At 36.3% G+C, this 68,871-nt stretch overlaps 1 protein-coding gene across 1 annotated transcript; it reads right to left on the bottom strand.

The window, feature by feature from the left end:
* Positions 1-8,533: 8,533 nt before the first annotated feature.
* LOC149803480 (ADP-ribosylation factor-like protein 6-interacting protein 1) lies at positions 8,534-32,119 on the bottom strand. The gene is made up of 6 exons (XM_089953206.1): positions 31,991-32,119; positions 28,487-28,626; positions 22,621-22,740; positions 21,768-21,885; positions 13,933-14,017; positions 8,534-12,334 (listed from the first exon to the last, which is right to left on the bottom strand). The coding sequence occupies exons 1-6, from the start codon at positions 32,027-32,029 to the stop codon at positions 12,219-12,221; spliced, it is 618 nt and encodes a 205-aa protein (XP_089809332.1). The 5' UTR covers positions 32,030-32,119; the 3' UTR covers positions 8,534-12,218.
* Positions 32,120-68,871: the final 36,752 nt, after the last annotated feature.

The raw sequence follows: 68,871 nt of genomic DNA, 5'->3' as shown, positions 1-68,871 counted from the left end.
GAGGTCTGAAGTGCACCATTTTCATTCGGAATCCAATAAATACTGATAGCGTTTTTTGTGTGTGAAAACTTAACAACTATATGACTGTCAAATCAGGAGAGGCTATTTAAAGATTTTCAGAATGGTTGTCAAGGCAACAATTTTGGATCAGCATCATTTTAATATAAGAACAACTATATGTTGCAAGAAGAAGAGTACTTCTTTAATTTTCATTAAACCTTGTCAGTTTGATTATCTGCGCAGAGTGATTACAGTGCAATTTGTAAGATTTTGGGCAGTTACACTGAATTAATTTTCATGAAGACTCTTGTACAGAATAATCTACCCACATTGTATGTGCATCATAAGAAGCATTAGTTATATAAAAAATATTCAAATAATCCTTGGATCAATATTTCGCATGAGCTTTGATTAGATACGACAAAAATTCAAAAAACAATTTCACGTGGATATGCTTCATAATGTAGGGAAAGTATAACCTCGCATGTGATGTCATTAGATTTTCATATTTGTAAACTTTTGGATTCAATTGTGCCATACAATTCTAAGTCTGAAATCCCTCACAGTTGAGTATCATGAGCTAGGCATGCTCAGTATGAACTTCCTGCAACAACACCTGTTGGATGCATTTTAGAAGAGAAGCTGAAACAGGGCTTGGTGTTTTTTCTTTGAAAATCTGCAGTAATGCTCTTGAACAAATAGCCTTCTGACAATTGATATATAGTTACATGTGATCTTTAGTTATTATATGCCCCGTTATGTTTATCTATATTATGTGTATTATTTTCATATTTTTTTAAGGGTCATTTAGTTAATGACATTTATAATACTAAATATCTTATGATAATAGTTTGCACTTTAAAAATTAGTCATGTATAGTGCGTAAATTGTGTCATCTATGTGTTTCAAGGTCGAGTCGTTCTGTTAATACAACATCACGTGATACAACAGGGACATGAGCTCTAATGTGAGAGGCCAAGATGACATAGTTCTTTAATGGTCAGTCTTGGAATATGTTTACTGCTAGAGTATTTCGAAATACATCCATTATTCATTCAAAACCTTGTATTACATTCTCACTATAAGTATCATTCTGTACAATAGAATTATTTCTTAGAATTATGCATTCTTAGTAGTATTACAGTCTTGAAAGCTATACTGAAAGGAATTATTTGATATAGGAATTCGTTAGAATTAGAGTGCTCAAAATACTTCAGACTAATTGGAATAATAGCTATATGGAATTACTGTGAATTCATTCAGTTGGATTTATAGCTGCATTGGAATTACTGTGAAATTCATCAATGGCATTTGGTGATTATATCGTGATTTTCTTATGTACTGTTGACCCATCAGTACATTACAGACTATCAATCAGAATACCTTTGGAACTCATTTGGATTACTTGAAACTATTGGAATTGTTAGCTTAAAATTGTAGGATCTCATTCACATATACCATAAATGGTTTTGAAATCTTACTCTGTATTTTGGTAAAATAAATTATTTTCAATTGTAGAAAATGTATTGGCTTGACACTTACTTTCTATTTTAGTCAAATACAATAATATTTTAAATTATACAAAATGTATTGGCTTGACAATTGGGATAAGTTGTCTTTTCTCACAGTGATCATAAAAAGTTCTGTGAAAGATTTTTTTCCCTAAACTCACCCCATTGAGTTAACCGAGACTAACCCTACCAGATATTTTTTTAATATCAGTTCTTTGCATCATTAACAACATTGTATGTTGGCAGTCTACTGATAACTGGCATATGGACATCATGCTTAAATATACTTATCTGCACCACATTTTATGATGACCTTTGGGATCTTTGTGTTGTAGTTAATGGTCAGTCTTAGAATATGTTTACTGCTAGAGTTTTATGATAAAATCCTTATTGTGATTCTTTTCCCCCACAGTATGTGTGTGTCTCTCTCTCTCTTTCTCTGTATATATATATATATATATATATATATATATATATATATATATATATATATATATATATATACAATCACTTTTAAATGGCAAAGTATGCTCTTTTTTTATTGACAAAAATGTAATAAATTCATATAAAATACAGGAGCCTCTCTTTTTGTTCACGTAAGTGAACTCTTTCTCATGTTAATAAACCCTTCCTTATGTAAGCAAATTTCTTGCCCACATTAGCAATTTTCTGCCGATGTGATTTTCATATTTTATTAAATTCTATTGTACATGTGCGTTCTACATAATCTTCATGTTAAAATGCACAAAGAATTAAAACAAGCCAAATCTCTTGTGAGAATTTTGGCTGCAAAAGGAGAGTCAATTTTGGTGTGGGAGCCTTAACCTACATACAGTGAGAAACCTATGTCAGTATGACCACACCATCAAGAGGAATACTGACAACAAAATTATCAAGATGGCCATTATTTGCCATCGTATTTATAATTTAAGACCAACTAGACATCATAAGTCTGTGAAAACTCAATGTCAGTGAAACCGTCATTCAGAATGAGCAGATTTTTAAGATAACTGTAGTCGTGTCAGATCAGTGCCATTTTCATTTAGGACTAACTAAACATCACAGTAAGTCTTGAAGTGAAAAACCCTAAGTCAACACAACCACTGTTTCAGAAGCAGTGGCAATAACACGATTTTTAAGACCCTCACTGCAGTGGCTACATTGTAGGTATGACAGGCAGTGTTTTCATTGAGGACTAACTGGACCATGAGATGAATGTGTATGTAAAGTCTTACTGCAAACCTGAAGTTCAGGAGGAGTAGCAATAACAAACTTGTTCAAATGGATGAATGATGAAACATCACATGACATGAAGAGTAAAAAATGACTGATGCTATTCTTTGATAATTCATGAGAAATACATTTAATACACAGTCATGCTAAACACACCTTTATATCTAGATGCACTCTCAATGAAAGTTTGACTGCAATAAGTTAGGCAGTATTACAATACGAGTCTAGACACAAGCTTTTAGACATTTTGAATAAATCCTGGCAAGTTTATCACAGCGAGCTCCTTCTGTTGTATGACACACCTGAATCTCAATATATAGTTATATAATTAAAAGTTTGGTGGCAACAAGTAAAATAGCCTGCACATTAAGTCCAGACATAATTTAAAAGCAATGTTTAATAAATCCTTGAAAGAAGGTTACAGTGACCCAGTTTTGGTGTATGGCAAAGGTTCATTTTAAGATGTACTTTCATTGTACATTTTGTTGCAAGTGAAAAGGTGCTGGGATTAGACTCCATACATGATTCACAACCAGCCTTGAAAATTTAATCCTGCGATGCACAGTGAAGCTGTGACCAACTTTCCAACACGTATACAACACTGTTTAAAATCTCCATGTCCAGGTTGTAACTTGTACAGTAATTTACCCATTAAGATCAAACAGTGACAGAGATCTTCACCTTCATCTCAATATGCAATAACATTCTATGATTGGTGGCATGTACATGTAGGGATAAGATACAGTATTTGACCCAGATTTAATTTTGGACCAGTTTTCAATAAATCCTGGATAGTAGATAGCTCATCCAGTTCTGATGGCTAACACATTTCAAGATACACTCAGAATGCCAGTTTTATGTCAACTGGTGAAATAAAATTAGCACTACAGCCTGACAGGGATGATGGAATGACAAACAAAATGAATCCTATGTACAAACCACGTCTCAAAACTGGGCACACAAATAAACTTTTGCTGCTATTAAATGCTTATGTACACAAATTTCAGACATCTGCTTTCGTGTATGTATGTGTGTGTGTGTGTGTGTGTAATGAAGAGATAAAACATATTTGCTCAAGTTCTCAATTTCAACAGCCAGGGAGTAAGACAAAAGTTCATATAAAGACAATTTTTTTGGTCAAATAAGCATATATGTAAATACCTCATTTACTGTTAGATATTTATAGGCATTAGTCTGTCCTTTTTGTTATTAGTGTAGTTATGCATGTGCTATTTCACTAAAACCTGGTTTCTCATTAGAATAATTTATTTCATCAAAGCACGAGTCTAATTAGTCACCTCCACCGAATTAACTCAGCAAAATGTTAAACCCCAATCTTTATTTTACAATCACATGACCTGATGCTATAAGGGCTGATTGTGGTTGGTACTTAATGGCACATCAGTAATTATCTGAAATAGGGTGAAAATAATTAAAATATCAAGCTATAGCATGTAACATAAAATGGCATACAGACTGGTTATACATTTTTATTAGTATACTAATCATAGTGAAATCATAAACAAACATGACCAATATATTTCACTGACACAAAGAAAACTACTAAACTGTCCTAATCCAGGGATGGATTTTTATTTGAAACCTCAAGGGATTACAAAGCAAACATCGCATACAATTCTTTCAACAACTTTGTAAACGAAGAAATTTCTCCTACAACTTTGTAAAGTAGGAATTTTTTCCACAACTTTGTAAAAGTAGGAATTTTTTCGAAAACTTTGTAAAAGTAGGAATTCCTTGTAAAAATAGATAAAAGTGAGAGATAATTAAGTTCTTTAAATGGGAAATCCAACCATCAAATTTGTTATTACTTTATTAATATTAGTTAAATTATCAGTTATTGTAATAATTTTGAATCTTGTGGCTATGAAAATGTAGGCCACAATTTCATTATCACTGGGCTGTGCCATAATAGACTTAACCATGTACTCCAAAATAAAATGAATCAACTCCCTTCTTTTTCCAATGTCTCTCTGGCACATTCGACAGTCTTCAGACCGTTTCTATATTTTTGTACATTTTCAAAATATTTGCAGAATATGTTCAAGATCGATATTAAATAAAACAAAAATGTATGCATAAGAATTCTTCTTGTTTGTAAGTGGTACATGCTGAATCACAATTTACAATCCCCCTCAACGGACTGATCAAGATGACATTTAATTCTCATCATGTAATTTACTGCTTTTCATGATCACAGGCATCATGAATTCAACTGCATTTCCGGATGACAGTTGTTATTTATTTTTTATGTCCTATTTCTTATTTTATTAATCCATGTAAAGTATGACTGAAAATGCAGCAATATTGCTTTTTTCATTTATAAGTATAGACAAGTGCACTCTCTAGCACACATACACAAAGGTCTGGTCTGACAGCACTGACATAATTGTAACCATAAGTGATGGTCTCACATTACAATTGTAGCACCTTCTACAAGGCAATCACATACCTGATCTGTAGCAAAAGCTGTAAAATTAATGTCCCATTTTTTCTCTCCTAAACTGGAGGGCCAAATGTTCTCAAATTTTTACAGATGTAATAAATAAAGTGATTATATATGATACCGTAGCTTATATCTTCCTTTTAAAGTTCTTTTTAATTAAAAAACAAAACAGCACAAGCATACTTCTTATTCTTTTTGGAAACTTAAAGTTACAGAAAGTAACCTAGCTGACATTTTTGTGTGAAAATCAACAAGCCCAAGAGACTGCCAGAATATCTTCTGATGCAGAGAGGATTTAATATGAACTTAGGTACATGGCTACTGTATATTACAAGAAATAATGCGGTTTGCAATCTCAACACACACACACACACAGAGATATATATTTATATATATATATATATATATATATATATATATATATATATATATATATATATATATATATATATATATATTCCATGACATTGTGTGACTTATTACTTAAATAAGCTTATTATTTCTTGCTCCACATTTTTGCACAGTTCAACATGAATCACTTATAAAGTCTAAACCAAATTTACAAATTCTAAATTTTTCTCAGAAAAACAATAATGCATTTTATCATTCAAGAAGTACTGTAAACAGCAAGACTGTTTACCACTCTGTTTTTGGAATGAACATCAAATTATCTGAACAGGAGCAATCATATTGTTCTTGGGAGCATTTTAGTGAGAACCAACTACTGACATGCATGTGTGTGATAAATATTGGACATGAATAAAATTATTTGAATGGTTTTGGTACAAGCAAATAATTCAAATGTCACACTTCTGCTGGTCCTGAGACTGCAGAAAACTTTTAACTGCCATGTTTGAAGAAAGCATGAGAATTCTTAAACTTTGTACCCATAATGCACTGCACCACATCTGAGGCTACAAACCAATCAAAGTGTCTACAATTAAGAAGAGGTTTTCTGGACTTACTGCATCACTCATCAGAATGACATCGCTAATCTTACAAGCAAACAGAAGACATATATTTTAGTAGCTGCTGGCCTATCACATACCTGCCATATTCCCAGACAGCGAGTTCCCCAAGAGGATCAGTGCATGTGACCTATCAAAGTGACATCCAATTAAGAATGTTATCTTTTCATATAAGCCTAAATAAAATTACTGGAATTTCAAATCTGAAAAAATAGAAAATAATGTTTTCTTCGAAGCATTTAATATACCTATGAAACTAAATTAGACTTAGCACTGTCCAAGATCACATGTTCCCTCACTTGCAAAAACACAACTACATAGACATTTAATAAAACATATGCTTAGCATGTGCCATTAAAATCCATTGGACAGTGGAATATTTTCTTGATTACATGTAGTCTCTGCCACGCCCAATAGTTCAGGGCGTTTGTGTGGGGTTTGAAGTTAATACAAAGGATAGTTACATACATCATGTCATTCACTTGAGATTGAATGGTATTTTGTTCAAACTTCTTTGAAGATTTTTTTTTTGCTGCATAGAAAATGATCTTTCTGCATCTGCATTACTGTGAGGGAGTGGCACATATGCTGGGTGGTGTTGCTATATCAACAGATGTTGTACACTCCAGAATAACTAATGCAGTGTTAAAAACTATAATGCTCCCCCTAACTTAAACCCTCCATAAAGTCAAACTCCATCTCAGTGCTCCTTATCACTGCTGCGTTTTGACATTTTGCTTAAAATATGAACCACACTTATCAACTATTCTGACAACCCAAATAATCATGATTTGCATTATACATATGAAGTAAGATCTGACCTCAACGAACATTGTTTATCAAAACATGACTGTCACTGAGTGGGGGAGGGATGTAAAAAATTATGTTTTCCAGGTGACACATCTTATGGCAGGTATGCTATCATAGTGGCTTGTAAATTCAGGCTGGGTACCATCATAGTGGTTTGCTAATTCAGGCTGGGTACCATCCTAATGGCTTGCTAATTCAGGCTGGGTACCATCATAGTGGCTTGTAAATTCAGGCTGGGTACCATCATAGTGGCTTGTAAATTCAGGCTGGGTACCATCATAGTGGTTTGCTAATTCAGGCTGGGTACCATCCTAATGGCTTGCTAATTCAGGCTGGGTACCATCATAGTGGCTTGTAAATTCAGGCTGGGTACCATCATAGTGGCTTGTAAATTCAGGCTGGGTACCATCACAGTGGTTTGCTAATTCAGGCTGGGTACCATCATAGTGGTTTGCTAATTCAGGCTGGGTACCATCATAGTGGCTTGTAAATTCAGGCTGGGTACCATCATAGTGGTTTGCTAATTCAGGCTGGGTACCATCCTAATGGCTTGCTAATTCAGGCTGGGTACCATCCTAATGGCTTGCTAATTCAGGCTGGGTACCATCATAGTGGCTTGTAAATTCAGGCTGGGTACCATCATAGTGGCTTGTAAATTCAGGCTGGGTACCATCATAGTGGTTTGCTAATTCAGGCTGGGTATCATCATAGTGGCTTGCTAATTCAGGCTGGGTACCATCCTAATGGCTTGCAAATTCAGGCTGGGTACCATCATAGTGGCTTGCTAATTCAGGCTGGGTACCATCCTAATGGCTTGCTAATTCAGGCTGGGTACCATCATAATGGCTTGCTAATTCAGGCTGGGTACCATCATAATGGCTTGCTAATTCAGGCTGGGTACCATCATAGTGGCTTGCTAATTCAGGCTGGGTACCAGCAAAAAGAAAAAAGAAAACTGCTTGCTATCTAAGCATGGAGCATGACTACCTAAATTTCTTATGTGGCTCAGCCAATGGTTTGAATGTGACCAATAGCTTTTCACAAGGCTTGAGAGCCATACGATTTCTTGAAAACGATATTGGAACTGAAACCAAAACTCAAATATTACAACCACCAATAAATATGCTATACTCAGAAGAAAAAAACCAAGAAGATTTATCTATCATGGGTAATTCTCTAAATTTAATAATGTAAATCATTTCAAGAAAGTTCAAGTATGGTTTTTAAATTCTGAGTTTAATCTGAATGCTACTTTTCTAAACATGAGGCATTGTTTAAATCGTCCGACATGTAACTGGGGAAAAAAAATTTAAGTTAGCTGCCCAGTGAACTAGTTTGGATTTCAATTATAAGATAATACTATTAGAAATGTTTAAACCAGGACTGAAAATGTAGTAATAACCATCTTGGCTGTTGACTCTGCATACTTTCATCTGGGACTCAATACCTTTTGGAACTCATTACATACCAAACTGTTTGGAGTTGCAACATGAAATGAATATGAGAAATATGGTGAAAAGGAAAGAAAACTATTTTAACAAAACAAAGACACAAAAACATTCTTTTAATATTTCAAAAGTAAAACTGCTTCAAGTAACATTCATGTTTTAATGTCTTTTCAATAAAAATCTTACACATTTTTTTAACTCCAAGGACTGACAGAAGAACTATCTATGCAGCAAATACATATATACACTCATAGTGCAAATCTGACTAAGAACAACATCTCCAATTTCACTTTTCATTAAATGAAAAGCAACCATGAATTACACAACAGACATACAATTTATCCATACAAAATTACCAAATTAAATTGAAATTGGGACAGAAATACAGATTCACGAGTATTAACAAAAGGATCACATTATACATATCCCATATTCCAAACACGGATTCCGGAGTGGTAACAAGGTTAGACGATCATATCGGAGATCACGTTATCAATATACATAGATCTTACTAATTACCAAATTTGTTTGAGATCTTCATTTAAACTAACATTCCAAGTTTGATCAAAACTGGATCAGAAATATGGCCTCCTGATTGGAAACAATGCATTTGTAACCGATGTTGCATGACTGACACTGAGCCATACAATAAGCTCACTTGGCTTTACAGCCACATGAACAAACAAATCTTAACATTCAAAGGCAGTTCTTAGTAGTTATAAACTGTAATAAAACTGAAGAAAAAGTACAAAGAATACAATAATTTCAGACAATCTGAATACAGAACCCTGCCTAAGGTCACATTATGGTAGTCACCAAGGTTGATCCCATAGTAGGATTTAAAACCACGCCCTTTTGTTCATGAATGCAGAATGCTAATCACCAAGCCAATGCAGCTCCTACTGCCATTAATTAGCTCCATACAGGAGGGCATAATGGCCCTATTTTCCATATCCAAGCCTGCTGGGGAAGATGAGACACTACAGTTCAAGCTTTCATGAACCTCAGAAAAGTGACAAGTTCTTCTTACACAAATCAATATTTTTTTTAAGATTTTGAGATAATTTGTTCATTTTTATGATCGAAAAGCATTATAAGAGTATATCTGCATATGCCATAAACTAAGCTTTTACAAAGAGAGTGTCACAAAAATAATTATTCTTATTTCAGTTTACCTCAGGTCAACTCAAATTCACTACATCAACTGACCTACCAGATCATTAGACTTGGATCTAACATAACAATTTCTGACATTATAATTTGAACTCAATGGTATAATCACAACTTAAAGCTCAAAAATTCAAATCCAAACCACCAAAGAGATAAAAACAACTTCAAGTCATACCAAATGTTGAGATATCTACAGTAGTTGCAGAATTCTCAATTTGAATCAGTCTTTAAAACTAAAGGCACAACAATGCAAGATCAACACAGAAAATCAAATTATTGACTTATTATCAATATAATTATAGGATATTTCTCAATAAATAAGTCCCATATTGGAAAATGTAACAGTAATTTAATGAAAAACATATCTGAATGCAATAAGTTCCATATTGGAAAATGCAACTACATTATAATGCAATACATACTTAAAAGCAGTAATAATTCCTATATTGGAAAATGTAATTACATTTCAATGTAATACATCTGAATGCAGTAATAAGTCCTATATTGGAAAATGTAACTACATTTTAATATAATACATACTTGAATGCAGTAACAAGTCCTATATTGGAAAATGTACTACATTTCAAATGTAATACATACCTGAAAGCAGTACTAAGGACTATATTGGTTGTTGTTGTTGTTGTAGGGTTTAACGCCATTTTTCAGCACACGATAGGCTATACATGGCGGCCAGTATTAATGGTGGAGGAAGAACCTGGGAAAACCCCGGAAAGAACCACCGACCCTTGAGATGCTACTGGCAAGCTTTCTCACATACCCACATTGGCCGAATCCAAGACTCGAACCTACACAGATAGAGGTAAGATGGTAGTGATCCGTAACGGAGAGCGCTTTAGACCACTCGGCCACTCGGGGCTGACTATAATGGAAAACTCTAACTACATTTTAATATAATACGTACTTGAATGCAGTAACAAGTCCTATATTGGAAAATGTAACTACATTTTAATGTAATACATCTGAATGCAGTAATAAATCCTGTATTGGAAAATATAACTACATTTCAAATGTAATACATCTGAATGCAGTAATAAATCCTGTATTGGAAAATATAACTACATTTCAAATGTAATACATCTGAATGCAGTAATAAATCCTGTATTGGAAAATATAACTACATTTCAAATGTAATACATCTGAATGCAGTAATAAATCCTGTATTGGAAAATATAACTACATTTCAAATGTAATACATCTGAATGCAGTAATAAATCCTGTATTGGAAAATGTAACTACATTTCAATGTAATACATCTGAATGCAGTAATAATTTATGTATTGGAAAATGTAACTACATTTTAATATAATACATACTTGAATGCAGTTACAAGTCCTATACTGGAAAATGTAACTACATTTTAATGTAATACATACTTGAAAGCAGTACTAAGGACTATATTGGAAAACTCTAACTACATTTTAATATAATACATACTTGAATGCAGTTACAAGTCCTATACTGGAAAATGTAACTAAATTTTAATGTAATACATACTTGAAAGCAGTACTAAGGACTATATTGGAAAACTCTAACTACATTTTAATATAATACATACTTGAATGCAGTAATAATTCCAGTATTGGAAAATACAAATATAATGAAATACATACCTGAATGCAGGAAATTTGAAATTCAATATTCTTGTAATTAACACTTATACTGAAGTTATTAGTACAAATGTTTTTAATGAAAAATCTCATGCTGAAACAAGGAAAAAGGGATAATATTTCCAAATCTCTTGAATCATTCTAAACAAGTAATAATAATATTACTACATTCTGATGTCTGTACATGCATATTTCAAACACAATTAAGATCAACAACTGAACAACAATAAAATATAATTATACCAATGATAACATTCACTGATATTTGCTGTATGATACATTATCATTTATGTTAATAATAAAATTACATGTTGTAAAATTGGTTTAAATTTTTAACTGATAAATGGCATTAACTGGGTGATGAATGAATGATTACAACTGGTCAGAAAAAGTCAGCACTGGATGCATTTTTGAACTAAAGCATAAGTTTAACAAGACTAATTTGTCACCATTGTTTTAAAAACATTCAAGTTTTTGGCTCAAAAACAAAAATACAACAAAGATTTAAGACAAAATGTTGTATACAATGCATTTTTACAACATCTGACACTTTGTTTCTCCAATTCTTATGTGCTTTTTTAAATTTACTGCACTCACAAGTATCTTGCAGATGATAAAAATGAGATTACACAATGATATTCATAATTAAATAAAAAAAGAAAACAAGATTATACTAAATTATAAGAATTTATCACTGACAGAATGATACAAGTCTTAACGACAAACAAGATGAATATATGTTGTTCTATCAATTACAACAGAATGACTACCATATAATTTACAAAAAACAATATTTACAAATACATTTTTAAAAAATTTCTTCAAAAAGATGTAAATCCATATGAAAACAAAATACCACAATGTACCATTTAGGGCATGCAATCGAAGCAAAATTTTCAATCATCATTAAATTGACAGTGCCACCAACTAAACTAGAGATGACAAGACTCGCAAGCACTGGAAGCAAAGCAGATGAAAAATGGCATTTAATTTGGCTTGGATTTTCCTCCAACAAGCTTCCGAACCGTGGTTCCAAGACTGCTAAGGTATTTTTGCACAACGTGGTGACGGCGAAGTCCAGGCATCAGCAAGATGATGTTGACTTAAAACAGAAGTAAACAAGCATCTTGTAAATAAAAATGAAACTGAACATATTATCTAAATCAATTTATAAATAATTAATGAAATTTTAACTGAAAACAGGAAGAAAGAAAAAAACGTTTATTAAATAAAATGATAACATCAGTTGTCTTTAATTGAAACCACTCCTACTAAAATAAAGTTTCTATCTTTCTTAGCACTGAAGAAGTTAGGCAAAATTAAACACACTTATAGTTAAGAAAGGATAAACCTCATGTCGATATGATCATCTGTTCTGGTGTAGTACCCAGAAAGCTTTCAAGATGTCTGCTGTGGTTTTACTTAGCTCATTCTAATAAGTTTTATTGTAAGGGTATTGTTATAATAGCAATGTATAAAGTCATCAAGATGGATGATTCTAGCAAGAACAGAGATGGAGAAAAACACATGACACATACACACACACACACACACACACACACACACACAGGTCAACATGACATTTTTCTTGTATAAGTGTGGTTGTTGTTGTTGGATTTAATGCCATTTTTCAGCACAAGATAGGCTATACATAGCGGCCAGTATAACTGGTGGAGGAAGAACCCTGGAAAACTCTGGGAAGAACCACCAACCCAAAAGAAGCTACTGGCAGGCTTTCTCACATACCCACATTAGCCGAGCCTGAGACTCGAACCCAGGCAGACAGAGATGAGATGGCAGAGATCTGGAACGGTAAGCGCTCTAGACCACTCGGGGCCCCGTATAAGTGTGGTACTAATAGAGATGCATTCAATCATCTAGTTTGATGATTCAATCATGAAGAAAGCTTGAGAAATAAACTTTAAACACAATTTAACTAAAGTTAGTTAATCATGAAGCATGGGTCACAATGACCTACTTTTGTGATGAGGGTATAATACTCATCAAGATAGATCAACCACCAAGTTTAATGACTCTAGATATAACAGTATACATACTGGGAACACAAAACAACTAGCTATTTGGTAATGATCTAAATGCACAAACCTAACCCTAGCCAGAAAAATGTTAAATGTAGTTCAGTGACATTTTTTTATCAGATAGTTGTGGAAGTAATAGAGATGCATACAATCATACAGTTTGAGGGTTCTAGCATTAAATGAGTTTGAGAAATAAACTTGAAGCACATGTAATCAAAATCAATGAAGAGTTTAATATGTGAATATGTAAAATTTAGGTCACTGGAACCTATTGTTTTAACCAGGCTGTAGTACTCATTAAGCGGCATCACCTCACTAAGTTTCACGATTCCAGGTTTAACAATATTTATACTATGTGCACCATGCCTGAGATAAATGCAAAACTTAACCAAGAATATACAACTAATGTACATTAGTTAGTCCCCCCATTGGGGAAAGGTGCTATGAATATTCATATATATGTGCTTTTATCTGTGTGGACAATGATGCTTGGGGGTACTACATAGAGATCAATGTTTGCAGACAAATTAAAAACATATATGGCAAATGGATAAGCCATGACTAATTTACAATCATGAATGTATGTGATAACGAGAACCTACAAGTCTACAATGCAAGTGACTCGTTTAAGTAAGGTGACAAAAATAAAATGTATCCATACCTATGATGTAGGTAAGAACCAGGTTGTCCACCTGACTCCCAATCCAGGCAAACAGAACAAGTAATCCACTCACCAACAGAAAGAACTGAAAATATATACATGATGTTAATATATATTAGTTTCTCTTGGCCACACAAACAGTGATCTGAATGACCAAAGTTTCAAAAATATCTGCAATGTTAACAAGTTTCCCAAGCAACAAGTACTTCCTGCCCCTATGCCACACAAACTTGGATAAACCTTATTTTTTGATCATGTTGAACCCAATTAGAAACATTTTCAGATAGTAATCACAAGTAAAAAAATATATTAAAAAAATCAAGGATTTCTCTGAAGACTCATTTAACAAAACGAATGATAGATTTAATTAATACCAATAAAAATTTCAATTTTTTTTTGTTGCATTTTGCCTATAAGTGTAACCAAAGTGTAACAAATTATTTAGTGGGTTTGACTAGTGTTTTATACAACAGCAACAGAAGTTAGTGCTGAGGCAAATGGAGTAAACTGCCTTGCCCAGGAATGCACCATGACAGCTACCTTGGGATGATCCGATGGTAGGATTCAAACACAGATCCTTCTGGTCACGAGTCTGTCACTCTAACCAACAAGCCTAAACGATTCAATCAAACAGTGGTATTCATGTTGTAACAACATATAAAATTAATATCACGCATTGAAGAATTTGAATTGAAATTTGCCTGTCAAAGAATCTTGTAATTTTCAGAAACATATCTAATACTAAATTTCCAAAGTCCATATCTGTCCTTCTTGTATTTCTCTTCAAAACTTTGAAAAGAGAGTTTTCTTGAGGTCTGAGATTATATCCTATATCAGTCAGAACACAATTTAATCATTCCCATATTGAGAATTGAATTAAATTGTGAGGATACACCAATGTTTCCATGGTTACTACAGCTGAAACGTTTACATGTATAAATAGCTAAGTTCAGTTTACTATCTGTACGTATTTACAAAATCAGCAAACATGTGACCAGAAATGCATGTGGCTGCCAGCGCCAATTTCTACACTTCCATATTTCTGATTAAGATACCCATTTAGTAGGAGTTTTCCATTAATTCTCCCTTAAAGTATATATTGTTTTCCCACTCGATGTGGCATCACAAGGAAAAAGCAGAAATTGATGTGAATTAGTTTTAGCACACATTACATCGAAAGCTGATTAAGTGATAATGCTGAAAACAAATTCTTTAAACTACATTATTTATCATGGGCATTGGGTGGCCGCTTGGTCTAAAGCACTTGCCTTTAAAGATCATTAACATATCACTTCTGTCTGTGTCGGTTTGAATCACAGGCTCATCCAAAGTGGGAATGTGAGAAAGCTTACCAGTAGTTTCCTATGGGTTAGAGTGGTTCTTCCCAGGGTTTTCCCCAGGTTCTTCCTTCACGAAATATACTGGCTGCCATGTATAACCTATCATGTGCCGAAAAAGGGCATTCAAACTCATACCAGAATTATTTACCTTCAAAACATGTTTGTTAACAAGGCCTTTGATTAGTAACATTTTATTTTAAAGAAACACCATTTCCAGCTTGTAAGTCACTGTAAAGTTTCAGTTACTGTAGATCTCACAAAAGCATCATGTGTGAATGACCAATTACATTATCGATTTTTTTTGTATGTTTAACTGAAATTCTGATATATTTAACACAGACATGTCTTACAAACTAAATCCTGTCATAATAAGAGGTAAAAGAAAATTAAACAACTGTAAGTTGAGTGAGGTATGACACATTATAATAGCTGTCAGATGTTCAGTTCAAGACTGACTGATTGACTGAATTTTATGGCACACCAGCACTGTAAGGTCTAGTACTAATATTAGTACCCTTACCCCTACCTCATGGACAGGGTACTAACATGAGCATATACGTGTCAATGGAGCAAGCTGGGTGTGATTCACACCTGACGCTCTTTTAGCCTAAAAATAACACTTTGAACATATTCCTTGCATATAATCCAGTAAATTGAGTAGTCCTAAAATCTAATACCGGAAGTATCGAAAATCATTGAGAAATAGTAGTAAAATCTCGTTTACCTTTCTTAGCCGATATTTTTGTTTAGATTTTCCGCCATATTAATTCAAATAATGATTACTTCCGTTCTCATCCTCGTTTGTTTGTGTGCCATATAAGGACATTGACGCCTTATTTGGAAACGTAAACAAATCGTAGTAAAAATTTGGCGCCATTTGGGTCAGAAATTCTGCGCATTAAAAGTAAATACGGTTTATCGGCAACTTAAATATTCCACCAAGAAGCGATTATTTGCCACTTGATTGATAATAACATAGCATAGAATATCCAAATATGGTCCAACAAGCCTTACGTAGAAAAGGGGTCACAGCGAGAGTCTCGCATTATCTGTCATGGCAGACAGGATGAAGTTAGTGTAACCATGCCAATGTATTTTATCGTGTAAGGGCTTAATAAATTCAAAATAAGACAAACTTCTTTCACAACACGATTATACTTATGTAGTAGATTTCTACAGTTTGTTTTTCTGACTTTAGTGATGATGTTTTTTTTGCTCCATTACATGATACGGGATCAGGACGTAGCCTCAACCACAACACATCAAGTTGAGGCTACAACATCGTAGCTATGCAAGGTCATACAGTGCCACAAAAAGATGTCTGAGGAAAACAAATAGTCTGAAAGGTTTATAATAAAAGAGTCATAAAAGTATAAAACACAATGATAATGTGGTAGAAATATAAAAAGGTTCCCTATAGATATGTAAATGTTCTTTGCAAAAATATATTAAAAAATAAATAAGGATTATTAACAGTATGAATGTCTGATCAAAATACTCAAAATAAACAGGACTGCATACTGGTTAAATTTCTAAATAAATGTTTACTTCCTTCAAGAAGATTAAAATAGAATTTACATTCACCATATCAAAAATTCTTCATGTGCTGAACATTGTAGTAATGATTGTGTGTAGGTTGAAGATCCAAACAATCTTATCATAAACTGTTTCACAGTGAAGAGTTCTTTGCAAGAAATGGGCTCGGGCAGGTCTTTGCCTTTTAATATGTAGGAGTGGGTTATATAAGAATGACCAATTCTAATTCTTGAGATGACTACCTCACCCGTATAGATGGATAATTAGGAAGGAGGCCAATTGGTTGGTTTGATTGCATGGCACTTGTTATTAACAGCATCATTCCATGATGCCTGTCACTTACTAAATAATAAAAAAATTTTGACACTGGGTTTAAAATCAGTGTGGGGTATATTAAAATTAGATGGTTGCTATAATAGGGCAATTTTAGATGCATGGTCTGCTATTTCAATACCTCCAATACCAACATGTCTGGGTAACCAACATAATACTATATTGTGAGATGTTCACAGCTTAGTATGTTTGATGCAAATATTGGTCTGTAATTGGTTTTCCAACTTCCTGTTGTGCAGTGACTGAAATACTGACAGTTAATCAGTGAAGATGGTAGAGTTTAAAATGCATTTGCTTTCGAAACATTTCAGGGCAAGGTCTACTGCCCTTATTTTGGCTGAAAATATCGATGCACAATCTGGCAAGCTAACTTTTGTAGTAAGATTTCCACTAATGAAGGCTGCAACATCCTTTTTCTCATCCTCTGACCCATCATGTAAATTTTTGTGTAGTTCTTAAACTCTGCGAGGAGTTCATGAAAAATGGAATGATTTGTCAGATTTTCTTCGGTCATGTAGCTTAAAGAGTACTTTGGGTTGTTTCTGTCAAAGACAATACCTAAAACCTTTCTTTCCTTGACAACTGGTGTAGGTGTAGTGTGAGTTGACAAAAATGCACGCATACTGTTTTTCATTTTGAGAATTTGAAACCAATGGCACTGCAGTTGTCTTTCAACTGTATACATATGCTTTGATCGATAACATATTAGGAAACTGATAACATTCCTGGAAATCATCTAAATATAGGGAACAATCCACACCAGACGCAAAACAATTGGTAATGCTATTAATTTTTATGTTAAAAAGCAAGCAGCAGGAGGGGGTGATCTGACCAAATGGCAGACAGAGGAGTGTGTGAAAAAATTATGCAAAAAAAAAAATACATGACCAATGAGCAGCAACATAAACTGTATATGATACAGTATGATGTTTTTATGTGTCATAAAATGTAGATCTTTTTATCTGTGTTTTAAGTAACAATATGAACAAAGCAAGGGGGTGAATAGAGAAAATGGCGAGAAGACCAAGTGAAAATGACGTCAAAAAAATATACAAGGCCTTGCTTCAGTAACTAATCATTGTAAGAAAAACTGTTATTAGATGTTTTGATCAATTTTGAGGCTTCGTTGATATTTTTTGATGAATCCAACATGGTTTATTTTGTGGCCCTTGTTTATCAAATTCTGGCCAAAAAAATTAGTGATGATTGACAAAAGATGTTGAATATGTAGTTGTCTACTGATCAATATACTGAAATTTTATTCTTTGGTTAAGCCTCTTCGATATAGCCATTTGCTACGTAGTGTAAGCTCCAGGATTAATATAAAAATATTTTCCTGCAGTTGACACTGAAGAAAATTCCTTTATTTCTCCTGTATCAAGGTTAATTGATTTAACTGGTCGAGGCATTTTTCCTTGTTTGCTATTCTCTCTTGATGTGATAGCTTGAAGGTTTTCAATCTTATTATCTTTTTTATCAGAGTTAAGATGATCAATCACTATACCATCATCTATCATACCACAGAAGCACTTGTAAATGAATCTGGGAGAAGTATCGATTTTTATTTTCTTACTGTCAGGAATTACAATAACAATTTGTACATAACCTGTATTGATGACTTTACCAATTGTTTTTTTTTAGACGACATTTATGTTTAACACTATCTGCTCGCTTCATAATTAGTAAATATTGGGTGCTTCACAAATTCATCAATGTTATTGACTTCAATCTTTGCTTGTTCCATTAAACAATAGTTTTGTCTCCAATACTATTTTCCTTACTTTTGACATACTGAGCAATATAGTCTTATGCATTTGTTATCTCAAAGTATCTTTTCAATACACAATATTTTCTTCCACCACAACATGCATATAAGTGTGTTTTTCCCTTGACACCCATCCCACAATTTAGACATTACAGAGGTCCGGTATTTCCTTCTCTGACACTTTGTAAATTGAATTGGGTCAAGCATCTTCAAGCATTATTGAAAACAAAACAACCACAGTCCAGTTTTGATTGAATAAAGGTTTCATATAGGTTGAGACTTTCTTATCAGTTCCCCACTCAGTGTGCGCTACTACTTTGAGTAAACAATAAGCTTTCTGGTTCTTTATGTGCAGAATAAAGGTCAGTTTTCTGTGTGGGATTCATTATCCGTTATACTAAGTAATCAATTGAGGGGTTTTCATGATGAATTCCAGACACCACCAATATGTCACTGAGGTTATATTTTTGTTTTCTATATCCAGTATGAATGTTTCAAAGTAATTCTGATTTAACACGATCAACATAGTTCAGGAAATTATGTTGTTGATATGATTCCATGGATATCTAATATATTAAATTTAGTGGTGCTAAACATGGAGAACCTATACATTCAGGTAACCTCAGCAATATAAATGATAGATCTGATTTGCGGCATCCATGTTGATTCTCCAGCTACCACTGTGTATATCATGTTGATGAGCGCAGTCACATGAATTATACCATAGGCAATTTTATAAAGTTCAGTGTGTATTGAAGTGATTCTTGAGCTGATGCTGGTGAGCTCATTGTTAATAATTTTGATTGTTGTTTTAACACTGACTAGATCAACAAACTATGTATTCATTTCAGAGAGATTGGTGTTAATGAACGTTGGATTTCCAACGAAATTATCCATGGTTCTATTTATGTTTCTACGAAAATTTATAAACACGCTTATGTAAGTAGTATATTCAGATCTGAATGAAGTCATTTCATCACTGATTGTCATTAATGAAGTCATCATTGGGATGTTGCTTCTCTCAAATTAATAGTTCTATTTCCCCTCATGTTGATATTGCCAGTCACTGCATCAACTACTTTTGCAACGCATTTACTTATCTCAGTTCTGATTGTGGAGTTGTTGTTGTCCACGTATTATTTTGTTGCCACATCATCATCTGATTTAGGTTCTCTCAGTTTCATAATTGTATTTCTGCTCATGTTACTCCAAGTTATTAATTTCACCAGTTATAGTAAACACCACTACGTTATCTTTAGTCATGCCGGGAACTAGCAGAATAATATGTCAGTGGGATATTGCTAGTCTTTAACTGTCCTTGCTGATTCTGAAAAACAACAACCCTTTTTGTGTCAACATCGGTGAGATGCAAAAGATCAGCAAGTATTTGGGCCCTGCAATGTTGGTGAGTTACTTTTGCCCCTAGAATTCTTCTTCGATGTGGACTGCAGTTTCTAATCTGACCAGGTGTCAGAGTAACAATGACATGATGATATGACATTATAACGTCATCAATGATGTAATTAACATTAAATATTTTCTTTGGGCATCAATGTCTCTGATTTGTCCACCAAGACCTTCAAGCAACATTTTTCAACATTGTTTTGTCTGACAATATAACAGCAATTGCCCTGTAATTAGCAGTAGCACCTGGTGCTACGCAAGCCTGAAAATGTATATCAACGACTGATTGTCTAAGCAAATCTAGGTGCTCCAATGAAAAATAATTGATCGGATATAACAATGTAAAATCCTGCTGAGATATCTGCAAACCAGAATCAATATTCTAATCGCAACCCATAAGCATCATTAAATGATGATATGTGTAACTTGATTATTCTCAAAATTCATGCCAGGACACATTCTGTCAACACTATGTAGAAGGTCGCATTTCAGCCTCATTTTATACAAACTTAACAAGTTTTTATGCCAGGACATATTCAGTCAACATTGTATAGAAGGTAGCATTTCAGCCTCATTTTATTTAAATTTAACAAGTCTTCATGCCAGGACACATTCTGTCAACATTGGCCAAATTATGCTGTGCACATTTCAAGAACAAATTTAAAGGTTTTTATATTTTTCAAAAATAGTCGCCATACCTGATGGTAAATAGGTATCATTTGAACAAATTCTGAAGGAATTTCGTAAAGTGGTTTTTTTAATACAGAAATTTGTCTAAGGGTTTTTATAGTTTTAGTATTAGACAGCAGATCAGCAAAAACTAATTAATTTGACATGTCTTTATGCCAGTATGCTTCATGTAAAATAATTTATTCAAGCACTTTATGACACACTGTCATGAACAATGTGAATGAACAATGTAAAACATCTATAAGCTCTCATGGCCTCAGAGGAGATAAAAGGACATGAGCATAAAATTTAAACTCAGCCTCATAAATGGAAAATATTTTAATTTCACCTTTTTGTTGATTTTGCCATGGCAGAAGCTTGACATAACAATCCCTTTGGCATTCATGTGAGTGTCTGTCAATCCAAACCCTAGATTAACATGAATGTTTACAGTTTTTCTTTTTACCTAGTTATATAAAAGGGGGGCTTGGCAAAAACGGATTCTCGTTTCACTACAAAATAATGCAGATATTTCAATATAAATTCAGAGTTACCAAACTTCCAAAATTACGTCAATAGTGTTTACTCTACATATCCCAGTGTTACAATGGTGTTAAACATATCTATACAATCTTAAATTTTTGTAAAGTCTTGTATTTATGGAATCTGGTACTGAAAAACTCTCTCACCCAATGACTTTTATGACTTTGGTTTGATGCTCATAGTGTTCATAGAGTAACAGGCTTGGTTTAGTATGCACTAAATAAGTGAACACTACCCATACTGACCACTTTAGGCTTGTCTGTCTTAAGTGTGCACCACATGTCTTTGAACTCTTCCAGATGGTACTTAGCATTCAGGATGCGTGTACAGATTTGTTCATACTGCCTCTCCTTTGCACCATCCCTACAGAGGAGTAATAATATAAATGATGCAACAACAAAAAATTATGACATAGTTCAACTGTACATTGCATTTCATACCTAATGTTAAAGGAGACAGTGACTTTCTCCTTTGTTGCTGAAAGAAAGAGATGAAAAGTTTTTGGAAGAGGAAGATGAAGAGCACATATAACTATCAGAAAGTCTAGGTCAATTGTAGGGTGTGACCCTTATAAGGAATGACTATTTAATATTATTATCATTTATAGTACTGGATTTTTATTTAAAAAATATGAAGTAAATAATAGTAATTCTACTAAGAGCAAAAATATTGAGAAATACTGGAAATCATACTGCCATACTACCACTGGAAAACTGTATACATCGTTAGTAATATCTTCAGTGTTAAAAGCATGGCACAGCATCTAAAAAGCTCACACACCCTTAGCAAATACCTCTCACATCCAAAACTGGTACAGATTTCCCCCTTTCTTTATTTTATCCATACATCTCACTTCTAAGAAACCTTAACCAGCTCCCTTAAACAGACAAAATTCTGAATTACACCAAATACAAAATTTGTTTTTCACTAGGGTTGGAACAAATGGCACTCACAACCACTGTAAAAATATATTTATAACCACTATGCAATAAATTCAACATCAACTACTCTTCACCTCAAGATCTGCTTTGATTAGATAAAACTATTAATAAACCATGTAATAATAATCAAAGTAATAACTGAAAATAAGATACCAACCATTTCTGTGATCCCAGTAGGTTTGGTCCAATGATTGGTACAAGAAAATCTATGAGCGTCACGGTCAGACCAAGAACTGAAAATGCTGTCAATACTGAAGGGTCAAAATACCAGATTACTCTGAAAAATTAACACAAAAAATGTCAAGCAAATGGTAAACATCAGTGTATTAATGTTTGGAAATCCTAACCAAAAGCCAACATAGTGATTAATACCCATCCCGCCCAAAAGCTGAATGAAAATAGAACAAGTAATATATTTAAAATTCATCAAAACTGTCAAGACATTTTAAATCATATTCAAGGAAAAAAATAAAGCACACAGAAATTATTTGAAACTTTGCAATCCTTTTTCAGAGATGACACCCAATAACCTGAAGCTTTGGTGTATTGAGGCTATAAGCATTGGGCTCATTAAAGTTGCCATGGAATTTTGATGAGACCTAATCTGCTGTCACTTTTAACTTAAAACATGCAAATCAGTTGCAAAATGGCTGCAAATAGAGCAGATTAAAAGATTTCACACACACAGTATTAACCAGTGTTTTCCCACAAATAGCCAGAATTATGTTATACAATCCATACTTCATGAGACTTTGTGTAACTAATTACCTTCCACTGAGTACCTAGCAAATCAAGTTGTTCACACCTTTAATCCTTTTAACAAATGATGCAGAAATCTTGATTGCCTAACAAATTTATAAAGATCTAAAAACTGTAAAGAGTAAAGACTGTTTATGTTTTACAGGAGACTGGGGCTTTTCATAACAAAATCACCAAGAAACAATAAATCAGCTGTTTATTTTTCAAAATGTCTAGATGTATATGTACATATTGCTGTACATGTTAAAGCTGGATCTGCATGAAGTGACAATTTATGGTTACTGTCAGAAAAATGTGAGCTCACATGGTATGGTAATTAAATTCTGAAACATCACACACATATATATAAATATATAAACCAATCAATTTTTACATCCCCTGAATGCATCAACATATATGTATGTATACTAGATAGTGAATTTTTAAAAAAAATCACTTTTATGTGAAAATGTCTCTGTTCAATAAATTTACAACTAGTCCTTCATTTATTTTCCTGGAAAGAAGTTTTTTTTTTTTAATAACTCTGAGATTTTCCTTTGAGATATTTCTCAATGACCTGCTCATAAAGAATATCAGGTGTGTGACTGTGCTGTAGTCAATTAATCAACATACAGGTATAAAGCGATAGCTTGTCAGTTTATAAACATGCTATATTGAGCTAATTTTCTCTGTTGAAGCACACAAATCCAAAGTAATAATCAACTATACATTGTACAAAGAACTGTTATAATAAATCCTTTAAAACATATAGTAATTAGGAAAAATAAAACTTAAATGTTCTAACAGAGAAAATGGTTTATCCAATGACATAATATATAATCTTTACTGTAATTCCAACATAATTCAAATTTCATCATTACAGCATTTATTATTCAGGATACTACATTATACCCTAATAGGATATGACTGCTCACACCTAGATTAAAGTAAACATATCTAATGTCATGACATTTTCAGACCTGCCACCTCAGTGGAATGAAAATCAGGACGCCAAAGGAAAAGCAGGTGTTTGTAACTATATACATGTTGATAACTCGTGCAGAACTGGGTCCAAAAACATTAGACCGCACTATAAGCAAAAGCACGAGTTATTGAGGGACCTCCATACCAATATGAAATGATACTATCCTCTTTGGACATCAAGAAAACTGCGGGGTGGGGATGGGGGGGGGAAATGAACTGGTCTGTTTAATGGCTGAATAATTGTGTTGGGAATAACTGTCCATTAAAGTATATTTTTTAACAAAGTGTTATTCGCTTTTATGTAAAAATGACCTTCATTTTCAAGATGTTCAACCAATGAGAGATTGTTAACATTATTCCAACTCGCTTCAATAACTTTCATGTGTTTGTGAAAGCAATGAAATACATCATTATTTCATGTTATTGCAGAGTAGTCTGGTTTCCTGATCCGTCTGCTCCCTGCTTTGCCATCTACTCTTGTGGAATGCAATGCAAGTAGCACAGTAAACAGGAAACAATACAAGTCATTGATTCAAATTTTCACAATCAAACAAGATTGCTTTTACTATAAAAAAAGGGACATTTACTTTGTGAAACAGCCATCATCATCAAAAGTCAATTTCTACTTATTGTCTATAGTAAAATATCCATGCCATGATTTCACTGCCAAGTAAGAGTCTTCTCATCTGTACCATAACAACTACATCCACAAGTCTTTCTGTGAGAAACTAAGTGCAAATGGTGTTTTGATACCTAACTGGTGTAAGTATTTATTGTATTGAAGCACTGAATTAAAAGCTGACCTCCTTGTATTACCATGCTAATTACATCTTTTGTATCAAATAAAGGGAGGGTGGACTAACTGAAAAATTGAAAGGCATGCATAAGAGCTAGAGGCCCCAGTCAAGTGTCAGGTCAACTCATTTCAAGCAATTAATTGAACAGTTTCCATTTTTTGGGTGAATGTAATATAATTAAACTACCTTAAATTAGCACACTGATTCAAAAATGTGATCAATGATAGCCAGACAACCAAATGAAATGAATACCTGATGACATTAAATTCTGTTTCACAGATATGTTTTATAAATAAAATGCAAGTTTCAGAGTTTGTGGTTAATTTGTAATTACTGAATTGGCACTCGGTCACTTCCTCATGGACGAGTTTCATAACTACTTCCAATGAAATCATGGCGTCAATATTATATTATAGGAGTAATCAAAATCATTCTAGAGATCTGAGCCCTTATTTTCATCACAGTTCGAAAGAAGGCAGTCACAAAAGAGGTCACAAATGACTGCCAGAGCATCCATTGCCCAGGTAGGCTGAGGTAAAGATGGGCATGGCAGCTTGTGGTTCCACCTCATCAAAAAGATCTCCATCACTGGATGATCCCAGAGCCTACAAATCTTCTAAATGATTGATGGAGCACACTTAATATAAAGAGTCTGGGCCTTCCTCAACACAAAATCAGCCTGGACAGCCTGCTGAGAATGTGTCTGATCTTAACAGTGATATAAGAAGAAATGATAGCTGGTTTTTTGGATTATCTGATCAGAATGACCTAATGCTGGTCAATAACAGTGATGGCAGGCCAGAAGCCATCACAGTGGCAAACAACCATGATAGCTAATGGACCTGATTAAATGAATTGGCAAGGTTGGAATATAACCCCATGCACCCAGACTTATGGGCACTCAATGGCCCTGCTCAAGCAGGCAGAGGGGACCTACACAAACTTGCCTGCCAAAAGGTGGGAGCAAACTTATCCCTCATGTCAGAGTCCACTGTGAAGAGATGGGAAGAACGTTGAGTCGTAAAAGTCCCTGAAGCCAGCATCTGCAATTTTGTTCCATGAACTTGGCATTACATCTGCAACTGATTCACCAACTGCAGTGGCTGAAACATGGTTACATCCAAAGCATTCCACCTTTCTTCTGCCTTTTGTGACAGTTAACAAAAGTAAAATCCTAATAATCTTGGAAAAGGAAGGGGCCATCATGCCACCACCCAAACTCAGGACATCAATGATCTTTGAATTTGTCTTTGCACTTCTAACTATGCTATTCAAACTCTTGTGTACAAAAGTGGACTATGTCCACTCTGCCCATGGCACAGTTGAAATACACTTAATGCAAGCATGGCAAAATCACACGTCCTTTGCAACAATGAAATTTTTGCATCTTGTGCATTCAATCATAATTGTATACCTGAAACAACAATGAAAAATCTTTATCTGGGACAAATGGCTGAAATGAAATTTGGTCAGTACAGCAAAATCTGATTTGAGAGACCACTGCTATGAGAGACCAGAATCTCCTTGCACAGATTTATTGATTATATAATGTTATGACCCGTTATGAGAGACCACCTGTCTTGAGAGACCATTAATTTTTGGCAGAAGGGGCGATCTTGCTAAACTGTACTGGCTGTGACCATTACATAAACACATAAAACTGAGCACTGACTGTACCACGTGTTGACTATTGTGGTTGTTGTTGTTGTAGGGTTTAGCACCATTTTTCAGCACATGATAGGCTATACATGGCAGCCAGTATTAATGGTGGACGAAGAACCCGGGAAAACCCCCGGAAACAACCACCAACCCACGAAAAGCTACTCACAGGCTTTCTCCCATACCCACATTGGCCGAATCTGAGACTCGAACCCACGCAGACAGAGGTGAGATGGCACTGATCTGTAACGGAGAGTGCTTTAGACCACTTGGGGCCCCCTTGTTGACTATAAAGTTAGATATAAAATCTGCCAAAGGCAAAATGCATGCAAAAATACCAGAGAAAAATCAAAGAAAGAGTTATCAATGCTTCAAGTAACCTCAAATTAAAAAAGCTATATTGACTTTATTTGCCAACGGATTAAAATCTGATGGATACACAAGTAAATGGCAACACGATGTTGAGAGTATTCCTGCATAAGCTTAAACTCAAGAACTTACAGTATATGGTTAGGGCGATAGTTATAATTGTATCTTGGAAGAATTTCTTCCTGTATATGCTATTTTTAGAGTCTATATGGCACACAGATGGAAAAGATATTTTTTCATGGAGTGTCAGATATCGGAAGCAAATTCCAGATGTTAATGTGATTTTAAAAAAAAGAAAAACATTAAAAATACTGAGCTGGTCAGATTCCATTCAGAAGTCATTTAAGGTTTTTCTACTTTTAGTAATGGTGGCCATATTTCGATGGCAGATCAGTATCAACTGAACAAATTCAAAGTTCTTCATGCCAGGATGCGCTTCCATTTTATTTTGGTGGTCAATATCTGCTGAATAAGGTATTTTTCAAGAAGTTGTTTAAAAGTTTTTTTATATATAATGATGGCCATATTGTAGGATGAATATCAATTTAACAAATTTTACAGGAATATATACTGGAATTCTAAATGCAAAATCATGTGCAACTAGTTTAATGACTATTAAAAACTTGTAAATCGCATTTGTGAATAGACAACAAAATACCATACCATTAGCTCCCTTGGCCTTGCAGCCTGTTGACTCAACAAAATCAACTCCGAATTCAATTTGATCTTTTGCAAAGAAATGCTCAGTGTGGATCCAAAATTCATTCAGCACTTAATAATCATTCTTTCTCTCTCTCCAAGGTTCACTCATGGACATAGTTACTTCAAAAGGATCAAAATCATAACACAAAACCATTCTAACATAATGTACCAACTGTAACAGCATGTGCACTAAATCTTTGACCTCGAGTCTCTAAAGCATCTAATCTTGAAAAGCTCTAAGCACTTTGGGTAATTATTTCTACATAGCTGGGCCCTAGTATGCAAAACATGGTAACCATGCCTTTTAGATTGTGTAAAATGGCTTAGCAACCAAGACTAATTCAGGATTCATTCCATTTCATGGCTCTATTAGAGTAAGTGTTCTCAAGTACAATCATTTCAAGCAAGCATGATCATCCAGAACTTGTCCTGAAAGTACCGGTGATACTAATCTAATACACCATTTTAAAAACGTGGATAATGCTTGCCACAGGAACAATATACTGAAAGCTCTGGACCAAATGAAATTGTTTTGCATAATTTTAATGCATTAAAAAATTTATTTACGCAATTTCAAATTGTCTATCTAAAATAAACACATACTCTTCTCATATAACCTAGTCGCCATGTTGAAGCAGGTGATACAAGCTCAGAACTATATTTAAAATATAAATTGAATAATTTCAATCTTCAGAAATGTTTTTACCACTTAAAGACTCAACACTAGAAATACACTTCATTTTTAGTTGATTCTGTAAAGAGAACAAATCTTACATGAATATGAATGTGGTAAAACCAACTAAAATTGCTGGATAAAATGACCGATCCCAACTGATGAGGTGATTAAGTGGTAGCAATACTTCACGCCATCCCTCAAGGTCATGCTTTAGCTTCGAAAGTGGATCCAGTTGTCTCTGTAAAAACACAAAATATATGATTATAACACTTGCTAGACTCATCTGATAATGACACATCTGATGCAGAAGGATTGCGTTCACATGATATTTTAAAGTATTCCGTTATTTACCTTCTGTGGTGAATTTCAGACTTATTCCCTTAGAGCAGCCATCAAGATTAGAATATATATGCATTGTTTAATGACATAATGTCAAAAAGGTACCTGCAGGTTTGGATTGTGATGTACCTCAAATGTTCAGGTAAGAATTTCTGACTCTTTGTGTAAAGGAAATGTTTTTCATTAATCATTTGTCCCAAAGAAAAATCGACCTGCCTTGAAAAGTTTGTTTTAATCATCTCAGAAAATCAACAGACACTTGGGGAAGTAACTCTTTGAGGAAAAGCAGTCCAGTTTAAGAATTAGACAGACACCAGGAGAAGTGCTATCCCATAGGGGTGAAACTATTCACCAATTCATTGGGAGTTTAATTACTAGTTTAATGTGTATGACCACATTAATACAAACAGTACTGAATCAAAATAAACAAATGCTTATTTGATGTTACATTTACTTTTCGATAGCCATATATATATATATATATATATAGTTATTTTGTTCTTTATTTATATATAGTTATTTTGTTCTTTATTCTTTAAACTGAAGATTCATTAGTCAGCAATAGCAGCATAAGATACAATTTGAACTAAAATGATAAGAATAATTCTGAAATGCAGTATACTGTAGCATCACTAATTTTCATGGAAAAATTTATTTTTTGTGATGTGAATTATTACAAGCCAGTACACAAAAATGTTTATCAAGTAAATAATCCTGAAATTGTTCAATTAAACAAGTCCAGCTCTTCACATACAATTACAGATCTTTCAAATATTTCTGCATTAGCTGTAATTATCCATTCTGAAAGGATCAACTTAACTGATGAAGTTCTAAGTCTGGTGATTAACTTTGGTTTGTGCATGAGACAGGCTCAATCAAATGACTGATTCCATTGTTTCTCAATTTAGCTAGCATCTTCACACTTTGATGGGCTATCAAGACATCAAATGTTAACACTACTTCCTAACTGCATTGAGTAAAGGGCAATTTGGATTGCATTTGGTTCACATATGGAATGATGACATTATTCAAACCGATGGAGATTTAAGTTGTTGTTGATGTTGATCTAGGGTTTAACGCCATTTTTCAGCACAAGATAGGCTATACATGGCGGCCAGTATAACTGGTGGAGGAAGAACCCTGGAAAACCCAGGGAAGAACCACCGTCCCACGAGAAGCTACTGGCAGACTTTCCCACGTACCCACGTTAGCCGAGCCTTGGACTCGAACCCACGCAGACAGAGGTGAGATGGCAGTGATCCGGAACAGTGAGTGCTTTAGACCACTCGGCCACTCGGGGCCCCTGAGATTTAAGTTGAATTTAATGTTGTAAATGATTGATCTTGATAGGTGTTTGATTTGAGCTAATACAAGCATTGTTTTATTCATTGAAATGACCAACGTTATTTGGCATTCTTTATTTGGGGGTATCTGAAGAGGTTAATCCACAAATTTAAATACCTACAAATATATGCAAACCATGAATTTAAGAATCCATGAAAACATCTTTTTTTAAAATACAAAACTACAAATACTTAGAGCCATCGAAATAAACGATACTACAGTAATTCTGAATAGGTGAAGAGTAATGTTTATTCGCATCAACCAACGACTCCAAGTTACAAACTCCATTATCAGCTATGAAGTTAAAATTAAGCTAGAGGATTTCAGTTATGACTGCCATAAAAGGAACAAACAGCATTCACATATAATGTTATCAAAAACAATGCAGGTCTTAATGGTTAAATGCTTGGTTTTTCTTGTACATTCTCAACCTGCCAATACTGGGTGAACTTGAGAACCTGGTGTATTATGTTATTTCTTGTTACTATTAATAGCATTGAAAAAACAGTGTTTCTTGCCTATTTAAGCTGGAATAACTCACCTGTAACCTGATTATTTCATTTGCTACCATAAATGTTTTACATTGAGAAAAATGAATTTAAAGAAACAGAACTCAACAAGTCTCTAGTCTACTTATTTTTCATTGAACCCCACTTGTTAAGGAATTTTTATCTCTCCTAAACCATAAATTTATGAATTTGTTCTATGAATGTAAGGAAAACTAGTAAATAAGATGGGTAATTAACATCTGTTCAGTGCTGAACTCGAACGTAAAATGTATGGCATCTCTTACATGTCAAAATACAAGATATCATATATGTGTGTTTGAAATGTCTGAATTTTTCTTGTACACTGCTACCATAGTAATACCCTGCAAATTTGATAAAAAAATATAATTATTTATTTCTTGAAATTATTTTTTTCTCCATACAAATGTATTCATTCTTTGCTGAAGGTAAAGCATGTATAGTCCCATATACATACATACATGTATACATATATACATACATACATATATAGGATGCATCACCAAAATGTTAAATCACTTACAACCCTACAAGGCTGGCAAAGAATAAAGTCACACTGAAGTCAAAATGAAGTTACTGAGGGGTTAGTGTTGGCTCTCCTATGTAAAATCCAATAAGACATTAATGCCAGTTCAAAGCCAAATCTTTTCCTAACTTCATAAGTATAAATATCGCAGAAAAAACAAGTTCCAAATAACAGTAGATGCTTCATTCTTGAGCATTGTAGAACAGAACAATTTAAACAATTTGTAAAATCATTTGTGGACTGGAACGAGTGACTATGTTGTGTGAGTGCCACCAGTGGAGACCTTCAAGACAGCTCTTGAATAGTTCTACTAACTTCTCTCTCTCTTTTCCAATGTAATTGTATGCCTTAAATGGCCCTGCACTGTATGAATTCAGATTCAGATGATATATCGATTCTCAAGATACAAGGAAACAAAGAGGGTGGTCACATTTTACATCTTTTTCCTGGTTTTACTAAGCAAGTTAGGTTTCAATTTCATTTAAGATAAAAAGGTAACTCTAAAAGTCAATACAGTATTTGTTTTCTTCACATTTCAGTGCGAGTCTTAAGCGCTTTAATTTTACGTCGGGTATTTCTGTGATATAACACCATCCACCAGCACCTTTATGAATTGAAAATAAAAGTAATCAAACCTTAGTTAGCCACAACAAAAACAAAATCAAAGCTTATTTTGCCGAAAGAAGAAAAGGCTTGGAAGTTGGAACTTTCATATATAAACAACAAGTGAACCGCGAACTTTTAGACCCTATCGAGTGATTGCTGCATCGAGTGTTGCCCAAATATCAAAATGGAAATGCATTTTTATTAAGTTTATCATTACATCATAACTATAAACAGTAATGAGATTTCTCTTTTTGTTTTACTTTGTCATCGTCAATCCGCTGGCTACTGACTTCTGCCATTGTTTCTGATTCTTCGAAATGACCTATGAAATCTTCGAATAGTGAAATTATGATCAGTATCTAATTAAGATCCGACGGAAAAGTACCAAGACAATCCGAATAAGTGTATGTGCACAATAGGTGGCGCTCTAAAGTTTCGTATTTTCATAGGGTACAATTTTAAAGAAAAAGACTTTTCCCGTCTTTCCTCACTGGTTAGAGTGGTTATTTAAAAAAGACCTTGTATATTTTAGTTAGTTCAAACAACCTTAATTATCTATATTTTGGTGTATGATTGATGGGTGTAATATAGGTTACTTAGTATACAGTTTGGCCTCACTCCAGATATGCATCTTTCTTAAATGTGCTAGCTTCACATGGTTATTTTCACTTCCTGAACTTCAGAGGTAAATTGTATCTATAAAAAAGAGCCGATAACTTTTATTTTTTTACATTTTATATCTTTTGTTAATTCACTCATTGTAATTTCAGAAGCAGGTATTATCTAGTCTGGCAAAATTAATTTTCCTTATTTTAATAGCTGCTACGGATGGTGTACTTTAGACTAATTCAGGCTGATTTTTTTTGCACTAGGGAGCAGTAATTTTAGTTAGCAGTGTGCTTAGATCAAGTACAATTTTCCAAACGTACAATAGCCAAAGAAATGTCAGCCACATTACATTAAAGTAGCACAGATGTATTCCAACATTCTCTCCACTGTACATGTTTTAAATGCAAACAACTTCACCTTACATACGCTATGCTCTCAAAAGTACATAATGACTGGTGAGCGCCCCCAATACTCAAATCGAAGAAGGACGCAAGCGCGGGCAGATACTGGATACGCATCAACGAGGGAGTCTGACTATTTTTGTTTTCCTTACTGTTTTGGTCTGTTTTTCCTACGCATAAAACGTAATTGTTTCATTTTTTGATTAATAATTTCCGACTCGACTGTAACCACATTTTCTTTTGGTTGGATTATTGGAACTTATGGTATGTATGTAGGTCTACGATTTTTCTGTTCCATTAAGGATTTTAGCACCAGTGTGTGCAACGATTTTACCACTTTCTTCTTGTATGGACGCCTCTTGGTAACTTCGCTTGGCGTGTACTCACATGTGACGTGAGAACAGAGTTATTAGATACCCCAAACAACCGCTATCATACTAGTCAATTATGAAACAATACGATTGATGATCGTGGTTCCAAATGCCGAAACAATACCAGGGTTGTCCATTAATGTAGTTATCAGTACAAGGGAAAACATTACTCGATTTTCACTGCATGTAAATCAGAGTTGTTAATGCTTCGGTTCCGAAAATGCGCATGAAGTCGTTGGTGGTTTTCCGTTTCCGCTAATGCGTTGTCGAACTCGGGAATGTTAGTCGTTATCTCCTCTTTAACCCACAGGGGTTCGTGCTGGCATAACTAGTTATTATATAGTAAATGTATAACAGGTCAATTTTAAGCGACAACACGAGCCCCTGTGCCTTAGCCAATGAGCACATCTTGGTAATTCTGTTAAGACTGCTTTGTGTCGCCGCGAAAAATTCTGAATAGACACAATTCGCGAATGCAGCCGTACCAAAACTATTTGACCAGCACCGCCTTTTTACTCCGATTGCTACATATATACCTCCGGTGTAGTGTTAAATTTTGACCCTCGTTGAATTCTGACCCTCAGGGTCTGCTTTTAACGTTGAAAGTTGACCCAGGGTCAGTTCTTAACGTTGAATTTTGATTTTCAGAGTCGTTGAAAACTGATCGCGGCGTTGAATTTTGATCAGATTTCCGGGTCATTTTTTAACGGATATTGTTTTAAGTTATGCCTGCATGGGTTTATGAATCGTCAATAAGGAAATGCTTAGTATGTATAAAATCAACAAAAGCAATGTAATGTAGTAATGAAATTATGAATATAGTTATCTTCCATATTTGAAATGGATATAATGTAATTTTATTTGTACTTCGCCTGCTGCGTTCCATCAAACAATCAATGACCCTCTTCGAGCCTTAACCAAACAAAATCAACCATGGGAATGGAGTGAAAAACGATAAAGCCTTTGAAAAACTCAAACAGCATTTAATAAAATAACGCAATAATAACGTAATTCGATCCTAATAAGGAAACGCAATTACTTGTACATGCAATTCCTGTCGGTCTAGGCACATTATTAACTAATAATGGAAAGATTATTACCTACGCTTGTAGAGCACTTTCAGATGTAGACCAACATTTAAAGAAAGACATCAGTGGGACGATATGGCCATAATGTGAATTAGCATTACAAACCACCCTGGGACGATATGGCGACAAGATTTATAGCGACAATGGGAATTAGCATTACAAACCACCCTGGGACGATATGGCGACAAGAGTTATAGCGACAATCGGAATTACCATTACAAGGTCCCGTGGGACGATATAGCGACAAGTACTTTGAAGTACAACCTGGACCTGTATAGCGTCAAGGGAAAATTAACATAGGAATACATCATGGGCCTGCCTAGCGTCAAGGGGAAATAAACATGGGAATATATCGTGGATTATAAACACTGATACCACATTTAAAAAATATATTTTTTTTTTGGAGGGTTAGGCATGAAAGTTATTTGGTTCTTCTGCTTTTTCTTCTTCTACTTTCTCCATTTCTTTATCCATCTCCTAAATTTTCCCAATATTCCTTTCTTTTTGTGTTCCGACTCAGGAATCCAGTCTGGATGACCTATCGCTCTACATTTCTCCTGGACATTCATCCAGTTTTTGTTCATTCTCTCAAACGCTTCTTTTTTCTTTCTGTTCTCTTGTTCTTTCCTATCTTTTGCCCATGTGTCTTTAACGTTCTTGACTTCTTCTTCCAAGACCCTTTTCATAATTTCTTCTGCTTCATGGACTTGGTCCCGTCCCCTTTTGACAAAAGCCCACTCTGTCAAATTGAAGATATCATCCAAAAAACACCTGACTTTGATAACAATTTCAAGAGACTGCTTCAATGTTCCGACTCTTATATATTCAGGCAAGATGAAACCTCTCAACTTCTTTACCTCTTCTTCTAGCATCCCTTCAATGTTCTCCCTGGCTATTTTCAGATTGTTTGCAAAGTCCAAGCTGCCTGGGAACTTCCATTCTCTTTCAAGTCTTTCCACTACATACTCCGGATCTATCATCCAATACCAACTCTCCTTCAACTGGTTAAACAAGTCAGATACTGCTACCATCTTCTTTTCGCTTATTCCGTAGAAAGGCGCGAATGACGGGCACTTTTTACACTTATATCTAAAGCACGGTCGTGAAGGAAAACATCCCCTACTTTTGTCTTCTCATATTATCTACTATTCACACAAAGGTAATGAGACAAATCACTAACCACATTATATACTATCCACACACGCAGAGATGCCAAATCAAACCCCAAAATCTACCATCCACACACGCCAAGAAGCAGAAACAAACCCACCATTTACTGTCTACACACGCAGAGATGCCAAATCAAACCCCAAAATTTACCATCCACACACGGGAGAAGCTAACAACATGACCACAATCTACTATCCACACACGCTGAGAAGCAGAAACATAACCATAATATTACTGTCCACACACGTCAAGAAGCAGAAACAAACTCACCATTTACTATCCATACACACAGAGATGCCAAATTAAACACAAAATCTACTATCCACACACGCGGAGAAGTCAAATCAAACCCAAACTATACTATCCACCCACGGGGAGAAGCCAAATTAAACCCTAACTACACTATTCACACACACACCGGGAAGCAAAAACAAAACCCAATTATACTATTAACACAAAAGGAAAGTTAAAGAACCACACACTCTACTATCCACACAAACCTACGTGAGCGCTTACAAACCCCAATAATCTACTATCCACACACGGAGAAGCAGAAACATAACCATAATATACTATCCACACACGCTGAGAAGCCAAATCAAGCCATACAATCTACCATCCACACACGCCAAGAAGCAGAAACAAACCCACCATTTACAACCCACACAGGCAGAGATGCCAAATCAAACCCCAAAATCTACCATCCACACACGGGAGAAGCTAAAAACATAACCACAATCTACTATCCACACACGGAGAAGCAGAAACATAACCATAATATACTATCCACACACGCTGCGAAGCCAAAACATAACCACAATATACTATCCACAGACGAGAAGAAGCCAAATCAAACCTAAAATTTACCATTCACACACGTCAAGAAGCAGAAACAAACCCACAGTTTAATACCCACACACGCAGAGATGCCAAACCAAACCCCAAAATCTACCATCCACACACGGGAGAAGCTAAAAACATAACCACAATCTACTATCCACACACGGAAAAGCAGAAACATAACCATAATATACTATCCATACACGTGAAGGTTTAAAAAACCATACTCTCTCCTATCTACACAAACGTACTTCAGCGCTTACAAAACCCAATAATGTATCATCCACACAAACGTACATGAGCGCTTACAAACACATAAAGACACACACACACACATACACACACACACCAGGAAAGGAGGGAGTGTTTATATAAATACTACTCCACATTCTCACATTGGCAAATTGAATAGTGTTTCTTTTCTAGAGTTTTTGGTTAGCCCTGAAAAGGGCTATTTTTTGGAATTCCACATACACCTGTTAGTGATGGTCCAATAGACTATATATTTGGTTTCCGCTCCATATCACCCTTACATGTTGAGGGATTTTGAACAAATAACACATAATACTAGTTTAAATGTAGCAAAAACTTGAGAGATTTTGCTTGCTTGTTGGAAACTTGATTGCTCCAAACTATTCAATTGTATTCGTCAGAATTTAAAAGATTAATAGAATGTTCGCTTCCCAAGCACATAATAATTTAATTCCAAGTGAAGGAAGCCATTTTTGGAAATCTTTTAATACAGGTAAATCGTGCTAAATTAGCGATATTTTAAGGCCGCGGGTTTTACGTTTTTCTTGTAATAAAATTAAGAATTGTATTTTTAAAATTTAAATATATATATTGTTTACATTTGGCCTAAACGTAAACATTGTCAATTGATCTCTGCTTCTGTGTATTGTCGGCCGATAATTACATGATAACCATTATAAACATTGGTGTATTTATAGGGATATAAGTTATACCCATGTATATTGATAACAGTTGAAATGATTCGCATTAAAATGCATGCCATTGTAAGCTTTTTAAAATCTTGCCTATCAAGAAAGGGTCATTGGTTCTATTCCCAATCGATATGATTTTTAAAAAATATATATATAATGCATAATACATGCCGATGCATATCTGAGATTTTTATTTGATGTAATATCATGACAAAACAGTTAGCATTATCGATTTTAAGAGTACCGGTGTGCAATTTTAAGATCGTATCAAAATGTCTTAAATGCACTTATATATAAACCGCAAGCGAAGGCGCGGTCACTTCAGAAACATACACGGCATATTAGGTCTAACAAGAATTACATCGCCACGCCTTTTTTGTCGCATCGCTTGAATCTTATTTTGTAATTTAAAATGGAGAATGTTTATGAAAATAAAATAATATGCATTTCCCAAAAATAATTTCAACAATACATTATAAACTAGGAAACGTTAGAACAATTTGCTTATCAATACTTCAAAACTTCAAAATTCGATTTGAAATAAATTAACAAAAGAGTGCCCTCACTGGGATTCGAACGCTTATACACATACAAAACACACACACACACACACACACACACACACACACACACACACATATATATATATATATATATATATATATATATATGGTTTTCTTAAATAATACGCTGAACCGCCTAGGCAATTGATCCATCACAAACTTTAAACTGAACGTTAATTCTTATATATATATATATATATATATATATATATATATATATATATATATATATATATATATATATATATGTGTGTGTGTGTGTGTGTGTGTGTGTGTGTGTATATAACCTACATTTTCATTTAATAAAATCCTAATTTTACCCGATTTACCTACAATAACAAATAGACAAAGTCGTTCATTAGTATGCATCTTTAAACCGACTGTAGATGGTTTATTCATTATGTACGGGTTCTTATTTACTGTTATAATTATCCTCAGGGACGTAGCTAGTATGTGATTGATGATTAGGCATGTTGAACGGCGAAGCCTCGAACTGCTAGAAGAGTGGGGTATGTGTGGGTACGGGGCAACATTGTTACAATCTAGAGGCTCTGAGATAGCATTTCATGCATCTTGTTGAGACTTTCTGAACCTTGGTACTGTTTTAATACTGTAAAAATAAAAAGAAAACATCAAATTCTTATGAACAGAATTAGTAAAATCGAGTTTGCTAATATCTTGTTCGTGTTTTTGCTTCTAACGAATCCTCTTTTCCGTATGTATTGTATTATATAAATATAGATTTCATATCGGTTTCGTGAGTGAAACTTACACCATTGAAAAAAATCGTCAAAATTCTGTGTAGGCAGCTGTCTTGTAGGCAGCTACGCTCCTGATCATCGCTAATATACTGTTCAGTTGTTTACCTGCCCTGTTGAACCTTGCGACTTTACCGAAGTGAAACATAGTCATTCATTTATCAATTTGTCCAAAGCAAAGTTCAGCTATTTTGAAAATGTTCCGCATTTTGAGACATTTAAAAAAAAAAGTATAACGGAGAGAATTACGATAGTGACAGATTAACAACATTCTATTGCACACAATTGTTTCCTTAAAAGAGAAAGAAAAAAATTAAGAAAGACACAGCTCAGTGAGTAATAAGTTGATTTCATTTTAGAAGTGGTTCAAAAATCAACGCTGAATTTTGATAACAGAACATTTTACCCTAAGGTCATAATTTCACCTGAACGGGTCGTTATTTAACAGGACATTAAAAAAAGGGTCAGTGTTTAACGTGAAATTTTGATCACGTTGAAAAGTTACCGACCGGGTCAGAATTCAACGAGGGTCAAAATGTGATACTATATCTGGGTCGTTATTTAACAGGACATTTTAAAAAGGGTCAGATTTTAACGTGAAATTTTGATCATGGTCGTTGAAAAATGACCCGGCGGGTCAGAATTCAACGAGGGTCAAAATTTAACACTACACCGGCAACAAATGTGATTGGTTTACCTACGATAGTTGCTGTGTTTATTTTTACAGCAACACCAAGGCCAGCGTTGGTCGTGGCGGTGATTCCAAAAAATAACATCTATAGTCATACTCGTGCGTTTGTATTTTACGAGTAGCTAGGTTCTCTTGTTGTCCTAACTGTAAGACATGACGCTGATATTGATGTTTTGGGCGTCAGGGTCTTACAGCGTAACTAACGGCGCTGTGTAGTGTGTTTTGATGTCGACTAATATCGTTACGAAAGTAAAATTTTCAGGAATATTTCACACAACTGACAACTAAAATAACGACGCTTTTCTACAAAGTAATGTTATAATTGTAGCAAGGGATCTTTGCTGACTTTGTAAATAGTTCCCAAAGCTAGCCTGTTAAGTTATAGAGGTCACACTAGGTCAGTGTGTTTGTCTAATGGTGCCGTGAAGTGGAGAGACGATCTGATAAGGACAGAGGCTGACTGGTGCGTGCTCTCTAGGCAGTGATACTGTTATAGGCTTCAGATGTAAGGTTAATGACCTTGTGATCTTGGAAAAGATTGTAACATGTCACTGTCAGGAACAGTTATAGGGAGGATAGAAAAATCTGAGAAAATCTAGAAGTTAAGTTAGTATAACAGAGTCCATTGTAAGATCTAGACCGGGTTGCATGCTACACAATTTGGTGGCAGCGATGGGATTATTTTTTCGTAAAGTAGCTGCAAACCCTGGAAAATCTTAAGAATAAATGAAAATGGCGCAATCACAGACAGTCTCGTCAAGCAGCAGAGAGGGTGAACAGACCACTTAAGGGAGTGGTCACCCTTGTGTTTGGACCAAAAAAAATAGTGACCCTTCATAGAGGTCAATACCACGTCTACGATTATTGTTTGTCCCAAACAGAATTGTAGACGCCCCCTCTCTGCTGCTATCCATGTTGTAAAAGGAATTTAAGTTTGATGAATATTTTTCTTTTCATCTGAATCATGGGAATCTTCATCTGTTTCATCTTCATCTGTTTCATCTTTATTTGTTCTATGTTTCAAGTAATATTCAAGTTCTGATGGTGGTTTTTCTATTTTTGGATTTATGTTCTTTCTGTGTTTATAATATATCATCAAACTTCTGTATCGATCTCCACCGCAATTTTTGCAAATCTGATATAATCCTTTAACGCCGTTGTTACATCCAACACAATTTCGTGGACCAGCATGAGAATTTTTCTTTATAAGATAATTATGTTTCTTGCAATATTCTCCACGGCACCTTTTGTTGCATTTATCTGTTGTTCCTTGACGTAACCACGCACAGTTGTTCATTATATGAACGATATCTTTTTAATTAAATTTACACCCCTTCTGCTGATATTAATTAAATCATTATGTTATAATAAAATGATACATCCAGAATCTCATACTGCAAGAACAGCTCGAGAACGATTAGAAGCAATTAAAAAATTTCTTCCTGTCAGAGACTCATTCAGAAAAAATCTGCAAGCGCAGCAAGAAGCACAAGTTGAGTACGAAGAAGAAACTAAAAAACTGTTTAAGCCCGTCACTGCAGTCATCAAAGAAGATCTTCTTCCGGTATCAAAACAAACTGCAGCGCAGACTGAAAAAATAGCAAGAAGAACTAAACAGACAAAGAAGATTTTAAGAGATCTTCCAACTAACATAGCAGCGGCTCAGCCTCCACCTGTTGGTAAAGAAATACTTGAGGGTATTGGTAAAATTCGTGCTGAAATAGGTGAGATGAAAGATCATGTATCAGAAACAGAAACAGAAACAGGAGAAGCAAGGGAAAAGGTTCTATATAAAAGATAAATTTGATGAACAACATCTTAATTACATAAAGGGAATTGAAAAAATTGATATATTAGCTGATTATGCCGCACGGAGTTATGATCGTCGAAAAGAAGTTTTAAAAACCGAGTATGCCGATGATACTATAAGTCGTGAAAATTGGTACAAGTGGATATATCGTATACATTATGATGTTGACCAAGCTAGAAATAGTGATATTAGATATATTAGATTTATTCATGCAATAGATTCATATTTTGATCGACTGCAAAAACAACAACAGCAACAACAAATACAACCTTCTTCTCCGTCACCGCAGCAACAGAAAAAACAAACTCCACCACCGCAGCAACAGAAAAAACAACTTCCACCACCGCAGCAACAACCTCCTCGACCGCAATCTCCAGAAGAAGAATTTTACGATGTACCGGGTGCTACTGGCAGTGGTCTGGGAAATAATTTTGTTTGTCCTGATAATATCATCAATGACGTGTCACGGTTAGAAGTTCTCATAGGAGGAAAACGAGCTGGAAATAATTCACCAGAAATAATTAATGAAGCAGCTGATATTTGCCAGCGATTATTTCGTGGCGGCATCATGGATATCGGCGTTTACCGGGAACTTATTGATGAACTTGTTGATGACTAGTTGTTAGATTAATGGTAAATAAAAATAAGATGATAATACATAATAATCATCGCAAACCTGTAGAGGTCAGAGCGGTAAACTCACGATTACCAATCTATAGAGCTACTTACGGAGATGGATTTGGTGATGTTATTCAGGGATTATTTACAAGGATAGCTCCAAAAGTAGCACCTGTTGCAAAACAATTATCGATGAAGGCTATTGATATTGTTCGTGATAAAGCTCCTGGTGCAATTGTCAATGTTGCTGGTAAGGCGTTCTCGGCGATCAAAGAAAGACTAGCACGATTATTGCGACGAAAACAACAACCACCAGTGAAACTGGCAAGTACTGAGGTGATGCCTGCAGATGTCAGTAAAATAATAAATCAAGCTGCAAATCAAAAACTAGCGGCGATATCTGAAGAAGCGGAAAAAAATATAACAGCAAATTTAATAGCAGGAAGCGGTCTTCGTCGACGATGATCATCATTTGGAAAAATGGTAATTATAATAAAAATGTTCAAGCGCGAATCAGACCCAGCATTTGATATGGAGGCACCTGTCCTTAAGCATGAATCTATACGTGATTATCAGTTTTATTCCTATGACGCAAAACAACCAGATCAGCGGGGGAGAATCGAATTACAGGTTCATGATACAAGTAGATATTTCTTGCCCGCTGAAGCGTTTATTGAAGTAGAAGGTAGACTTGTAAAGGGGGATAATACGGCATATGGTGCCGATTTGCGTGTTGGTTTTGTCAACAACGGAATTATGGCACTGTTTGATAGCACCACATACATGATTGATGGAAAAAAATATTGAATCAATTCAGAAGGATGTTGATGTTGCTACAACAATAATTGGTCTAGCGAGATATTCTGACGACTTTACAAGATCGGCAGGTCCAACAATGATGTTTGCCAAGGATATCACCGACAACGCCAACCATAATCAGTATATCAAGTTACTCGCACCACAGAATGCTTCTGTTGCTAATCAGGCAGAAGCTGCCAACCCCGATCGTGAAACTAGACCAGCAGGTGATTTTGAAATGTTAAAAGATATTGCCCCGACTTTCAACTTAGGGTTTGCAACACGCCGAGCAGCGCTGTCAGGAAATAATAGAAATTTTTCATGTGCAATTCCATTATCTCACATCTTTGGATTTTGCAGAAATGTTAGAAAGGTAATCTTTGGAGCTAAACACACAATTGTGCTAGTAAGAAAAGGTGATGATAATGATACAATCTGGCGAGGTGCTGGTGTTGCTGATGCTGGTAAAGTAGATATAACAAAACTTTCATTGTGGATGCCAGTAATGACACCATCTATTACTGAAGAACAAAAATTACTATCTTTTATGGATCAAGGCGGTAAATCATTGCTATCATGGTTAACAGTAACCACAGATACTGTTCAAAGCAATGTTAATGCTTTATTTACATGGCATATAGCACCACAACAGGGTGTTTCTGCACCACGACATATTTTTATTGCGCTGCAAAATAATGACCGGATAAATGATCAACAACGTTCACATATGATATTTGATAACCTTGGAGTTAATGAAGTTTCCTTGAGGATAAATGGACATCAAGAACCGGCTGAGGATATATTGTTAAATTTTAATAAAAATCATGTAGCGCGTGCATATCATCGTTTGATGTCATTTATGGGACGTGATCAAAATATAGATACCGGTTTGCAAATATCACAACTAGATTTTACAGGTCTATATCCGATTTATTATTTTTCGCTGGAGCATCTTGATTTATCCAAGCAATCTGTCGTTGATATACACTTTCGAGCTCATGTTACTAACCCACCAGGTGGTGGTGCTTTCTACAGAGCAATCGCGGTCATGCTTAGCGATAAAGCCATGTTACTTGAAGGTGGTAGTGGTCGAATGAGAGTCGTTGACGCACCAGTAGAAAATCTTTAATTATTCAGAAAAAATATTATTTATATAAAAATGTCGTATAGTCATGTTAATGTTACTCTAACTCCCGGTCAGATCAAAAAGCTTCAATCAAAAACCGCCAACAAATGCGGAACTAAGATATCACTAAAACGAGATCAGATTAGTGGTGGTCCAAACAAATTATCGTTGACAAATAATCAGATTAAACATTTCAATAAAGCTCTGGAATTAAAAACTGGAGTTCAAATACATCTTTCTCCGAGCGCCATCAAAGACATGATTAAAATAGGTGGATTTTACCCACTATTAGCTGCAATACCAGCACTACTTGCAGCAAAAGCAGCTGTGTTACCTGCGTTAGCCGCATCTGCTGCTCCAGCCGTAGCAAAAGCAGTCGCGTTAGGTGCTGCTGCAGCAGCGGGTAAAAAAATTTTTGATAAAATTACTGGTGGACGATATAGCAAAAAAAAGGGACGCAGTCTAAGATTGCCAGGATCTCGTTGGGGGAGAGGCCTAAGGCTTTCAGGATCACTTCGTTAGACGTTCCAGCATCAAATTTTGATTTACTTGATGCTGCTAAAAAATTAAAAATAAAAGCCTTTAGAGGTGTTTTTATGCGAGATCAATTACCGAAACAACCAAACAAACTCGAAACAGGTATTATTAATCTTGACGAACGTTCCGGACCCGGTACTCATTGGACCGCATACGCGGTTGATCCACGTGGAATCGTTTATTTTGATTCGTACGGGTTAGCCCCACCTGTTGAATTTATCAAGTATGTTGCACCACTTCACGCAACAACCAAAGTTTGGTATTCAACGCTACCCACACAAACAATGACAGATCCGCCAATATGCGGCCGTGAAGTAATTAATGTACTCGACGCTATATCAAAATCATCCAAACCACCACATAAAGTTGTGCATGATTATACAAGTAACCAATTCGTTGCGCGTAAAGCGTTTTAAACAACAGGTCTTATTATAATGGTTGACATCTACGGAAGAAGATCTTCACGCGTTAAGAAAAAACCCGGCGATGTTGATTTGTCAAAGTACGCGACTAAAGATGACCTGGCTGATATCATGAACCTGGCTGGAGTTGACCCAGATGAGGTTGTTATTTTTCAAGATCGATATGGTAAACTAAAAACGAGTAATATCAAATGGAATGATATAGTTCGGCGAGTACTTGGTGCAGTTACGGATAATATTCCCGTGTTTACTGACAGCGGCAAAATCAGAGATTCAAGTGTGTCATTAGCAACAATTAGAAATGAAATTGCAAGAAACGTTGCTAATCGTGTGAAAAACACCGGTGACACAATGACGGGTGAACTCAGCATGAACGGAAATAAAATAGTAGTTTTAAGAGATCCAACATCTGACGAAGACGCAGCAACAAAAAAATACGTCGACAACGTGGATGGAAAACTATCCACGCTGCGAGCCGAGTATGATGTTCACGTGGGCGCGTTTACAAGACTTCGAAGAAATTTTCAAAAAACCGACGAATCCATTGATAAATTCTTTGGCACTCCGCACACCATTGATATAAAACTCGTTGATATCAAAACTAACCTAGACACGATCAAACAAACACAGCAAAACATCGTAGCGGGAATTCCTGAGATTGTCAATAAAACCAGTCTGATTAAAATTCCAACTGGAATAACTCCCGGACATATCACAAACATCGTATGCACGGTATCATCGGGATTTGCAACATGGTCCAAACAAAATAATACTATCAAATATACCGCGACAGTCACTGGCGTGTACAGGCTGTCTGTGTTTAGTGCTGCAAAATTTGAAATATTTACAACGTTTCCATGGCGTCATTCCACCGACAGGTTTTCCGGGGTTGTATCTGTTATATTAAATAGCGGAACCGAAGAAATTTTTATCCTGGAAGCAGCTGATGAGAAATTAACCACAACATCTTACTGGTGGTGTTTGGAATTTGTAGCTGAAACACCTCAATTGGTTACTGCATAAAAATATATGGACGGTGCACAATACAGGTACAATCAAGCACGTGAATGGCAGGCGGCGCTAAAAGATCAAGTCGACCAATATACAGTAAAAGTAAAAAAATATCGACGACGATTAGTTATCGTTGATGTGATTGTTTATTCAGTATCCGCTGTTGTTGCTGGAACCGGTGTCATATTATCAGCGTTGACAATGATGGCACCAGTAGCTGTAACTATTTGTATTTCAGCAACAACAACTATTGCAGGTGTGTTTAATATCATCGCAAAAAAAATATGTACTTGCACGAACGAAAAATTATCCGATTACATAATAAAATTGCACACAGCGACGGTAGCATACTCGAAATTGTCCTCGTTGTTATCAGCGAGTCTCAGTGATGGAATTATATCTGATTTTGAATTTTCAATGATGACCAAAATATACGACGAAGGTATCGGTATTAAAGATACAAGTATTAATAATGACAGAATTACTCCAGCAGATCGTGACCAACACAACTCCACCAAAGATAACGATGATCTCGGTAAGTTCATCTAATCCTGAATTTAGTATTAATTTTCCTACTGCAATTCCAGTAAAAGAAATAGCACTAGCGAAATTACGAGTATATTACAGCTGGCCAAATATCAGATCAAAATCATTTAATGGTACACCAGCAAATAATTCGCTTGTATTTGCTAGTAAAAATAAACCAAATGGAACACCTGACTGGGTTGTTGTTGGAATACCAACTGGTAGTTACGAGATTGAAGAGATCAATGAGGAATTTCAACGTAGAATAAAATCAATAACGGGAAAAGAAGCAAAAATATCAATTAATGTTCATGAACCGACCTTGTCCTCGACGGTTGAAATACATTCTCCCGATTACGTCGTTGATATTTATCAATCCACGATAAGATCCGTACTAGGTTGGCCTGATATCATGCCAGAATATCATGGACCATCAGAACCGAAGTTAGGTGAATTTCTCACGGATGAAGCAAAACACATAACAGTTCCAGGATATCGATTTTCTCGCCAGTATCCAGCATGGAGAGATTCTGTTGCTGCTGCTGGTGGAAAACTTATCACACCAGTATTTCCTCATTTTGTTGTTGTTGATGTGACAGCTTCAACCACAACTGTTGGTGAGGAATATGTCAGGATTATATCCGACGAAATTAAGGCCGAGTTTACAAATGCATTAACGACATTAACACAGTTGTTTAAAAATTATATCCTGGAGTATCCTAATAACAATCTGAAAGAAAAAATTATTGAAACAATACAACATCTGAATCAAATTATATTAGATCTTAAATACGTTAATCGATATTTTATTGATGTCATAAATGAAAGTGTTCTTCCGCTTAAGACGGGTAAAAGTACTAGACAAACCTATCTTGATCATTATAAAATAACTGAAGCAGATTTATTAGATTTTATACTACCAGGATTTGCCACCGACGACTTGACAAAATCACTCAAGAATCTTATCAATGAAAACGTTCCTAAAATAACCGATGCATGGAATAAAATAACTCCACCGGAGTTTGTTCTCAGATATGATAATGATCCACATGGAGGCGGAAGACACGTATCTCCGGGAATCGTTAATATAACACCGACGGTCGCGGTCAATCTGGTTTGTGACGTAATTGATGGCAGCTATCAAATAGATCTCGGAAGATCAAATCAGGCTCAACAAGGATACATCCTGTACACGTTCACACCACAAGTTCCCCCTGGAAGTTTAATCGTGCAAGAACCAACTAATCCTGTGTATTTGCGGTGTCACAATAATATGTTAACACGAATAAATTTTAAGTTCACAGACCACCTTAATCGCTTAATTGACATACGTGGAGAAGAACTTGTGATAAATCTGTATGTGAAATCGTAGATCTTTATGTAATGGAGTGTTTTTATACACGAGGATTTCTTAACAGTTAGAAGAACATTTGTAACAGAGATCAGACTCAAATTCGATCAACTTAAAAAAAATATTTTATTACTGATACAAAATTGTGTTTGGTACAAATTAATCGGCCTTGCAAAAAAAAATATGTTTTTTTTTAAAAATTTGATCATTTTACACTACACGTGGTCAGCGTTGACAGGGACCCCAGTTACCAAAACTTTCATTTTCATTATCACCAGTAACGGGGTTACTTTGGATCGTTTCACCAGTAACGAAGTTACTCTCTGACATAATTTTTCGTAATTGTCTTATACGACTACTAATCGTTTTCTTTGCCTCATACTCGTGGGATAATAACGATTTAATTCTTTCTACGGCGGCAGAGAGAGGAACGAACTCCTTCACATGATCATCTTCTACGGTAGCTAGCGACTGAAACATTGTCGCTTGAATCCGTTTCATGAGCTTGTATTCAGATGATAGTGTGTGTGTTCCCTGGTTTTTATGTTCTTGTAAAATCTCAAAATCAGAAACTATTTTTTCAGGATTTAGTTCATCAGATATATTAATTCCATCTTTTTTCAATTTTTTAATACCAACAATTACATCATTGATATTTTCATGGTTCATTATATAATATATAAATCTTTAAAATAAAAAAAATTATCCCTAGAACCCCTATCGAGTCTTTAGCGAGTTCGTCGGGATGTTTCAAGGACAGCACAACATATACAATGAATGAAGAGCCCCTATCGAGTGTATTAGCGAGCTCAGATTATGAATGAAGAGCCCCTATCGAGTGTATTAGCGAGCTCAGATTATGCATTGGACGGCACAAACATATAACTTAATTAAGGACAGTACAAACATATACGCTCAGCAAAAATCCCACCCACAATAATTAATCCAGTGGGTGATACGAAAATGTATCAACCACCAGTCAATATTGTGGTTGAATTTTGCTGAGCGGGGGGTTTTGCGGTTCCCCCATTATTATAAAAATCGCAATTATGCGCACCACCGACAAATTGTCAGCCATGGGGATTCGATCCTGGACCGCGAGCGTCACAGTCCAATACCATACTGATTGAGCTATCGAACCTTGTTACGAACATATGTTTCGGAAGTTAATATATAGCCAAGGAACCAATATTTACACTAAAACAGCGGTTTCTAAATAATAACAGTTTCTGTATTTATAACAACAGTTTCTGAATATAAAACAGCGTTTTTCCTAAGCAGACTGCGAATCAATAGTAACAGTGGCATGAACACACCTGCAGATCGATTTATACCATAACAACGGTTTCTATTCTGTACCTGCATTACAGTTTCCCTGCTGATCAATAACATTATCATGATTTCTCGTAATGTTGTATGATGGGAAATATTTAAAAAACATAAATAATACTTCTACGAGTAATTAATTACGATGTAATTAGTTAAACTGACTAATTACGATCATAAAAAATCAAAAATCTACGAAGAAAACTATATATTACAAAATAATCTCCCTTTTATATAATCAAAAATTCAGTAGTATACAATCAGACAGTACTGGGTCCCTCAAATAATGATATAATTCAATGTGGTGATGATAATTATTGATACTAAAAGGTGATTTTCTGTTTATATTTTTTCGAGAAAGTAGATCTGGTTATATTTTCTGCGACGTATTTTACCACACGCGAGTCAATATCAAAATATTTTGCAGCTGAATGCATCGAACGAAATATAATTTTTTCGCCAGTTTCTGTGTTTGTGGAAATTACCGCCCTTCTAGAAACTGTCTTACATCTTCCAGTATTACCACGTGCAGAGTTCTCGCTTTGCGTGATAGCTTGTAAATTGGATAGGGAGTTATTTTGAGGATCCCCGTCAATATGATCAATAACAAGATCATCTTTGATCACTCCAAAGAAACATTCGTAGATGAAACGATGACAATAATAATGTTTCTTCCTAACAGTAAACATCAGATAACCAGCATCAGTAACATTACCAACTGGTCTCTTCAACCTACAATTTCTGATGATACCATTAATATTTGATTCATAGTTTGTTATAACTGGATGTGGGACAAATTTATTTTGCTCCATTATAATAATATTATTTGTTAAATCATTGTTTATCTGAAATCTTGATATATAATCCTCCACGGATTTTATAGCGTTTTCACCGCTATTATTTTTTTTGTCATAATATCTTTTAAGTTCTCTGAACCGTTTTTCGCCGCACTTTCCACATAATTCTGTTTTTCCTCGCACTCCAATACCACACCGCAGACATGGTATTGGTCCTAGACTTCCTCGTCGTATGTTTTGTGAGTGCATCCAGCAAAATTCCTTTCTGCAGGATTTGTTGCATCGATTTACTGAGCCGATCATCAACCATCTGCATTGAGACATTGTATATATAATATTTTTTATTTTAAATATTTGTTTTAATTATATGAACGAATTTGAGAGATTATCCCAAACTAGGCCTGTTAAATATAAATTCAACCTTGACAGATTATCTCCAGACTTACCAGTGCGAGATTTGGTTGATCCGAAAAATAAAAGTCTGATCTCGAAAATTCACGACGCCAAGAAAGAATTTTACACAGATGGTGCATCTCACACATGGTCAACGTTCAAGATCATACGCCTTGACGGAGTCAAGGAAGCTGACAAAGTCACGGACGCCACAATAAACGACAAGCGAGCGGCAACTATCATTAACTATATCGCTGAATACGAGGGCAATCAAAAATATTTCTTCAGAGTAAAATTTATTGTATTAACAGAAACAGGTAGTTGGATTATCCGTGACAAATATGATCCTGTCCTTTGCAATAATAAAACTGTCATATTAAGTAAAAATTCCAGACCGGGTCTACTGACGGGTATTGACAAACCGTATTATGAGCGAGCGTATCCTGTAACAGCGGTTATTTATGGAATCTATGAGATAAATAAAAACCCCAACGTTGATAAACTAGCGCCGATGAAATTTTCAAGGTTAAATTGTGTAGCCGAACGAGTAATAGAACACTTTACAAACGCGATGCGTGGAAATGGATTAACTGATTTAAGGCGTGAAAAAATAAACTCGTGGGCTGATTCAGTTAAGGATACTGGTGCTACAATAAAAGATGTTGCTGAACTAGGAAAACTATTAAAATTTCCAATAACCGTAGCGACAATAACGGGAGAAATTCTGTACGAATCCAAATATAAATCGAAAGGAGCTCCAATAAATATTATCGATCATAACGCGCACGCATGGACTAACGCAGTAACAATATTTCCACGTGATCGAACTGTTAGATTTTACCCCCCAGATACGAGTATATTTGATTTTATTAAAGAAATAAGTACAACCGATCCTGTATCGGTATGGTTATTTAAAAGTAATGAGGAAGGTGAATTTGATCAGTTTGTCAGACCAAATGGTGAAATATATCGAACAGAATCCCTCCATGACGAGATGAAAAATCTTGCGGAGATGCTTTTAGAGTGCAAGCACGCGGAAAATACTGAAAAAGTACTAACTAATTGTTTTACCGTTCCATCTGTTGCGGCTCATTTCGCTAGAGAAAGAAATTCATGGAAACCAACACGATTTGATTTACTCGAGGACGTACGCGCAAGTTGCGTCGAATACGGACATGGCGGATTATGGAATACCAAATATAATTACAATGATGTTATTTCGGTTGATATGGTTGCATGTTATCCAGGAAGTTTTCTGGGATACGGAGATTGTTCTGTGTACTTTGAAAGATTTGGTCACCCTACAAACGAGATGACGCGAGTGGCAATTAATGGACCATTACCTGATTTTGATCTGACTGGATTCGCCTGTATTGAATCATTCGAGATTTGTTATGTTTGGTTTGGTAGACATTTTTGTGAAAAACGTTGGGCACCTATAGTTTATTACGATATATGCTAGATTGTATGATACTGACATCGTTGGTGGTCAGTGAGGCAATTATATCATATCATGCACAGACCAAAGTTTGGTTGCCCATGTCAGATTCTGAAGTTATTAGCGAGTTTAAGGAAAAATATCCTGATGTTTCCGAAGATGATGTTCCTAATAAACTCAAAACCGCAAAAGATCTCGGTAGAAAAATTATAGGTAAATTTACTCAAGGTGGTGCATATGATTATAAAAGACATCACGCACGATTAATTCTAGATGATGCCGAGTACGATTTTATAATCGCTGACACAACAGCGAGAAATATATTTGTAAATCGAGAAAGTGTTTATTTATCCGACGGAACAAAATTAGGTACGATCGTTAGTTACATAAATGACGTTTCCCCACAGTATACTCATCTAAGATCTTCCATGTTGGCTTATGTTTCTATAAATTTATTATCGATGATTGATAGATTTCCTGAAACCGCAGTCAGAGTCGCAACAGATTCGTTTTATATTTCGAGTAAATATTTAGAACTTGTTATGAAATTTACAAGTAATGATGAACGATGGGGTTCGTGGAGAATAAAAAAGGAACTATTACACAATTATGCAGAATCAGCAGATGTTCCAATGAGAGATTTTTATCGTAAGGGTAATAAAATATCAGAAATGTCGAAAGCACCATCGTTGAGTGATCGAATAACTAGATATAAGACAGTATATCTCAATGGACCTGGTGGATGCGGCAAAACGACTCGAGCGATTAATGTTTTTAGAAATTCAGATATAATCGTGCTGACACCCACACATAGACTTGCTCGAGAGATGAAACAACGGCAAGTACAATCGTGCACGTATCATAGTTTCTTTCGGTGGCGCGGGGATACATGGACTCCTGAACGGATGGGAGAAAAATATATACCTAAAATAATTATTTGGGACGAGATATGTACGGTGTCATTGGATACATTAAAAATGTTTCTTGATTGGTTGTTGACAAAAAATACCGCTATAATAATGTGTGGCGATCGTGGTCAACCGCCGCCTTTTGTTGGACCATCTCGACATGATTGGTTAAAAAATTTCGTTGATTATTACGAAGAAATAGATGATGATCATAGAGCTCTTGATGCAAATTTGAGGGCGTTTAAAAAATTAATCAGATTACAATCAAACAAAATTCAGTATGAAATAATACGTGGAGTGATCTCAGAGACCTCAATGAGTGATTTTTTAAATTTATGGAGACCCACCGATTTGATCGTAGCAAGTAGAAAAATAATCAGAGACGCTTTACAACAACAGTTATTTCAGCTACATAAAGAAAAATACTCAGAATTACCCGTACCGTTGTGTTATAGACCATCAGATACACGAAAACAGAATATTAATGTTGATATTCCAGGACAGACTGAGAAGCAAAATCTCGTATTAAATGATATTGTCGCTGTTGATATCAGTGTGGTCGAAGATGCATTACGCGCTGACAAATCTCCATGGGTGTTGGGATACGCCATGACAATCCACTCGTCTCAGGGATTAACTATTTCTGACACACGAGTCTGGATTGTAGACGATCGCATCGAGTGGTCAAATTTAGTTTATTTAGCGGTATCGAGGGTCAGAAAAATATCTCAATTACGTAGAATTATAATTCCTGAAATCGTTGATAAATTTAACATCATCGATGATGATATAATAAGAAAAAAATTAATCGGATACAAACAATCTACAAAAAAAATAAACGTGACTTTGATCTTGATGTTAAATTTATTATTGAGTTAAAACAGCAGCAGAATAATCATTGCGCCAGTTGCAATTGTATAATGCTGTGGAGGTATTCGAGTAATGATTCAAGACAATTTACCGTAGACAGAAAAGATAATAGTCGCGGTCATACACGAGAAAATACCATGCTGACCTGTCTCGAGTGTAATCGACATAGAGGCGCCAGCGCCTTGGGTGCTAGTTAAGTGATCGAAATCACTGAAGTGATTTTGGCGGTAGTTGTGTATCCGCGGTGATTATTTGTAGTTGTTCACGTACAAGTCCACGCTGAGGAACAGCCGAATCTAATCTGTAGATTGCAGGTCTACCTGAGGATCTTGTCACGGTAGATATTTTGTGTGTGGGAACACTCCAAATAGGATCAGTCGCTCTTCGTTTACCACCTTCAAGTTCACCAGGCTCATATAAATATCTAACTGTAACATCACCCAATATTTTTTGTTTTTCAACATCTTTTCGTTGTGTTGGTATATTTTTTTTGTAATTGCATTAATGGGTTTCATGTTGGTTGTTCGTGTAATCTCATTATTTAATGCAGCTATCACGCTTGGTAATCTTGCAACCCATTCGCGAGATCTTTTATCTTGAATAAATTCCCTCGCGTATTGATATCCAAATAACCGCTCAGCGAGTGTTCGATTAAATCGCTCAACAATTGCTTGATCACGGTGAATTGCAGTATGACCTCGTCGTATTTTGGTATTATGTCGTTTCATCAACGATGATACTGGACCAAGAAATTCCTTACCAGGATCAACCTGCAATAATTGTGGCCATCGCAGACCACCTCGTTGATAAATTCGTTCAAACGCATCGGCTACTTCAGATGATGTTTTCGCTGATAGCGGCTCTGCTTCTTTATATCTACTAGCAACATCAACTACGGTTAACGCGTACTTGTGCGTTTTTCCACGCACAGTATCATGCGGTAAAAACAGAATATCAGCTTGATGAACTTCATTAGGAACACTGACATCGAAATACGCGTATTGAATTCGTTTAGGACGTGGTAGATAAATTTGCCATATTGCTTGTTTGGATAACCACGTTTTAGCAGTAGAATGTTTAACCGCTGCTGCATCAGCAAGTTTACCAATTGCTACTTTGCCCCTCCAGTATCCTCTTGGTGAATAATAAATCGATTCCATTATTAATTATCAGCCCCAAGCGCTAATTTACCTTTCATCGAGGATCTTACTAACCAATTAGCTAATGATTCTCTAATATTTTTATTTTTTATAGAATTTAATGCATGAATTAATTTCACATCTGCAATATGTCTATTTTGTAGATTTTGACTTTTATAAGCTACATCATGAACGTGACAAGCTCGATCAATAGCGTTTATTGGTTCCTCGCCTGGTTTTGGTTGATCTTGATTATCGAGCCTGATATCAAGTCTGGTACCAGGACCGCAATAATTATATCCCGGTAGATGTTTTTCTCCGCTGTATTTAGCCCATGGAGCACCTGGAAACTTTGACATCAAATTAGCAATATCACCACCGCGCTTATTAGGTAAAAACGAAAATTTCTTTCTACCGCATATAGAACATTTTCCACCATACGCTATTTTTTTATTTTTTGTTGTAACCGTAGCTAAATCAGTAGTTGGAGTTTTAACTCTACAACGTAAGCAATATAAATTCATGTTATAAAATATATGGATATAAATGATTTCTCAGCAACAAGAAAACGACAGCCAGTTAAGCATCATCCTGCGCTACCAAATTCCATCAGAATGATTATCATAGGACCATCTGGATCGGGTAAGACGCAATTATTACTTAATCTGATAATGAGATGGTTGAAATGGGATAAATTGTATTTAGTAGCACCATCCGCTGATGATCAAAGATGTTATGATGTACTTAAAGATTTCAATGAAAACGCACGATTACTGGATGAAGGTAATGATGTTATAGAGTTTATAACCGATATTGATGAAGCGCCATCCGTAGATTCCATAGACGGATTTATTAATAATTTAGTTGTATACGACGATGTGATGCTAGATAAACAATCAAATCCAGCCAGAATATTTTCCCGAGGGAGACATAAAAATACAGACGTGATCTATGTTACTCAACGATATACACAAATTCCGAAAGTGATCAGAGACAACTGCAACATTTTAGTTGTGTTTAATGGCGTAGACACACACACACTTAGAAATATTCATCAAACTTGGTGTGGTGGTGACATGGATATAATTAAATTCAAAAATTTCTTCTCACGAGCGCAAGCTACTCCGCATGGATTTATAACAATAAATTTACATGATCCAAGAACAAGATATCGTGTGGGTCTTGATAAAATCTTTTAACGTTTCTGATGAGCAGCAGAGAGGGGGCGTCTACAATTCTGTTTGGGACAAACAATAATCGTAGACGTGGTATTGACCTCTATGAAGGGTCACTATTTTTTTTGGTCCAAACACAAGGGTGACCACTCCCTTAAGTGGTCTGTTCACCCTCTCTGCTGCTCGTCAATTATGGATGCACAAGAAAGAATTAATCATGAAATTCGGTAACTGGAACGTGAAATAGACGAAAGTACACGTAGGATTATCTGTATTGAACATCAAATAACGCCATCGAGACCCCGGGAAAGAAATGAAGCACCCCAAAGAAGATTAGAATTTTCGGAACAAAATAAACTGAAACGACCACTTGTAACGCCACGAACGTTCGACGGTTCCACACCACTGATGGACTTTCAAGCACATTTTAGTACGTGTGCCGGGATAAACAAATGGACTCAAGAAGAGAAAGGGCTTTATCTAGCAGTGAGTCTCAGGGGTCAGGCCCAACAGCTACTGGGATCTGGAACTCCAGATTATGACAGGCTCATGGATTCACTAGAAAGAAGGTTCGCGCCAAAAAACCAAACGGAAATTTACAGAGTACAACTAAAAAGCCGCCTTAGAAGGGAACATGAAACACTTCCAGAATTGGGACAAGCGATACGCCGCCTCGCTTCCCAAGGATATCCAAAGGCGCCAGAAGAATTACTCGAAACACTGTCGAAGGAACAATTTATCGATTCTTTAACTGACAGCGAACTTAGGTTAAGAATACAGCAAGCACGCCCAAAAACCCTTGATGAAGCCATTCAGATTGGAGTAGAACTCGAAGCCTTTAATAGAGCTGAGCTTCAGCGAAAGGATTTGGGAAGATATGCACGAACCGTTACAATATCTGATGCAGGGTTAAGTGATATCCAGGAACTTAAGAAAGAAGTTGCGGAACTCAAGACATTACTAAAGGATTTGAAGGCAAAATCTGCAGGGAAAACCGAAACGAAGGCAAGATCTTGTTACAAGTGTGGAGAAATAGGGCATTTCAAAAGAGACTGTCCGAAAAGCAAGCCCAAACTGTCGGAAAACTAGGGTGGGCCCACCCCAAGGGCCAGGGGTGGGACCGTGATTCCAGGCCTAGGAATATAACTGGACAGGCAACGATGAAAGATGCTGGGATGTACCTTCCGGGATCTGTACACGGAATACGTGTCAACTTCTTAATAGACACAGGTGCTACGGTTACCATGATAGCAAAGGGTGTCTATGAGAGGATGGCTCCGGAATATCGACCTCGGTTACATGAGGTTACTGGGCACGTTCTGTGTGCAGATGGGAAACCGCTAGAAGTAGTCGGGAAAGGAAAGTTTACCTTGTCGTTCGGAGGAAAACGTCACGAGCATTGCGTTATCGTTGCAACGATGGGCTTGACAGCAGAAGGAGTGTTAGGACTGGATTTCCTAGAAAACGTAGGAAGCAAAATTGATTTTGTGAATCACAGTTTAACTATTGGGGACGCCATTTTATCATACGATGTGATCAAATCAATTTCGATTGAGTGCGCTAGAGTTGTGTTATCAGAGACAATATCGATCCCTGCAAGGCACGAAATGAACATTCCTTGCAAATTGCAAACAGAAGGGGATAACCACGCTTTCGGTTCGATTGGGGTTGTGGAACCAGAGGGACGATTTGTTGAAAATAAGCAACTTCTAGTAGGAAAAGTACTTATTTGGGATACATCCGACGATGTCATTCCTCTAAGGGTCATGAACGTTACCGACGAAACAAAAGTTGTCCATGCTGAAACTATTATGGGTCTTTATGTACCGGTGGATGACGATGATGTTGGTGATGTTTCTGGAGAATTATTGGCTCAAGTAGAAACCTTCCAAATGCCTGAACACCTGAAAAAGTTATCTCAAGAAACGAAAAAGGGTCTTACATTGGCCCAACGCAAGAAAGTTGACCAACTTCTATGTACGTTCTCGGGTTTATTTGCTAAATCAAAAGATGATCTTGGCAGAACCAATCAAATACGTCACAAGATAAATACAGGGGACGCAAGACCAGTAAAACAACCGCTACGTAGAATTCCGATTCACTCAAGAGATGAAATTGAGGACCATGTTGAGAGTATGTTAACTCAAGGCATTATAGAGCCATCATTAAGCCCCTGGGCTTCGCCTATAGTGCTGGTGCGTAAGAAGGATGGAACGATTCGTTTTTGTGTCGACTATAGAGCAGTCAATCAACTGACTGTGAAGGACGCGTATCCTCTACCACGTATAGACGATTCATTGGACCGACTTTCAGGTGTATCGTGGTTTTCTACCCTTGATTTAATGAGTGGATATTGGCAAGTAGAAATGGAAGAGAAAGATAAACCCAAAACAGCTTTTATAACACCAAATGGCTTATATCAGTTTCGTGTAATGCCTTTTGGATTATGCAATTCAGGTTCCACCTTCGAAAGGCTGATGGAGACTATTTTAGCAGGTTTACAATGGAAAACGTGTCTAATATATCTGGACGACATAATTATTTTCGGCAAAACTTTTGACGAGGAGCTAAGCCGTCTACAGGAAGTTTTCACTCGATTGCAACAGGCGGGCCTTAAACTTAAACCCTCCAAGTGTCACTTGTTTGCACACGAAGTGGCATTCTTAGGGCATATCGTGTCTGAAGAGGGGATTAAAACCGACCCTGAAAAAATCGAAGCGGTGAAATCTTGGACTACGCCAACGAATGTGAAGGAGCTTCGCAGCTTCCTGGGGCTTTGTTCCTACTATAGGAGATTCATAAAAGACTTTTCGTCAATCGCTAGTTGTTTACATAAACTGACAGAGTCAGGACGGGCGTTTAAATGGACTAAGGAATGTGGAGAAGCGTTTGAAATGCTAAAAGCTAAGTTAACAACAGCACCAATACTCACATACCCTGACATTTCAAAACAATTCATTTTGGATACCGATGCTAGTGAAAATGGAATCGGTGCAGTAATTTCCCAGGTTCACGAAGGTCGCGAAAAAGTCGTAGCGTATGGAAGTAGGACACTGTCGAAATCAGAGCGATCCTATTGCGTGACGCGGAAAGAATTACTTGCTATAGTGTACTTTGTGAAACATTTCAAGCCATACTTGTATGGGAAACGATTTCTCATTCGGACTGATCACAATGCATTACGTTGGCTTATGACGTTAAAGGACCCAGAAGGTCAACTGGCTAGATGGCTTGAGATGCTGGCTCAGTATGACTTTGAAAGCCTACACCGATCAGGACTGCTTATGGAAATGCGGATGCATTATCAAGGAAGCCATGCCGACAATGCGGGAGACAAACGCATGTTGCAAACATTGGAAACGACGACGAGAAAAACGCACTACAAACAGTTGCTGTAAGTACGTTATGTTCCAGAACTCATAATAACGGTACGTATGCATCGGCAGATATGGTATCAAAGCTGCTGAAATCTCAGCACGCCGATAATGACCTATCCATAGTTAGACAGTGGGTGACTGGTGGCGTAAGGCCATGCTGGAATGAAGTATCAGGCCAAAGCAATGAAGTTAAAAGTTTATGGGCTCAATGGGACCAACTTGAGTTTCACAATGGATTATTGTGCCGGAGATACCAAACGTGTGATGGTAAAGCGGGACGTCATCAAGCTATTGTCCCCTATGAGCTCAGGAAAAGTGTATTAAAATTTTCTCATGATAGTAAAACTGGAGGCCATCTAGGGATTTCAAAAACCCTTAATAAAATCAGGCAAGGATATTATTGGGTTGGGCTACAACATGATGTTAGGGACTGGTGCAGTACATGTGAATATGTGCAAGAAAAAAGTTCCCAGGCAAGAAGAGAAGAGCCCCGATGCAACTCTGCAAATCAGGAAGTCCGATGGATAGAATAGCATTGGATATTATGGGACCGTTGCCAGAAACTTCACTTGGGAATAAATATATCCTGGTAATTGGACACTATTTTACTAAATGGACAGAGGCATTTGCACTGCCTAATCAGGATGCCGTAGCCATAGCCCGTATACTTGTTGAAGAGATAATCTGCAGATTTGGCGTGCCCCGTCAAATTCATTCGGATAAAGGGACACAATTTGAATCTGAAATTTTCCAAGAAATGTGCAGATTACTGGGTATCGAAAAGACAAGGACAACTGCTTACCACCCACAGAGTGATGGAATGGTTGAATGGTTCAACAGAACGCTCGCTGTGATGCTTTCTGCATATGTAAATGAACATCAGGATAACTGGGATGAACACTTGCCGTATTTAACAATGGCGTATCGCGCAGCTGTCCAAGAGTCTACGAATTTCACTCCAAATTTCTAGATGCTTGGTAGGGAAGTGACCGTTCCACTCGATATTCAATTTGGACGGCCACCAGATACATATTCTCAAAATACCTGGGTTGAGAAACTTTCGGAAACGATGCGTTTAGCTCATTAATTTGCAAGGAACCACCTTAACCAAAGTATGTTACGCCAGAAGAGATTCTACGACAGTCGATTGAAATGGGAACAGTTCAAACCAGGTGATTTGATTTGGGTTTACGCTCCACAAAGGAAAACAGGACTTTCAAGTAAATTGCTGCCTTGGTGGAAGGGACCATTTCAAGTTGTTAACAAACTCAGTGATGTGGCATACCGCGTAAAGTGTGGATATAGGGGCAAATCGCAAGTGATTCACGTGGACAGGATTAAATCATGTAAAGTCCGAGATAACACCGATAATGAGGATATGCCTCAAAGTGATGATGATATCGATGAACATGACAATGCTAGCTACGATAATCTCGATGATACATCCAGAAATGAGGATCTACCTTGGCCATACCCTATGGAAAGTACCGCCTCGGAACACCCGTTACCAACGACCCACAGTGGACGCCAAAGGCGACGCCAGGGCTGGTGGAAAGAATATACGTTTTAGATAGAAACTTTAATTCCAAAATTCGTATAAATTACTATGAACTTCAGTTGTGGAAATTTAAAAAGTTAAAAAAAAGTGCTGAAAGTGGATACCATTAAGTTAAAATAGGACTTATCTGAAATATTCAGCTGGATTTGCCGTGTGTGACTATACATTTAGAACTCTTGAATTATACAATAGAGCTTGCTTATGCCAAACAAAAAGAACTTTAATCGCAACGATTTTTCTTTTATAATGTCTAGTCTTATTTAATATTTTTTTTTGAAGCTTTAAAAAAAAATCTAATATATGTTGCAGTTTTAGTGTGAGGACACACTTAATCGGAGGCATGGGTAATTTGTGGCAAGGCATCTTTGCTGACTTTGTAAATAGTTCCCAAAGCTAGCCTGTTAAGTGATAGAGGTCACACTAGGTCAGTGTGTTTGTCTAATGGTGCCGTGAAGTGGAGAGACGATCTGATAAGGACAGAGGCTGACTGGTGCGTGCTCTCTAGGCAGTGATACTGTTATAGGCTTCAGATGTAAGGATAATGACCTTGTGATCTTGGAAAAGATTGTAACATGTCACTGTCAGGAACAGTTATAGGGAGGATAGAAAAATCTGAGAAAATCTAGAAGTTAAGTTAGTATAACAGAGTCCATTGTAAGATCTAGACCGGGTTGCATGCTACATAATGTTTTAGTCAGACTTTACTTACTATGATGCCTTTTCTCTAATAAATTCAAATTCTCACAAAAGAAATGGACCCGTTTTTTCAAGTTTCTTTGGCCTACATTTCAGTTGGCTGGAAAGCGATGAAAGCCGAGAATGCCGAAATCGGATAAAGTTGAAATATTATTTTTTAACGAAACGAACAAAAAATATATTATGCCTATTGGAATTGTAAGCAACGGTTCTTTTCGTTCAAGAAACAGATCCCCAACATGAACCTACTTGAACTTACTTCGGCATACCTCGACTACCGTCGCATTGCAACAAATTCAAATGCATGTCAACGGAACGTGAAAATGCATCCATTTGCTAGTGTCATATTTTCATTCCACCAGGATAAAGACAACACAGTAAGTATATTAATTACACATAAATTAGTGGAAAAATGTCGATATAGGCTGCCATGTGTGTGAGATGCTCCTGAAACTTTGATTACTCATTCCGATGTCAAAGACATCGGAACACACTATACAAGACCGTTATTTGGATAGTAAGGTATGGCACCTAAACAAAATCAAAATGTGCTATGTCTTACATGTAAGACTAGGTTCTATTGGCGATTTGATCTCGCAGTTGTAACTCGTCGATATTTTTTCCCGCGTAGGAACGTTTCTTTCATAGTTCTTCTATTAAGAATGCGATCGCGATATATAATTGCTCCACGTGCTGGCTTTCTTCAGGTGCAACACGCACACACCCTTCTAACCAATAGCCTATTTTTACTGGTACAGCTGTCACACAATCAATGAAGAAAAAAAATCTACCTAGTGAACATTTCAATCTCCGGCATTTGTGCGTTCTTGGGGTCTGGCATTACGTTCATATAGAACCATATTATTAATACCACTGAATAGTTTCTGAAACTATCGTTGTCGTTTTTGCATAACAACTGTTTACACGGGCAAGCGAATCATTGTTAAATAATAGTCGAGATTTTTTTTCTTCTTGGTCGAGTCAATGTTGGTGCATTATAATTAGTGGTGAACGCAGCCGGGTTGAATTTGTCAGTAGTCCTCTCTTCCTCGTTGTAGAAACAATCCCTGAGTATTGTATGCCTCTCAATGCAGCCTGTGACCAAGAGTTTTCGCGTGTTGTTCCAATGATTCCAAGCTGGCTTCGAGTTAGTATTGGTATATCTGACAGGCGGTCCCAAATATTTATTTCTATTTGACTCTTAACGAGATGATATTTTAGTGTAAGCGAAGGTGATTAACGGCGTTTTCACACAGGCATACATCGAGAAATGGAATAAAATCACCATCGATGTTAGCATCACTGGTTAGCGGATTAAACGCCTCGTTAGCAAATTCCACAACCTCGTCACCACGGTCAGAATCCATTATTTATACTGTTACGCCTAGGAGCTTAAACTTAAATAACAAGACAAGGTAAGCACAACAAACATTCAATTTTCCAAAATATAAATTCACTTAAATAAAATATAAAACCAAAAGTGAAAGAATTACAAAATAACTTAACAGTGCATGTATTTCTAGAATATTCTAAACTGTACCATCAATTTGTCACTGATCCAGAATCTGTACAAAGGTATTCCGAATGAAGATTATAATGTGTTTATGTGCTATCGTGCTATCACCGCTGAATAACCTCAGTTCTAATTCCGAATGTTTTTACTTCAATGTAATCCCGTGAACGTAGAATATCGTGAAATCACTGAAAGTTTCACGTTATCCCAAAAATTTCTTAAATAAAGTCCTTGAATAAATTCACACGATCTGTTAAGCACTGACTGCTTAAATTAAAGACTTCTCACTATGCTAAATCAAACAAACAAATATTATAAACAAATAAATAATTATTTCTTCTCAACGACGTTTACAAAAATGGCATAGACTGAATAATATCACCGTGGTGAGTATTCTTATTATATAGTCTCATTATATGCATCAAATCAATATAATCTGAGTCATCCAAAGATTCTGGAAAACTTAGATCATATAATTTCAAAATAGCTCAGACAGTCGTGTCCTGACTTTTACAAGCTATTGAACGAATCAATAATTATGGCGTGCATGATAACTCTACAGGTCAAAGGCACCCATACTTTTACGTGATGTTTCGTGACCTCCATTTGCATTAAAGCGTGGCGTACTTGACCGACATAGTTGTTTACTTGACCAAGGCAATCAGCCTTGACTCATAAATAAGAAATCTACACGTCTTGTACATGTACTTTACTAATGTACTAGCCACCCAATTAATTACAGAATTAAAATATAAATGTGATAAACCCAAACGATTTATAATAAAACTATGTTACAATTTTAAAGATGATACAAATATCCGTAACAATATGTAATGATAAATCTGATCTTGAATACAAACACTAAAGATGGTTAAGTGTCCTTTTGTATAGATATTGAGTCATTCGAACTGGATTTCACCTCTGGCGACTACTGATAATGATACCGTATGCATAAAAGTTTCTTTGATCATGTCTTTGTAATACATGTTATTGATATACTACGCTAGCAATTATTTATCACTATTGTCATCATACCACACAAGTCTGTATATCAGTTTTAATAAACAAATACGATCCAGATTAAGTTACTACACGAGGAGTTGAGGGTAACTGTAATATTTGCATCCATGTGTCGTTTTACCGCAACTTCGGCTACATCAATTTAATTCTTGATAAACGCAGTCGATATTTTAGAATCTCTGATTTCGTTGATTTCTTGCAGGTTTTTCGCGACGGTTCACCGCCGCTTAAAAACAGTATCTTGAATGTCAACGATAGATGTTTAAAGGTTTCCAGTTTGATCTTGGAAAGTTACAAGCACGCCTGGGTCGACGTCAATAACCTGGTCGGATTGAATAGCGTTCGTAACGGTCAATAAATATTTAATATACTATCAAATGTATTTTCTAAGTGAAAATGTAAAATGTACAATGTTTGCAGGGATGGTGAAAGCTCGAAAGCATACAAAACTTTCATAAACAAAATGTCCACATATAGGGCAGTTTTCAGCTACAGAATCGAATAAAACAGCGGCTGTCATAGTGCCCGAGGTTAAATAATCGACAACTTTAAGCAGCGAAGCAAGCCCGAACGATTCAAAATACGATAGATGTCGAGGTGTTACCACGTATGTGACCCAGTGAGCCACAGTCCTGCTTTTGAATCCAGATTAACATTCCCGGTTTAACATTACGGGTTATGATGACTCCAAGTTAATTCCACACAATCCATTGGAAATGCAGGACTTAATTTGCCATCGGGAGTAAATAAAAATCGGTTAATTGACGCACTGCGGTCATCAATGGTCAGGCCTGTTGAGAGTCGTACCGGGGAGGTGAAGACTTCTGTTAGAGGGTATTCTGCGATTTGTTCCTGGTAGTCGAAGACCATTTCCATTTTTCGAGACGCTATGCGTCACTGACCGCTTTTTTCAGAGTCAACCGGGACACAGTTCGGACGATCCAATAACATATCTGCTTTTGAACCTTGGGAACCACAGCCACTACAAACACTGAAATGGCTACAAGGAATGGAAATATTCCACGGGTCTTCTGCATTGGTGCCATATCTGATTAGAAAACTTTAATGTCACCGAGGTGTTCTTTCATTTGGTCGCATTCAGCTAAGTTGTGGTTAGGTCAACCACACAGGGATAATTCCAATCAACTCTCTTGGAGAAAAGATCGTTGTTTCGTATTGTGCTTCTTTTTTCCGTCTGATGCTAAATATGAGGCTAAATATAACTTAGTAATGGGACATTGCTATTTGAAAACGTAACCGGTTCAATTACTTTACTACGATTTATCTATAGGCGCGTCAATGACCCTCGTTTGGCGACCTGTGCCCTTCAACAGCAGAAGCTTATCAGACAGGATAACAACAATGCCTTTATAACTTTGAATTGTAGGCGGATCAGCCATATCAGTAAAACGTGTATGAAAGTAGATGTCAATCACGGTCTGTATTAAAAACTCCAGGTATTCCAACGAAAAGTGATAAAATAGGCCACAAAATACGAAAGTCGTGCTGGGAAATCTGCAAATCTAAGACAATGTTTTGACGTCGGTACATATACGGTCACAGCTTGTGATATGCACGTGCAATCTGACTGTCAAGTTAAGCAAAATTTCTTCGGTGGGTTCCTGGTGACGGTGTAACCGAAGAGAAATGTCAGACACTTCTAATTTATAAGATATCATTGCACTACGGGTTTGATCGTTAGCCTGTTCGTTATCTTGAAACACCACAAACACGTGTTTTTGTGTCTTAACGCCATGTTGGATACTTATTTGCCATGTAAAATTGTCCAAGACGAGTAATTCATGACTTCGGGAATGTTGTGACCGCGAGAAATAACAGTGTTGACGCGGTTCCAGACTGTATAAACGACAACACACATGATTGTATTGTCACAGAAGGAATTAACGCAGACATCCACAATGTTAATGTTGACAAGGGAGACACCTCCATCATGCCAAGTTGCATCACTGAATGTGAACTTACGGGTTAACTTGACTGCGGGCTTAGCTCCGGAAATAACCTTGCGAATAACTCTGCAAAATCCAAATATGTGACTGAGAGGAATCAAGCAAGATAACATCAATGGGTCTCCATGAAGTTATTGTAGATCCAACATGTTTCCGTCCTGGTCCACAAGAGTATAATGAATATGTATCAACCGGTCACTTTGACAAGGAAGATAGACTGGAACCATGAGAGTAATCGACAAAAGATCACCCAATCCCAAGTCTGGGGAAAACCCAAGCAGTATATAACCCTGGGAGGCAATGCTTGCTGAAGGTTCGCTTTCGTAACTGCCGCTAATGGTGTCACATGTTAAATTTATTTGAATCCTTGAGGTATTACTTACAATGTCAGGTGCATTTTGGTATCCCATACGTAAGATACGTTTGTCCACGTAAATTTTATTAATATATTTAGGCCAACCCCAAAATGCTCTTGTTGGTGATGTCAACCGCTTACGACGTGGATTCGATCAAGATTTCAGATGTTTGTGTGGGGATCGTGTTCATGTATGAAATTTTTTATTTTCTTTGCAGATGCAGACATGACCTTGATACGTGAGGACCTGGTCGATAAGTCATGTATCCTTATATGGCAGAGCCTGACACTCTACACCGCCACTGGGCAGCCATTTGAGGTGAATTAATAGAATTAAACACGCCATACTACGAGGGTCAAATCCAGGTTGGACTGGTACCTGACTTGGCAGCACAAGCGTTGCTGGGTATGAACATTCTACGCAGGAAAAAGACGATGGTAATAACAAGGAACCAAGCAAGGGTGCGGAAAAAGGATGCTGAAGCATGCGAAAGAAAAAAAGGAATGTGGGGTCCGATTCCAAGAACTGGACTACGTGCATCTGGATAGGCTATTTTCAGACGAAGATAGTGATCATGGTCCTGGTGAGGACGGTGATGAATCCTCGTAAAGATGAGGCTGATGACAATATCCTGTCGCTTTATTAGCTCCACAATGTTAATGTGGAATTGATTTCTCTGTGTCACAAGAATGTCAGCTCATTGGCTAGCGTGAAAAAGGCCCTATCGTCTGCAAGTGAAGCAGTAGGCGTGGGCAATGCATTTTTCTGGGAGCATGAAATTTTAAAACGAAAGAGGAAGTCGTCGGACGTAGAAAAATATGGAATCCAGTAACTTTTGCCAAAGCAGTTACGTCAAGCAGTGGTGGAGTTGGTGGTCGAGTTGGCGCATGATAGCTCTCTTGCTGGTAATATAGAAAGGGAGAAAACGACGGTAAGAATAACAACAGCGTTTTATTGGCCAGGAATGTTTGGAGATATTCAGAGACACTGTCAGGCCTGTCAAATATGTCAAAAGACAGCAAGTGAACAGGGAAGAAGAAGCTTCATTGGTGTGTTCAAGAACTGTGTCTGACCCTTTGGCCCACTACAGCGCACAAAGGCCGGAAACAAATATATACTAACCATCGTTGATGAAGCCACCCGGTATCCGGAAGCAATTCCATTTAAGGACATTGATGTCAAAACAGTGGCCAATTACCAGATAGACATTAGTGGTAGGCAGTGCCGGATTAAACCCTGTGGAGGTCCTTAGGCAGTCGAAATCTTGGGGGCCCCCCTCTAGCAAGTTATCTCCTAATACGTTTTTAATTTTACCAACCAACAATTTTAATAAACCAATTTTATTATATAAAACATATTAACAATTATCAATATTATTAAACAAATTAACATTTTGTGTTATTAAATAAAAAGTATTAAATAATTATTGTCGCGGGGCCCAAAGGCGGGTGCCTACTCCACCTATTTGGTTATCCGGCACTGGTGGTAGGCGACGACACGAAACCTAATAAGGTAACCTTTTACCTCGGTACTAGAGAGCTGTACTGTTATCAGCATCTCTGTGTGATGAATGGAGTAGGAAGGATTGACTTCTCATTGGCCGATATGGAGAGTTTGGACAACATTAGTCTGAATGGAAGACTGACGAAAGAACAACCAGAACATGTGCTAAAATTATGCTCCGAGTCTGAATACGTGGTAACTACAAAACCAGGCAAGACCAACTTGATCACTCACAACATTCGAACAACTAGACATTCCGATCACGCAGAAACCCTATCGTATTCCCCGAGAAAACAGGGCTGAAGTCTATGGTGTGTATATACATTAGTTTCCCCAGAATCAAGTGCCTGTGGGTACTGGCCCTTTTTATTGTGAGTAATGTTGGCAACTATGTTTTAAGGTCGTAATGCACGACAGCAGCAGTCCTACATATTATCCATAACAGTTACTGATGTTTCCTGGACTATTTGTTCATCGGCTTCCCTGAGAAGTAAGCATCATTTGGTCGGATACAATTGATAGTTAAATACTTTATCCTTCGCAACTTCAAGAGAAGTTGCGAATACATAGCACTATTTTTTTTGTTCTTTTTGTTTTAAAAAAATTGCATTTGGAAGGTTTTAGTCAATATTACGTCAGATCCATTCAACAAATAACGGACCACCGGAAAAGCGCACAGAAATAGTTAATTTTATCAACGACCAAAATGTTGACATATTTTTCCTGACAGAAACATGGCTAAAAATATCAGGCGATGAACCCAAGTGTGCGTATTTAACACCCACTGGTTACTCCATCAAGTCGTCCCCCGTAATTCTCGCGGAGGTGGAATTGCTGTCATCACAAAGAACTCCATGATAAAACGTGTTAACTACAGCACAACATTCAATTTCGACCACACATCGTTTGAACTAGTCCAAACCACACTCATACTGGAGCAAAAGTCAGTCCATTTTTTCTGCCTATACCGCCCTCCTCCTAGTAGAAAAAACAAGCTGGCTGACTCTCTCTTTTTGAAGCAGTTTCCGAATCTCCTGGACTATGGAAATTCGATAGCTGGCAACCTGATTATTCTTGGAGATTTCAACTTTCACTTTGACTGTCCCGGAAACTCAAATACATCAAAACTCATAGATTCCATTAATGTTTTCAACCTCAAACAGTCAGTTAACCATCCCACCCATAAACATGGTCACATTTTAGACTGGATTCTTCATAGACCTGATGATAACATTCTACGGTCCTCCCTGGTATCCCATGATCTTGCATCAGATCACCTCTGCATTATATGCCATCTTGACGTATCAGTCCTTAACCCTCCACCTTTATCTGCTACTAAGAGAAACCTCCGTATGATAAATAGAACCAAACTAATGCACGACATCCAAGCTAACCTAACAACTTGCTTACCTCCTACCGCAGAACAACTCGATAATTGTCTGCGTTCATTGCTTGACAAACATGCCCCAGCT

Source organism: Sinohyriopsis cumingii, chromosome 3 (genome assembly GCF_028554795.1).
Source record: "Sinohyriopsis cumingii isolate HCF-2022 chromosome 3, ASM2855479v2, whole genome shotgun sequence".
NCBI classification, from domain to species: domain Eukaryota; kingdom Metazoa; phylum Mollusca; class Bivalvia; order Unionida; family Unionidae; genus Sinohyriopsis; species Sinohyriopsis cumingii.
This window is presented reverse-complemented; position numbering and strand designations above follow the sequence as displayed.

What these genes read in the sequence shown, in the direction of transcription:
- LOC149803480 (XM_089953206.1), bottom strand. Translation starts at nt 32,029, where the DNA reads ATGGCAGAAGTCAGTAGCCAGCGGATTGACGATGACAAA. An exon ending in AGCGGATTGACGATGACAAA is followed by an intron (nt 28,627 to 31,990) that starts GTAAAACAAAAA and finishes GTGTTTTTACAG; the next exon opens with AGACAACTGGATCCACTTTC. An exon ending in TTTACCACATTCATATTCAT is followed by an intron (nt 22,741 to 28,486) that starts GTAAGATTTGTT and finishes TTAATTTTTCAG; the next exon opens with AGTAATCTGGTATTTTGACC.